Source organism: Megascapheus bottae, chromosome 20 (genome assembly GCF_031878675.1).
Source record: "Megascapheus bottae isolate mThoBot1 chromosome 20, mThoBot2.hap1, whole genome shotgun sequence".
In the NCBI taxonomy this organism is placed as follows: Eukaryota; Metazoa; Chordata; class Mammalia; order Rodentia; family Geomyidae; genus Megascapheus; species Megascapheus bottae.
Window position 1 is genome coordinate 27,383,806 of NC_143528.1, and position 71,678 is coordinate 27,455,483.

At 40.2% G+C, this 71,678-nt stretch overlaps 3 protein-coding genes across 4 annotated transcripts; 2 read left to right on the plus strand and 1 right to left on the minus strand.

The window, feature by feature from the left end:
- The first annotated feature begins 29,535 nt into the window (after positions 1-29,535).
- Positions 29,536-38,003, plus strand: Scrg1 (stimulator of chondrogenesis 1). Its single transcript, XM_090353784.1, has 3 exons — positions 29,536-29,701; positions 34,815-35,072; positions 37,654-38,003. Exons 2-3 carry the CDS (start codon positions 34,834-34,836, stop codon positions 37,706-37,708), a joined length of 294 nt encoding a protein of 97 aa, XP_090209910.1. The 5' UTR covers positions 29,536-29,701; positions 34,815-34,833; the 3' UTR covers positions 37,709-38,003.
- Positions 38,004-40,591: 2,588 nt separating this feature from the next.
- On the minus strand, positions 40,592-45,711 carry Sap30 (Sin3A associated protein 30). The gene is made up of 4 exons (XM_090354188.1): positions 45,210-45,711; positions 43,529-43,654; positions 42,294-42,392; positions 40,592-40,908 (listed from the first exon to the last, which is right to left on the minus strand). Exons 1-4 carry the CDS (start codon positions 45,558-45,560, stop codon positions 40,786-40,788), a joined length of 699 nt encoding a protein of 232 aa, XP_090210314.1. The 5' UTR covers positions 45,561-45,711; the 3' UTR covers positions 40,592-40,785.
- An 18,535-nt stretch (positions 45,712-64,246) lies between these two features.
- Positions 64,247-66,941, plus strand: Hmgb2 (high mobility group box 2). 2 transcript variants are annotated; one of them, XM_090354189.1, is made up of 5 exons: positions 64,247-64,399; positions 64,989-65,158; positions 65,454-65,599; positions 65,702-65,876; positions 66,413-66,941. In XM_090354189.1, exons 2-5 carry the CDS (start codon positions 65,009-65,011, stop codon positions 66,572-66,574), a joined length of 633 nt encoding a protein of 210 aa, XP_090210315.1. In that variant the 5' UTR covers positions 64,247-64,399; positions 64,989-65,008; the 3' UTR covers positions 66,575-66,941. The 2 variants fall into 2 exon arrangements, with proteins under 2 accessions (XP_090210315.1, XP_090210316.1); XM_090354190.1 differs by having other exon boundaries at positions 64,993-65,158.
- The last annotated feature ends 4,737 nt before the right edge of the window (positions 66,942-71,678 follow it).

Consider the following 71,678-nt stretch of genomic DNA (forward strand, 5'->3'; position numbering starts at 1 on the left):
TGTGTGTGTGTGTGTGTGTGTGTGTGTGTTGTTACTGGGGCTTGAACTCACTGTCCCTTCACTTTTACACTCAAGGCTAGAGTTCTACTATTTGAGCCACTGCTCCACTTCTAGCACTTTTTCTGAGGTGGTGTGTGTGTGTGTGTGTGTGTGTGTGTGATTGGAAGATGTGAGTCTCTCTGACTTTCCTGACCATGCTAACTTCAAGCTGAGATCCTCAGATTCATGTATCCTAAGTAGCTAGTATCACAGGCATGAGCCTCCTTCACATGGTTTGTGTTTCTTAATCTTGACAGATATGACTGACACCTTTCCCCAGGAAGTCCTGGGTATCTTCATATTATGAGATGTGACCACAGAGGGTCTGATATCTTTCTTTGCCCTCTTTTGCAGTGTATTCGAAAGCCAAGGCTCTCCTTTGCTCTGAATTTCATTTCCAAGACACAAAACAAGAAAACAAACCTAGGCTTACCTTAAATGAGATTTCCTTGCAGCTCAGTTTGGTTTGGTTCTGTTACTTCCTTCCTTTTCTATTTCCTTGCTAAGTTCCTGGCCAGTTCTCTTTTTTTGTGGACATCTATGTCTGTATTAAGACACCAGACACCTGGTCACTTTATGATAGAATCACACAAAGGTTGCAACCTGATAAAAGCTTTGTACTGATGAATGGAAGTCCCAGGAGGGATATGGAGTATTCCAGTCTTCTGACGCCAGGGCAACCCTGGGAACCCCTGCACCCAGAGACGTGCCACAATGTGTAGACAGAAATTGCCAGGGCTGACTTGGAGCTGAGGACCCGTGATTGGCTCTGACATTGGGTGGGGGATGATCAAAAGCTCTTCAAAAATCGGCCTCCAAGGGAAGCTTCATTGTCTTTTGTCTTTTCCAGCCCAGTGTTTTCTCACAGCCCCCTGCCAAGATAGGGACTGTCAACACTGTGATGCTCTGAGCTCATGTTTAATGGAGAGAAAAGGAAACAACAACAACAAAAAAGCTAACTTATAGAATCTAAGCTCTATAGAATTAAAAAAATGTTATTTTGTATAACAATGGATTCTAGACCTGTTGAATATCAGAGTCCCTTGATCACGTAAGGAGGGTTTTTTAAACAATATCCATTCTAGGATCCTTAGCTCAAAGCCTGAGTCCTTGGGCCTGGAGGCAATCTGCAAGAGATGTGTTGTGTAAACCAAGTATGTTTATGTAACACTATTATTTATTATTATTTATTAGTGATGGAGCTCAAACTCAGAGCCTGGGCACTGTCCCAGGATAATGCTCTACCACTTTGAGTCACGGTTCCATTTCCAGTCTAACTTATGGTTAAGCCACCAGCAGCCAAATATGTTTGCCAGTCCTGGGGCTTGTACTCAGGGCCTGGGCACTGCCCTTGAGCTTTCTCAAGGCTAGCATTCTACCCTTGAGCCACAGCACCACTTCCAGCTTTTTCTGTGTATGTGGTACTGAGGAATCAAGCGTGGGTCTTCGTGTACTCTAGGCAAGCACTCTATCACTTGGCCATACTCCTAGCCCCCTGGCATATATTTTTAAATATCTCTCTGGAGACACATTCAGAACATGCTGCTTTCTGTTTCCTCTCAATTCCAATAATTCACCAAGTCACACCATCTCCTTCCATTTGCTTTGGATCAGTAATGTATGATTATAGTTAGGGTAGCTACAACCCTGCAAAAAGGATACTTTTAATTCCACTTTTTTCTACACTTGCTGGGTGACTTATGTCAATAACAAATTCACAATTCCTTAACTCAGAAAGGAACTCAAGTTCTCTTATATAATACCCAATATCATCATTGTCATTTCATCAAATTTGGGGGATTGAATATCTTTGGGTTTGCTTAAGTTTTTTACGTTGGAAAGACACTGCTTTAGAGTCAAGGAAAGAATCTGCAGCTCTTCCTCCTGTTTCCTTTCCACTGCATTCTGCCTTGAGTGGCAGATATTTTTTATAGTGACATCCAAAAATGGGCAAAATAGCAAGAAGGAAAATGATTCTCTCCTACTACCCGATTTCCTTCTAGGCCATCAAGGAGGAAGCCAGCAGAACACAGTAAATTATAGCTCTAGAATCTTGGTCCTTGCTTCACAAAGTATAATATGCAAGGGAAGGTTTGAAGCCAGGAGACTATCCTTTAAATCAAGCAGTGTCAAAGCAGAAGATATATGCTGTGCGTTTGAGACTGACAGCACGCATTCCCTAAGACAAGAGAATACTGGAAGTGTGTAGGTAGGAACAAGGTTTAGCTTTTGTTTTTGTGCCTGTGCTTTCTGCTGGTTAAACAAATTTGGGGAAAACATTTTCTGATCCATTCTGTGAGTATTATAAAAGTTCATTAGCATATTAAACAATCTAGAAAGTCCTGAAATCAGAGAATTGGCTTTGGTTAGTTATTAGTTTAGTAGAAATCTCTTTCACATATATTCCTTACAATTTACAACATGCATTGAAAATTCTGTCCTTAAAAAGAAAAAGATGATGTAAGCTGGGTGCCTGCGGCTCACACCTGTAATTGAAGCTACTCTGGAGGCTGAGATCTGAGGATCGCAGTTCGAAGCCAGCCTCAGGCAGAAAAATTCCCCGAGACTCTTCTCTCAAATAAATTACTCCAAAAGGCCAGTGTCTTATTCCTCCTTCATTTAATTCTCACTGTCTCCAACCATTTTGGAATTAGTAAGTCTGCTTTCCAAACTCAGCTTCAGTTGGAGTACAAATTTAAACTTTGTTCAGTGGCTCACACCATACGCCTGCTCCAATCCCAAGTTCAGTTCTGTTCCTTGAACCCTAGGCAGCATAAGAAGGAGTAGTCTAAACAAAACACCGAATATCCTCTTGCCCATAAGAAGAACTCTATGTTTTAGATCATAATTAAAACTACCTCAGGACAGTATATAAAGTAACCCGTTTACAATGCTGAAGAACTACTCCTATGGAAGGTAAGAGCAGAGTTTTTGTTATCTAACAGTTATTTCATGGGCTTCTTTTGAATTAGAGTCTGTTTATGCTAAATATTACTTCTGGTGATTCTACATTGTTTCTTCATGTTATAGAAAAAGTGCAGATTGTAAACATATTTGGAGGAACTTTATAGAAATCTTTTGTAGTGTGAATTTAAAATGTCTTTCTGGAGATGGTCTTGAGTTACTCATGTTGGGGTACTCTGTTGTTATCAGCTGGAGACAGGTTTTTTAATGTTATCTTCTTAAAAAGTCTAGACCAGACTTGGTTCTGGTGGCTCTCACCTTTAAGCCCAGCTGCTCAGGAAGCTGAGCCTGAAACTTTCCTTAAGACCTATTTTTTGGAGAAGAGGAACATTTTCATCTCTCCCCTTTCTCAAGATTTATAATAATTCACTTGGCTCACTTGGGCTCAAAGACTTGTCAACTATACTTTTCTGGTCATTAAAATCCAAACTCATTGTTCTAGACTGGCCATAAAGTAAGTTAGAGTAGTCAAAAGATCACTTTCTAGAATATTTTCCTTCCCTTTTAAAAACTACCATTTAAAAGCCAGCCTGTTACATTTTATCCAGCATATCTAAGCAATCTGTAGTGAATTTTCAGATTCATTAACAATATTTCAAGGAATCAAAGGATTATATTGCTATTTTTATGTGCTTTCTACTTTGAACATTTCAATTCTTGTTAGCTGTCATGATTTCTTTGTCATGATTCATTTCAACCAAGAATAATGTCACTAGTCCAAAGTCCCAGCTACTTAGGAAGCTGAAGCACAATTAATCATCAAGCCCAGGAATTGGGGGCTAATCTAGATAACATAGCAAGATTATCTCTTAGAAAAAGATTTGTTTGATAACCATTGCATATCATTTCTAGACTTATATTGAAAATCCCTTCATAGACAAAATATAAAGATTTGCATATTTGCCTCCCACCCTTAATCAGCAGAAATAGTCAACTTCGCTCAGCCTTCATGAACATGGTTCTCTGGTTCTCCAGAGACAAACAGCACATAAGAAATTCTTCTTTATTGAAAACCAGGCTTGGAAAACAGGGAAGAACAACTAGTCTGAAAGAAAGCTAGACTTTGTATGAGAAAAATCAAGATTTAGGTCCATTCAATCTAATATTTGAAACTTTTCCCACGTCTTATTCTTTTTCATCGTCTTGCCTAAGAGAATTCTTTGAGTGGAAATATTATAAGATCAAAGCAAATTAAAATTTTAATTAATCAATTTAATCAAACTCAAAAATCCATTGAAAAATACTTTACAGGGTTAGTTAATAATAATTTAGAGAGGGAATTTCAAAAAGCATAAGGGAGATAATTGGAAAAGTGAGTGGTCATATAAATTTCATATGCTACACAGAATATTCAAAAGGCCTTATGATTTTTTTTAAACTGTTAGCAGTGTCTGCCATAAATTTACAGATTTTCCTTAGGAATGGGATTGTTCAGTGCCTTTGACATCTATTTTACTGATTACCAACACAGTCAGAGAGTATTTGGATTTATCCTAAGTTCTTCCTTCTGCAATTGAAGCATATTTCCCCTTGTTCTATTCTTAATGGAGACCAGATTCTTATGAATAACCCTTCATCTTCTAGAAGACTCACTCTCAGCCATGCATTCCACTGCATTGTCTTAGTTACCAAACTACCATGGAGGATATCCTGAAGGGAAAAATTCAAGATCAAACGAGACTTCTCTCTTCAAGGAAAATGTGTGTGTGTGTGTGTGTGTTTAAAATTTCTCCCTTTCTAGTTTTATTAACAGCAAGAATTTCTCATCAAATAGCACACTGATATTAAAGGTGCCCAGGAAAATGTATCACTTTTAAATCCCACAGGATCTTGAAAATGGGATTCTAGTAAAAGTTTCCAAGTAATGTGGCTTGTTGTATAATTACAGTTGGAGCTTTTCTGTTGTCAAAAATCAGTCACTGAGCCAGTAACAGGTGGTTCACACCTGTAATCGCTATGAAGGAGGCTGAGATTTGAGGATTGCAATTTGAAGCCAGCCTGAGACTCTTATCTCTAATTAACCACTCAGAAACTGGAAGTGATGCTGTGGTTCAAGTGACAGAGCTCTAGCCTTGTGCACAAAGAGGCTCAGGGAGAGTAAAGAGGCTCAGGGAGAGTACCCAGACCCTGAAGTCAAGCCCCACAACTCCTTCCCTCCCCCCCCCCCCCCCCACAAATCAAATGGCTGATTTTTCCAATGCTCTTTCAGGTCTAAAATGTGGTCTTGTTTTCTGGCACAAATTGTATTGTTCAAGGACAGACTTGTAACTCTATCTCTTTGTGATTCCAAAGTGAAGTAAAAAAAAAAATCAGTCAGTATAGATAGTTTTGTTCCATCACCTCTAATTGCCCCCTGGCTCATTTCCCTTCACCCCAAAAACATATATAAGCATCAAGTGTTTCATCTTAAGTACTTGATCCTTATGCTCAACTTTTTTCACTTCCCAACTACACTCTCTCTTTACATAACCATCAATTATAGAGAGTAGCCATGTATTCATTAGACCATCCCAAAGGGCTCAAAGACAAAACAATTAACAAATACAATATCTGCTTATTTTACATACACATAACTCAGGATTTCTGTTATAGGTTTTAGATAAATTTCCTGAATCAAGTTGTATCCTCCCTACTAAGAAACACTGGACTTTTTACTCTCAGAATCTCAAAGAATGACCTTTCCCAAAGTATAGAATTTATGGAGGGAACTGTGATAAAGAGAGTTTCTAGGATGAGGCTAGTCCAATATGAGGTGTATCTTCTTGAAAAGATGAAATTTACACATAGAGACCTAATAGAGGGAGAATGCCTTGTGAAGCTGGCAAGCATCTACAAGCCAAAGAGAGAGGCCAGAAGCAAAGATTTCCCTCTAGCTTTCAGAAGGAACTAAGTCTACTGCCACCTTTGTTTCAAGCTTTCAGCTTCCAGAATGTGAGATTTTAAAATTCTGCTATTGAAGCTAGTTGATCTGTGGCACGTTGGTTTTGTTGCCTTAGAAAATGAATACACAACTCTACAATTGAAGTCTTAATTCCATTTTTTTTTTTTTTTGCCAGTCCTAGGCTTGAGCTCAGTGCCTGAGCACTGTCCTTGGACTTTCTCAAGGCTAGAGCTCGACCACTTGAGCCTCAGCACCACTTCTGGCTTTTTTTTTTCCTATGTATGTGGTGCCGAGGAATCGAACCCGGGTCTTCATGCATGCTAGGCAAGCACTCTACCACTAGGCCAAACTCCCGGCCCCTTAATTCCATTTTTATAAAGAGGCAAGTAGAGGAAAATCAAGGTCATTGTCCAAAGTCACATGGGTCGTAACTGGTATGCCTATAGCTTTGTGCCACAGCCCATGTTCCTTTCTTTATATCACACTGTCTCTTCGATTCATTTTATAGTGCCTTTGTTGTTAGTGGCCTTTCAACTATACATGTAAGAAAACACACACACAGCACATGGGCTTACAGAATATTCCTAGAACTGTACAGTGAGGAATTTTTATATTCTAATTCTAAGGCTTCCCATAGGCTACATGGCCCTATCAAAGATCAGATATATTCATTGAACTCTCAAATAGGACAGGAAGGAAAAAAACTAGTAGTTATGGTAGTGTGTTAGCTTTCTCTTACAATCATAAACACTTGAGATAACCTACTAGGAGAAAAAGTTTCTTTGAGCTGAGTTTCAGTGGATTTAACTGCGATCACTTGACTTTATTGTTTTTAGACCAGTGGCAAGGCACTCCTTTGTGGCAGCCAGGAAGCAAAGAGAGAAAGAAACTGAGAAATTTTGTACTAATTTTTCATAGCTGTATTTGGCATAAATACAGCTATCACATAAACTATCAGAAACTCATATAAACTTGAGTTTCAGGTAAACCCACAAATACTTTTTAATGCAAGTATTTTCTATGCAAATATTCAGATTTTTGAATTATCTGTGATTCAAATTTAACAAGGCTTTTTGTATCTTTATGTGCTACATCTGGAAACCAGGCCCAAAGAGAAATTTTATCTAGGGCCTAGTCCTCCATAGCTTAAGAGTGATAGGGTAGAAATAGCCCAGAAATGTCTTAAAGGAACATTCCTGCTCCAGTTAAAGTTCCTAAATTGTTTAATCCATTGTTAGTACCAATTACATTTTATCTGTGACTATTGTAGCAGTTAATGCAATACCTCAAGTTCGTGAAGTGATGCAGGTGGGAGAGGAGGGGTGGAGACAAGGAAAAGAGATGCATGCAGCAGACAAGAATGGATAATCGACTGCCACTATATACGTTTATATTAAATTAAAAATTGAGACTTGGAAAAAGTCATATTAAGTGAAGTAAGGCAGAACCAAAGGAACATAGGCTCAATGGTTTCCCTTATTCGTAATAATTAGTACACATCTAGCAGAGGATTACAGTAGCTCAAAACCTAGATACATAGGCCATACATGATGAAGCCAAATGAAAGGATCTCCAGGATATGGAAACAAAAGCCATATAATGAGTGATTGTTGTTCTTAATGTACTATGTTATTTCTCATCTCTTTTGCTGTCCCTTGGTTATTCTCATATTATATCTTATTTTGTTATCTGATATATTGTATATACATTTATTTGTTTATTTGAAATAGGAAAGGGAAGGGGGAAAAACAAGATGAGGGAAGGGGTGGAGGGAAGGAAATGGGGACAAAAACATAAGAAGGGGTATCAATGTGTGTGAAGTAATGCACCTTCTATCTGGTGAATGTAACTGTTCAGAAAGAGCAAATCTAGATCAAACCAGATTAAACCAGTTCAAACAAGATGAGACCACATCAAACCAGTTTAAACCAGAAGAAACCAGTTTGGACCAGAAAAAATCCAGTTCAAACTGTATTAAATTGGTTTAAACGGGATTAAACCAGTTCAGACTGGATCAAACCGGTTCAAATCGGTTCAGACCCGATAAAATCCAGTTCAGACAGGATGAAACAGGCCCAAACCAGTTCAAACTGGACCAAACCTGATTAAATTGGTTCAAACCAGTTTAAGTGCGCGCGTGTGAGCGCGCGCGCACACACACACACACACACACACACACACACACACACACACACACACACACACAAACTAAAGACCAGAGATGCAGCTCAAAGGGAGCATTTGCCTAATGTGTGGGAAGACCCAAGACTGAAAAGAAAAAAAAAAAAAGTTGATATCCAAGACAGAAAAGAAAATTTAAAAAGTACTTACACTTATGATCTTTCCTGGTTGTTCAGCAGAATTTAACTTTTCTTTACAAGTAATTTACACCAACATGCATCACTAAGTTTAAAGGCAATATTTTTTACTCTAACTTGCACAATGAAATGCTTGTCTTTCTATATTTTTTTCCTTTTCCACTCCTGGCCAGATGACATATGAAGAGGAAGCCAATCTGAGCCACCATCGATGCATACCTTTCAGCGGTTTCTATGATCCAGGCTCACTGCCACCACCAAATCGCTTATATGTTAATTCAAACTGATCAAGAGACATCTGGAAGAACAGACCACTGTATAGACAGCAAAGTAGCTGCCATCCAGCTATTTAAAGAACTCGACTCTGACCTCTACTGGTCATGCTACTAAACACAGCAGCTAGCTTGCATATTTGTCTTCGTATTTCATTCATTTAATTCATTCAGTTAGAAAATGTTTTCCAGAGACTATTCTGTGCCAGGCACTGTTTAAGGAATAGTAGGAGAACAAACTGCTTACCTCTTAAAATTCATCCTGGAGACACTTTAAAAAAACCCATAAACATTATCAGTCCTTCACTACATAGCATTTTAGAAGGTATAAGGGCTTTGAAAAAGAGAAATGGTATGTAAAGGTTAAAAAAAAATCCAGAATTCTGCAAAAGCCGAGTCAGGGATGCAGGCAGCAGAATTCAATGCGGCTCTCAACATTAAGGGCTTTCAGATTAGGAGCAGAATTTGGCAGATCCAGTAGGACATAACAAGTCTAACAACTAAATACCTTAACACACTGTACTTTCTCAAATTATTCTGGAAACTGCTCTTTTACAGAGAGTTTCTAAAAGGTTTTTTTTGTTTGTTTGTTTTCTTTTTTGCTAGTCCTGGGCTTGAGCTCAGCGTCTGAGCACTGTTCTTGGGCTTTTTCAAGGCTAGAGCTCTACCATTTGAGCCTCAGCACCACTTCCGGCTTTTTTCTATGTATGTGGTACTGAGGAACCAAACCCGGGTCTTTGTGCATGCTAGGCAAGCACTCTACCACTAGGCCAAACTCCCGGCCCTCTGAAAGGTTTTGACACGAGCACTATGTGTCAGCTATTGCAGCAGTGACAATTTCAAATTGTCAGTGGCTTTAACTGGAAATATTTATTCCAAAGCACAATAAGAAACCACCTCAGGCTTATAGGAATGACTAGCAAAACCTAGAAAATAACAAGTGCAGGTGAACATGTGGTAAAACTGGAAGCCAGGAACACTGCCAGAGGGAATGTAAGATTGTAAAACAGGTGCCATGGAAAATAGTGCTGTCATTTCTCAAGAAAATAAAAAAATAAATAAAAATAGAATGACCTCACCATCTAGCAATTTCACCTCTGAGCACATACTTAGAATCGAAAGCCAGGACTTCTGAAGGGATATTTTCATACCCACATTCACAGTGTAATGCTGACGACTAATAGGCAGAAGCAATGCAAATGCTCGTGCTCATGTGAATGGAAACACAAAATGCAGCGAACGAGATGGAAACAAATTCTAACACATTGCACAACATGGATGAAATTTAAGGAAGCCACATTAAATGACAGAAGCCACTCACAAGAAGACACATGCTACATATACTATGTGTGAGACATATTTAGAGGAGTCAAATTTTTTGAGAGAGGACCTGAAACTGGTGTTCACCAGGGACTAGAAGCAGGAGAAAATGTGTAGAGTTTCAGCTTCACAAGATAAATTGTGATGGAAACAGACCTGGTGGGGGAGGGGAGGTTGTGTCATACACAGAGGAATGGGCTCAGTCAGTGCCACGGAATTGTATGCTTTGAAATGGTTAACATGGTATGTGTATTTCTAACACAATTACAATTAAACTTAAAAGTAACTGTGAACATGAAAACTAAAGCAATCCTTCATGTCATGGGGGCGCAGGTTGACTGTAGGTCAGCTCTGATTACTCTGGGCATGTCCCATTGGGACTCAGATCCATGACATAGGTCCCCTCATTCCTCTATGAGGTACGCTGTTCTCTTAGACAAGGTCAAGGTTGAAGCAGGACTAATGGAACCACACAATTTAAAGCTTCTGTTCACATGTGGCACCTGTCAAGTCTAGTTATGTTGTAGTCACCAAAGAAAGTTGAATTGGCCAATCCAAAGTCAAGAGGGCAGAGATGTATATTTTGTCTAGGCAGAAAAGAACAGCAAGAGCAAAGAATGAAGGAATGATTTTAAACAAATAATACAATATTTAACTATCATCTTTTATGATTTTTTATTTAAATTGTATTATAAGGTGATGTACAGAGGCGTTACAGTTACATAAATAAGGTAATGCATATATATCTTTTCAAACAGTGTTAACCACTATGTCATTTTCTCCCACTTTCCAATCCCACCCCAACCCTACCTTTTAGTTTAGATGGTTCATGCCAATCGTCACCACCACATTGAATGTGTGGGAACTGAGAAACACCTAGAGAGAATAAATCATTATTTAAACACAGGCATAACATAGTTTCAAGTCTAAGATAAATTGCAGGGCTCTGAATATTTGTCCAGCTGTGAAATGGAAACCACAAAGGTATTCTGACAAAGGTGGCTTGATTTTGGTTTTCCTTTGCAGGTAATGTCTGAACATTGAGCAGCCTTGTATATGAGAAATAAGAATTGAGCGAGGACCGTAAATCCTGACTAAATAAGTAATATACAAAAGGAGATTATTGATCTCCAAGGTGTATTTCACTGCAAGATAACCTCAATTGGGAATAAAACTCTTATGATATGTTTTTTTTGTTGTTATTAAAGTGCTCAAGCTACTGCTGTTTAGTTTAAACAGCAGGTGGCGCTATAAAACAACTTAATGGAAAAGGACTAAGGCTTTTTAAAAAAAAATTCTTTGTGGTGATGGTGGTGAAATTCAAAGATTTCCAGGGTATTTTTACTTTCTTCTTAAATATTGTTACAAAACAAAACTCTTGCATCTAACTAGTTGTCAAGGAATTACTACTCTTGGGAAACAGTCTAAATACATAGAATGAGCACTGCCCTCACAGTTGAGGAAAGGGACTCCAGGAGCCTGTGACCAGAGGCTGTGGTTTGGAGATGCTGGCAAGAGGGACAATTATAAAGGGAGGTTTGTTTTATTTTGTTTTGTGGGTCATGGAGTTTGAACTCGGCCTGGGCCCTGTCCCTGAGCTCAAGGCTACCCCTCTACCCTTGAGCCAAGCCCCACTTCCTGTTTTCTAGAGGTGAACTGGAGAGAAGTCTCAGGTTCTTTTGTGCTGGGCTGGCTTTGAACCTTGAACCTAAGATCTCAGCCTCCTGAGTAGCTAGGATTATAGGCATGAGCACCCATGCCTGGCTCAGGAAATTTTGTTTTGTTTTGTTTTTCAATAGCAAAGCGGAATCAATATGAACAAATCTGATGGTGTCGTGACAGTGAGACTAGAAGTGTAATCTATATTGCAGAGAGACAATGTCTAGAATTTGGCATCTTGCAGGCAGGAGGCACCAGCACTTAGCCGGTGATCATTTCTTCAGGCCCTTGTATGTTAGGGGACTGACAACTTGGCACAGGGGAAGGAGCTTTGGAAACTGATAGACTTGGGTTTCATTCCGAATCCAGCTGGGGGGTATGATCACCTTGCTTCTGTTACATAAAATTAGTCAGAAGCCCTGTTTGGGGCTTCCAAAGTTCTCCTCCTCCTCCTCCTCCTCCTTCTTCTTCTTCTTCTTCTTCTTCTTCTTCTTCTTCTTCTTCTTCTTCTTCTTCTCCTCCTCCTCCTCCTCCTCCTCCTCCTCCTCCTCCTCCTCCTCCTCCTCCTTCCTCTTCCTCATCCTCTTCTTCTACTTTGGGACAAGTTACTTACCTGTTGTTACCATCTCTCCCATCCATAATATAGAGAAAATTTGCTTGAGAAATAAAGAGGGTGTGGCTACATAGTCAGTAAATCGGTTAAAAGTCATCAATAAGGGCACTTCTCTATCCCTTAAAGAAAGGCTACTTGATGTCATTGTGTGAACCAGTTACACAAATTCATCCTCAGCACAGACAAATACATGGCTGTGGTTACCTGTAAACACTTCTTATAAGAAATGCTGAGATCTATGATTTGAGACACTCAAAAAAAAAATTAAATGTACTTAGTGTTCAGATTGAGGCTTAGGACACTCCCAAACTCACACTTTCCCAGTGCCAGCGCCTCAAGCCTGTAATCCCAGCAATTCAGGAAGCTGAGATATGAGGATTGCAGTTCAAAGCCAATCCAGGCAAGAAAGCCCATAAGACTCTTTTCTCCAATTAACCACCAGAAAACCAGAAGTGATGCTGTGGCTAAGATGGCAGAGCATTAAACAGCAAAGCTGAAGGATAATACCCAGGCTCTGAATTCAAGCCCCAGGACCAGCACTAAAAGGTAAAGTAAAGAGGAAGAATGGGTTACACAACGTGTCTTTATTCTAGTTACCCAATTTCTACCCAACTGAAGCCCTGCTTCACAAGACATGAGCCACAACCATAGAGCAATAAACACTCTGAATTTGCAAACTCCATTTTGCCAATTCACAGAACTTGCAGAAATCTTGAATTCAGTGATTGTAGCGCCTGTTTGATTTATTGACTATTATGAAAAAATTGTAATAGTCACTATTGTTGGTCCTGCTGACTGTGCAAATTGAGAGATGGAAAAATTCATATGTGATATTAATATTTTTATTTTTCATATAAAGGGAAAATTATTGGCTCTGTTGAAAGATACAGGAGGACAATTTGTGGATGGGAGGCTGGTAGATAATTTTCAGATTTGGGTCACTGGTCTTTCCATCTTCCTGCAGAGAGAAAACTACTGGTCACTAAAACGACAAAGGACAAACGATTTATCGTTACTAATAAACGAGTCATTATTCCCTAGAAATGTGGTAAGGAAACCGAAGTACTTTAGGTTTTGTTTTGGTTTTTGTTTTGTAATGCCGGGTTCTGAAGCTTGAATTCAGGGCCTGGACACTATCTTTGAGCTTTTGTGCTTAAGGTTGGCACTCTACCACTTGAGTCACAGCTGGACTTCTGGCTGGCTCTGAACTGCCACCCTTAGTTATCAGCCATCTGAGTAGCTAGGATTGCAGGTGTGAGCAACCCTCACTTGGCTGTACTTTATGTTTTGATGTTCCAGAATTCCAAGAATCAAGGAAGAGAACCACCTGGGCAGGTGACAGAAAGAACATCCCTTGTGAAGGTGAGATAACAGGGAGATTTCTATCTCTCCCACCGCTGCTGCTGCTGCTGTGAGCACAGAAATTAGTAGATTCTTGCTCTGTTCTAGTGGATGAGAACATCCTACCCTTTCTTTATTTAACCCCAAACATTCCCTTTGCAAGGGACAGAAAGAGGCTTCGGCTAGAAACTGACTGGCAGCATGTTCCTTCCTTTCCAATGCCTTGATTAAGGATGCCTTGCATACATCAGAACATGGCTTCACCACCAATAGCTCTCTCAAGATGAAGAAGATGGGGAGGAATGAACCCCATGGAAGAAGGTCTAGGATGACTAAGTGCAGCCTCACAGGATAGCAGAATGGAGAACTCATCTTGACTGTCATTTCTTCAGGTCCAAAGAAGGAATTTTGTTGCTGGGTGATTACAGATTGTGAGATTATCTCATGCTAACCAACCCTCAAGAAACTGAAATATCAAAGAAGACACGAACTTAATTGTCACACAAAAGCAATAAACCTTTCCAATGTCTTCCAAACCTGTTTGCTTAAACAAGGGTATAGCCTAACCATTTACAAGATACCTAGAAGACAAAATTCATAATAATAACCATACTTTTCAACAAAAGAATTAGACACATGTGAGGTATGTTTCATGCAGGGATGATAAAAGTCTCCTGCGTGCAATGTGCTTTACACAAGCAAGTCCCAGACTAACAATTTTTCTTGCTATGCTACCTTTTAAGTCATTTTCCTTCACCTCAACAGATTCAAACTTTTCAGCTCTTTGTCCCCAGTTAGTAGTGAAGGTTAATGATAATTGAAAACTATTCTCTTCTATAATGGGCCAGTGTTTATTAGCTCTTCCAGTGGAGTGATTTTTGAGGTTATTTTGCATACTTAGATGTGATAAGTTCTTTCAGCATGGCTGGAGGCAGAATATGCCTCCTGTAGCAATTATTCCGTTCATCTGTGGAATGTATTTCTAATGTGTTTTATTTATTTTGCCTCTACACATGCCTGCCTTCCAAGAGAAGAGGTGACTAAGCCACCCGCCTTTCCCCACAAGAAAGTAATTTTTTCACCTTAGGTGGGCCATCTGCTTCTCCTAACAACTCTGCTTTGACTTGAATTGAATACATCTTGTCCTAGGCATTTTGCCAGCTGTAGGCTCCAGGAAATGGAGCAACTAAAAGTGGTTTTCTCGTGATGTTAAGCTTTTTTTTTTCCTTGAGTGCAATTTATGGACTCAGCCTCAAGGAAATTGTCCATATTGTCCATTCATGTCTATAGATGTAGTTAACAGAGTGTCAGGAATACCAAAGCAAAGACTTAAGTTGTAGATGACTTTTCTAAGACTTAGTCCCTTAGAGCATATGTGTAGATAGATCTAGCAGTGGGCAAGTCAAATGGAGAAGACAGAATACCAAAGACACTCCAAAGATAAAGATGCCTTATCCTGAGCACAGATCCAATTCACATATGGGATTTTTATGCTTCATGTCTTAGTCACATTCAACTGGCAGTGCTTCGGATACATAGCCAGGCTGTGAACAATGCTCTTAAACCACTAGAGATCAAAGACCCCTTTCTAAGCTATCTGAGGGAAAATAGTACCTAGTGAAAAAAGTGTAGAAATTACAGTGTTGATCCAGAAGATGGGAAACTCTGAGAAGCAGCAGTAAACAGAGGATATTTTCTGGTAGAGTCATCCCGAGACTTCGGATGATACCAAGGGCAAGTCAAAAAGAAGGCAGTCTTGGCGTAGCCACCCTGGCTCACTCCAGTAGAGGGGATTGTATACTAAGTCCTTACTTTAGTTCAGTGGTAGAGTGCACCCTTGCATGGCCCTGGGTTGCATTCCTAGCACCACAAAGGCAAAAACAAAGAAGTTCCTTGGTCTGACTCTCAGATAATTATAATCTGACATAAAAAATGATCATCTGTATGGATTCAGAACTTGGACATCTTTTTCCTCCATATGGTAGGCAACTCAGAATGGAGATTCCACACCTTCTAAACTGACGAGGAACTTGGGGAACTTACTTTGTCTAAAATGATTAGAATGGTGTAGTTGCAAGGTCCCATGTGGAAAGAGCTGGTGAGTCTGAAGTAAGAGATGTTCTCGTCTGCTTATGTTTTGCTTTGTTTTGTTTTTGTAATGCTGAGGATTGAACTTAGGGCCTGGTGCAGAAATTTTTATTTATTTTTACCATGGAAGTACTCAGGCTCTGGGTTTGATCACTCTTCAGTCTTCACTAGTACAAGCTGGTCTTGACAGGCTCGAATGAACTGCTGTCCTGCTGTGAGGATGCCCTTGTTACTACAGAAGCTAGTATAGGCAGCAGAGGGGCATCTTGACACGCAAGCCAAGATGACAGTTTATTGGATCTACACAATCAGCTACTGTTCCCCAGACATGACTGCCTTGCCAAAGTGGCTCGATCTAATTGGGTTTTAAGCCACAGCCATACACATTACCTAGAACAAGCTGTTCCCCTACAAACCCCAAAGCCCTGGCATGGAGCCTGTTGCTGAGCCAGATTCCCTGTTTCTTGAGGGATGTCAGTCAGGACTATCTTAGCTTTTCTGAAAGTTCTAATTAAACGGAATCCCAAGTAGAATGGGTAGAAGGTCTTGATCCTTCCTCTTGGAAGCTTTTTAGTTCTAGGTAAAGTTAACTTTTGTAAGGATACAGAATGTTCTTTGCCTAGAGACATATATCTCTAGTCACCTTACATTGGCATAGCTCAAAGTATTTAGGAAACACAGAGATCGAGGAAGGTAAGGTCTTAGTCTTCTATACATTTTCTCTTGCTTACAAACAGAATTTCAAATCAATACAAGCATTTCTGGAAAGTTAGAACAACTTTAAAAGTCATTGCTTATAAATAATTTGGCCCCAGTGGTTTACTTTCCAACTTGAGAGGTAAAAATCTGAGAGCCTATGGAACACAGCATTAATAAAGTGGTAGGGGAACAAAGAAGATAAAGAAAGGGGAAGAAAGAACAAAAAATAAAAATTGTACAATATTTAAGGCAACTAAGCATGTGAAGGGCCCCCAGTCAAACAGGGAAGAGGCAATGAGGGATGAATTAGAGGAAGATTTCCCCCTTTGTGTTTCTGTATATTAAAAATAATATTGTATATCTAAGAAGCTCCATCTAATGTGTCATAAGGACTAATCAGCTTCAGAGAGAACCAGACCCTTAGGAATTTTCTAAATGAAAATTCTTCTAAATGAAATACCCTAAACCCTCTAGACTTCTTGATAAACTAGCCTCTCATCACAGAGCAGCAAGGTATGAGTGGAGAAATGAACAAAGAACCTTTCCATTCAGAAATGAGAAGATGGTACAAGCATTAGTATTGATATTGGATGGAGATTCATTATTTTGTGCACTGAAAGGCCAAAAGGTCTTGATTTCCCTGGAGAGAAGAAATACAAGGAAATTGAACTTCTGTGATATTCTTAAGCTGATCATTTTTTTTTTTTTTTTTTTTGCCAGTCCTGGGCTTGAGTTCAGGGCCTGAGCACTGTCCTTGGACTTTCTCAAGGCTAGAGCTCTACCACTTGAGCCTCAGCACTACTTCCGGCTTTTTTTTCTATGTATGTGGTACCAAGGAATCGAACTCGGGTCTTCATGTATGCTAGGCAAGCACTTTAACCACTAGGCCAAACTCCCTGCCAAGCTGATCATTTTCATTGATAATTAGCCACATTCATTCAGGCTTTTACATCAAGTAATATAGGACATACAAACACAAAATCCTCATACCTTGACAAGTAATAGTAGCAGTAAAAATTATATTAAACATAACTAATGTGCCTTAACAGTTAGCTAAAATACCCTAAAATACAAAAGAAGTTTTAGAAAAGCCGGTAATTAAAGTATTGGGGGGTTGAAAGTTTAGAATGTAGCCTAGCAGTAGAGTGCTTGCCCAGCATACACAGAGCCAAGGATTCAATTCGTTGGTACCATATACACAGCAAACGCCTATAGTGGTGCTGTGGCTCAAGTGGTAGAATGCTAATCTTGAGAAAACTCAAGGACAGTGCCCAGGCCCTGAGTTCAAGCCCCAAGACTAGAAAGAAAATTTAAATAATTTAATACAGTTAAAACTCCCTGATGATAAGGCAAGTATAACTGAGCTCCATTTGACCAATCAGCACAGTTACTATGGGGAATTATAGTAAAAATTCAGTAAAGTGGTAAGAATCTGCTGACCATTTGTGTTAATTCCCAAAGACAGTGTCTTCTTTAAAATGTCAATACTAAAGGCAAAAATAATTTTGCTATTTGACAAAAGGTTATGCTATAAAAAAAGTTGTTTTATGTTTTTGTGTATATTTTTTTTTTTGCCAGTCCTGTCTTTGGACTTTCTCAAGGCTTAGCACTCTACCACTTGAGCCTCAGCACCACTTCCAGCTTTTTTCTATGTATGTGGTACTGAGGAATCAAACCCGGGTCTTCGTGCATGCTAGGCAAGCACTTTACCACTAGGCTAAACTCCCAGCCTTTGTGTACATTTTGTATTATGTTTTATGTTTGAGGGAATACTTGGCTTCCACTTTAACACATATATACCTCCTATAGAATAATAGGTTGTGCCCAAATAAGATAACCTATTTGTATAATCATACATGGATAATATATGCTGTGAATTTAAAGATGAACAATCGGCCGGGAGTTTGGCCTAGTGGTTAAAGTGCTTGCCTAGCATGCACGAAGACCCGGGTTAGATTCCTCAGTACCACATATACAGAAAAAAACCGGAAGTGGTGCTGAGGCTCAAGTGGTAGAGCTCTAGCCTTGAGAAAGTCCAAGGACAGTGCTCAGGCCCTGAGCTCAAGCCCAGGACTGGCAAAATAAAAAAGAAATAAAAATAAAAAAAATAAAGATGAACAATCTAGGGAGAATATCATTTATTATTCCTTGGCATTTCATATGTCCTTCAACATAAATATACACACACACATATGTAAAGGGAGTTAGGCTTTTCTTATCATCTTGTTCTGTATTACATTTATTATTCAACTTGTAAATGATTTTATTTGGCCTCTCAAACATGTAATTTTAAAATATTTTATTAGTGGGGAAGTTAATTTTATACCTATAAACTTTCCTGCTTGCATTGTAAAAGAAATGACCTTGGACTGATCATATTTCAAAGAACATTAAATGTAAATACCGCTAAGCTCCCTATATTTAAAGTCCTCCTATTCCATAAAATACTTATAGCTTTTTTTTATCCTTTTATACAAAATGGTGCCCTAGTTCAGAACAAATTAATTATTTGAATGTATTTATTATTGTTTGAAGTTGTTATATTTAAGAAATCAAGTAAAAGCTAGATTATTATGAATCAACAACTAACCTGAAAAATAAATGTAAAAAATGTATTAATCAATTAACTTGAAAACTTACAACCACATGATAATCATCATACAGGTATTTGTACTATCCTATTTCCTTTATTTTTTTAATATTTTATTTTTTCCAGTCCTGGGGCTTGTACTCAGGGCCTGGGCACTGTCCTTGGGGCTTTCTCAAGGCTAGTATTCTACCACTGGAGCCATAGCTCCACTTCTGGCTTTTTCTTTGTATGTGGTACCAAGGAATCAAACCCAGGGCTTTGTGCATACTAGGCAAGCACTCAAGTACTCGGCCACACTCCCAGCCCTCAGCTTTCCTTTAATATAACAAATACCTAAAGTAAATCAATGGGAAAAAAAAGGGAATGGTTGGTGTGGCCTCACTACTTCAGTTCCTGGTTGTTTTCCCCTGTTGCATTGGGCCTCTGGTAGTACAGTACATCACTGTAGGATTATATGGCAGAAAATGCCTGATAATGGTAGGGTGGCTAGGAAGCCAAAGAGAGTAGAAAGGTAAGAGTTCCAATTTTTCCTTCAAGATCATGCCTCCAAAGATCTACCTTCCTTCAAGTTATGACATACCTCTTAAAGCTTCCACCCTCCCTCCCCCAATATCATCAACCGGCTGGGAACTAAGCCTTTAACCAAGCCTTTAGAATATATTTCAAAAAACTTCAGCAAATATCTTTATTCCTAATGGCCATACCATTAAGCAACCAAGATGTCCTTCCTCAGGTGAAACCACAAACTGTGACATATCAGTGCAATGAAATCTTATCCAATGGTAAAACAAAATGTATTATCAAGCCATGCAAAGACATGAATCTTAAATACATACTTTAAATAGATCTCTGGTTTAGTGCTGGGGTTTGAAATCAAGGCCTCTTTGCTTGCTAGCCAAGTGGTCTACCACTTGAGCCATGCCTCAGTTCTTCTTTGCTTTTGTAATTTTTCAGGCAGGATCTTGTGCTTTTGCCTGGAGCCAATATCAGTCAGTATCCTTCTCCCTGTGGTTGGGACCGCAGGTCCTCACCACGATGCCAGTCTTTATGATTGAGATGGAAGTCATACTAACTTTTTTTAGCCAGGTTGGCTTCACAATTAGGTCTCTGGATCTCTGTCTCCTGAGTAGCTAGGTTCAAAAGCATTGGCCCTGGCCTGAAATGAGTAATCACGTTAAAGAAACATACATGGGTTGGGAATTTGGCCTAGTGGTAGTGCTTGCCTGGCATGCAAAAAGATCCAGGTTCGATTCCTCGGTATCACAAACATGGAAAAAAACTGGAAGATGTGCTGAGGCTCAAGTGGTAGAGCTCTAGCCTTGAGAAAGTCCAAGGACAGTGCTCAGGCCCTGAGCTCAAGCCCAGGACTGGCAAAAAAATAAAAGAAACATATATATATATATATATATATATATATATATATATATATATATATACACACACACACACACACACACACACACACACACACATACATAAGCATACATCATTCCGATTATATGATAATCTAGAAACAATCAATGTAAGTCAATGGTGGGCTAGGAGGTAGCTCAGTGGCAAAGCACTGGGTTTGATCTCCAGTACCAAAAGGGACAAGACAAAAAAAGTCAATGGTTTGAAGAGGTCAGGACAGAGTAAAAGAAAGAGCTGAATAGTTGAAGAACCTTGGGATTATTCTGTAGCAGATATAATGGTGTATATCATGCTATGTACTTGTTAGAACCAATGGATTTTACAGCACAAAGACAAAACCTTAATGCAAATTGAAAATAAGTGTTTAGAAGGAGGGTCTGGGAATGTGGCCAAGTAGTAGAGTGCTTGCCTAGCATGCATGAAGCTCTAGATTCGATTCCTCAGTACCACATAAACAGAAAAAGCCAGAAGTAGTTCTGTGGCACAAGTGGTAGAGTGCTAGCCTGAACAAAAGAACCTCAGGGACAGTGCCCAGGTTCCAAGTTCAAGTCTCAGGAATGGAAAAAAATATAGGGGGATCCCAGATGGAATATAGAATGTGATGGAACAATCTAGGTGTATTACAAATATCTGAAACAACTACTGCTAATACTTTGCTATGCTGTGAAGCAGCCTGACACAAATTATATCAGCTTCACATCAACAGCAATAGTTGCAGTTTCTAGTCTGTCTGTGGCTTATATGCTCATGCATGCTGTGGTGTGATGAAAGGAGAAACTTTGTAGTCTTCTCAAAACACAAAAGCCAAGTTCAGGCATAAAACAAGCATTAAATGAATCTCAGACACATTCTTTAAGGTCACAACAACCACATGTTTGGGGTAAAGGCCAACCCTTAACAAAAGTAGACCTTATATGGGAAGTAGCTCAGGTACAAGCAGAATTCTCCATCTAAGGAAACAGCCCAAGGATCAGCTTAAACTTTCCATATTAGAGGACTACTCAGAGGCAAGTGAATCAAACTGTTTAGGGAGATAATCAAGGCAGAATCAGAGCATTTTCTGCAGCAAATCTTTTCTAGGACTAAGAGAATGACATCTGAAATTAAGTGAATGTACTTTCTCTCTCATGCTTTTTAGAACTGGGTAGAAAGCCCCCTCCACCCAGCAAGGCATCAGATGGCTCTAAGGACAAGTCATATTGCTTAGACCCAGGCTTCTTATTTTATTATAATGCAACCACATCAATGTAAGATTTAAGTAGTGGAGGAAATAGGGTAAAATGTATAGAGGAAGAACCTGGGCATTAAGTTAGCCAATTGTTTTATAAATCTAAAGCTTTTCAAAAATAAAAGATTCAGTTTATAAAATATACTGATACCATGATAAGGACACCTGCACAGCCATGTTCATCACTGCACTATTCACAATAGCCAAGTGATGGAAGCAACCCAGATGCCCCACTACAGATGAATGGATACAAACTAGGAGGGACATATATACAATGCAGTTCTACATGGCCACCAGACAAGATAAAATAACAGCATTTGCTGGGAAGTGGATGGAACTAGTGTGAATGAAGTTGAGTGAGATAAACCAAGGCCAAAGGAGCAAAGGGCATATGGTCTTCTTAATATGAGGGTTAACAATAGAAGAGCGATGACTCGATACTCAAGTACTCCAGGTCATGGACATGGATTTGGAGATATAAGTATATCTGTACAGACACATAGGTCTATGATAGGATATATTTGCAATAGATATGTATTGATATACATATTTAGATCAATATGTATCTGTGATGTACAACAATTAATTTTAATTATATTCTTGAATTTATGTGCCAGTGATTGCATATAGAGATATTTTTCTTGAATACTTGCTTGTCGAACATGATATTTGAAATATGGTGTAAAAACTCAGTTTTTTTTCTTTTTCTTTTTTTTTTTTTTTGCCAGTCCTGGGCTTGAGCGCAGGGCCTGAGCACTGTTCTTGGGCTTTTCTCAAGGCTAGCACTCTGCCCCTTGAGCCACAGCACCACTTCCAGCCTTCTTCTATGTATGTGGTACTGAGGAATCGAACCTGGGTCTTCATGCATGCTAGGCAGGCACTCTACCACTAGGCCAAACTCCCAGCCCCAAAACTCAGTTTTAATAAAAAGTTTTAATAAAAAAAGCCACTGATATCAGATACTCCTGCAAAGTGGAAAATGGAAGGAATGATAAAATCACCCAGCAGGGGAAAGGATTTAGCTCAGCAGAGGAATACTTGCTAGCAAGTGGGCGGTCCCGAGTTGGATCTTCAACTCTGAAAAAAACATCCAGTAAAAGCTATGTTACAAAGTAGATTTCAATACCAAGGCTGAGAAGTCACTTTCTCTTTGGAGAGGGCTTTGAGGTGAAGTGGTGAACTGCTACTAGACTCTACCTTTAGTGTCACTAAAGGTCATGGTGCTCAACAGCAAAAAATTATTACGTGAGTGATTTCCAAGAACCTATTCTCCACTCAAGATTTTTATCCATTCACTCGTTTAATCCATTAACTCAGACAGCCATTTAATATACATGCACTCAGTGCCTAGCATTATAATTTTACTCCTAGAATTATAACTACTGAGAAAGGATTGTCATTCTGACAGTTTTCATATCTGACTGTTGAAAATTCTATTCAGCTTATTGATGTGTCTAGGTAGGAGTCATTTCAAGCCAAGCATTAACCAGAAAATTGATTGAGACATCTCAGAAAGAATGATGGCTCTGTGGTCTACAGAGAGTCTGTGTGGTTTATTGACTCTCAATTATGGGCTAGAACTTGGGGGAGGAAGTATTGTTTTATGCCCTTCAGTCTATTGATTCTTTTCATTTTACTACTGAGGCAAATAGGCTAAGAGCATAGTCTTTTCTTGGGCTCTACTATTTATCAGCTGTGTGATTATACTCAAGTTATTTAATTTTGTTGAGCCTCTATTTCCCCATATAAAAAGTATCTCATAAAAGTAAACTGCTCAGGGGGCTGGGAGTTTGGCCTAGATGGTAGAGTGCTTGCCTAGCATGCACAAAGACCAGGGTTCGATTCCTTGGTACCACAAACATAGAAAAAGCCAGAAGTGGTGCTGAGGCTCAAGTGGTAGAGCTCTAGCCTTGAGAAAGTCTAAGGACAGTGTTCAGGCCCTGAACTAAAGCCCAGGACTGGCAAAAAAAAAAAAAAAGTAAACTGTTCAGATTAAATAAAATAGCATTTGTAAAGCTTTTGCACACTTGGCCATGGCAACAGGTATTGTTAGTCATAATAGCAGGTTTATTGTTCTTCCTAATGTCATCAAACCATCAAGATGCTTATGTCTGTAAAACACAAGCACTGGGAAAATCAGGGCAATAACTCTGGACCTACCACAGCACACATTTTGGTACAGTTAACCAATCTTTCCACCTTTGCTAAGTCGGTAGGATTGTCTCCAACAGACCACAAAATTATTTTGCTTGGGATCTAGGTTATAATTCTGCAGAAGTTATTTTTAAGTTTCTTTCATTTTTGGCCTCTTTTTCTGCCAAAGTGTACATTCGTGCCAACATTATCATTCATTCTAAATGTGCCTTGGCTTGCTAAAAACTGGTCAGTTTTCTTTGACACAATTCTCTCTTGATGTTGATTTTTCTGACTATATATTGACTGTAATTTAATTGAGGTAATCATGACTTCAATGTGTAAATTCTATGATAAAAAATAACCAGACAAAACCATCACTCTCAGGGGAAGCTTTATTCCCTCTCCCTTAGGTGGAAACAGAGCTGGTACTTGCTATTCTTATTAAAAATTGTCTCAGTGGCAGAGCTGCTCATTGGAGACAAGTAACAGTTCCCCAACCACATGAACATTCATCTCCATACAAATGTTGAAAGTCTTTTTTTCTCTTCCTATAGTAGTACCAGCTCAACACCTTCCTGTACAAGGTATTTGGTAATGTTATTTTCCCCCTCAAGGGCCTCACTCGAGACTCTGCTGGCTAGTCTGTTTTCATAAGTTTCACTTCGGTGGCACGAAGCTAAGTTTGGGTAAAAAGGTTGTGTTGTTCCATCCAGTTGCAAAACCATCCTAAGCAGAAATGTTCCAGTTTTAGTGGAAATCTTCAGGGTAACTGAAATCATTTTAATCAGATGAAAACACTTTTTTATATAGAGTTCAAAAATAATTTAGTTGATAAAGCAGCTTATTTCTTAACCGACGGAGCATCATGTAGATTGTTTCAAAATTGTCAATAATTTATGATGATTTCGACAAGCATATTGTAAATTAGGTTTTAACTTTGTGTAATTATGTTGAACTTCCTTATGTCAAGGATACTCACATTGAAAAAAATAACACACCTACATTTCTCCCAGGAGGAGCTGAAGTGTGAAGCCTGAAACCAGCTGCTGCTCCTCCCTTACACATCAGTCTTGAGAATTCAAGTATGTCTTAAGCCTGGGGGAAATGAGAAAAAAGGGGTCAATCGTGAAACACAAAAGCAACACATTCTAAAACACAGAATATGTGGCTTATGTGGTAGAGTGCTAACCTTGAGCAAAATTGCTGAGGGATGGTGCCCAGGTCCTGAGTTCAAGTCCCACAACTGACCCCCCCACCCAATAAAAGAAAGTCAGGTAATGAGTACACATGCATGACAATATGCTTTCCTTTGCTCTCTACCAGTTCTATCCTCTTGTCACAACCCACCAGTTGTATAGTTCATTTTCGACACAGTGTCTACTGAGTACCACTCCCACATTTGTTAACCTTTTGTCCCTCATTTGTGAGATCTCAAATCATGTATGGCTAAGTTATATCCTGAGAATTCATTGGATTGAAAAAATTTGCTGGTATTTTAAAAGGAGATTGTTAATTAGATCACTTTTCAATTTTATTGTCAGTACCTTAAATACAGTTAAGCTCTATAAAATGCTCCTCTACTCATGGATTGGTCTATCACTAATTTGTATTTTCTCTCTTCCTCCTCCTTCACCCCCCCCCCACTTTAGGCAGTACTGAGCATTACACTCAGTACTTTGTACTTGCTAGGCAGGTGTTCTATCACTTGAACCATGCTTCCCATCATTTTTTGGTCCACTGTGGGGCTTGAACTCAAGAGTCTGGGCTCTGTCTCTGAACTGTTTTGCTCAAGGCTAATACTCTACCACTTTCAGCCACGGCTCCACTTGTGGTTTTCTAGTGGTTAATTGGAGATAAGAGTCTTACAAACTTTCCTGGATGGCTGAAGGTGAGCTTCAAAACATGATTCTTAGATCTTAGCCTACTGAGTAGCCATGATTACACGTGTGAACTACCCAGTGGATCCTGATGTGTTTTCTTTCTTTCCTTCTTTCTTTCTTTCTCTTTCCTTCTTTCTTTCTTTCTCTTTCTCTTTCTTTCTTTCTTTCTTTTTCTTTCTTTCTTTCCTTCCTTCCTTCCTTCTCTCTCTCTCTCTCTCTTTCTGTGTGTGAGCCTTTTTGCTTACGACTAGTATTCATTATACAGCTTTTCTTTCTGCTTTTTGATAGTTCATGAAGAGTCCCATGGACTTTCCTTCCTGGGCTGGCTTTGAACCACTGTCCTCCGATCTCAGCCTCATGAGTAGCGAGGATTATAGGCATGACTCACCAGCACCTGAGTATTTTCAAGGCTGACTTTATACTGGAGCCAATCTGTTATTGGCCAATCTCTGCCTCAAGTAGTAGGATTACAGACTTGAACCACCTCTCATGGCTTATATTTTCTACTTGTAATAAACCCGATTAAATCTGAAAGATGACATATATCTATATAAATAAAACATACAGACACACTTACCGTTACATAAAAAGAAAAACACATAGCAGGATATATTTTCTAAAGCCCAAAACATTATATTTGGATGACCTTACTTAAAATATAAGTTTAATAACAGTTAAGGATGATTTCCAGAGAAACATAAAGCAGAGTTCAACAAGGAGTCTGAGAAAGAAAAAAGCAAGCAAACAAAACAAAATAGGTATTAATGCTCTATAAATAAGACCACAAATAATTGTTTCAGATTTTATCCATTATTTACATTTATTCTTTACAATTTAGATGGGGATCTTTTTTCATTTATGGCAAAGTCTTATTATGTAGCCCAGGTTGACCTTAAACAATTTGACCCCTGGCTCAACCTCCCAGGTATTGGCAATTATAGGCACAAATCACCAGACCAGGCTTGAGCTCTAGATTCAAAATCATAAGGGAAAATCCTCCCATTACAACTTTAGTTTTCAATTCAATTGCCTCTAAAAATACACAATTCTGTGTAATGGACATCAGGATAAATTATTATTCAATTGCTAGGCTTTTTTAAATTGAAAAATATGTCATCATTTCTCCCCTGAAACAACTGTAGGTCCAGCTAGTGGTAAACAAATGCTTGATAATACACTGAGAGGCTAGGAAGCCAGGGTCTGCATGTGGTTTTCCAGGTAAAATTTTCCTACATGACTCAGAATGAGACCCTGAGACTAATACCCTATCACTGAGATCTGTTGTCTAGCAGGCAAAGGAAGCATGGAAGAAGCCATGCATAAGCACCTTGTATGAAGATGATAAATAACACAAAAATGGCAATTGAGATACAAAACTGTCAATATGACATGACTGGCACAATGCAGAAAATGAAAGAAAACAAGAGAAAGGAGAAAGGGAGGGTTCACCCATCAGTAAAGACCAATTTGTCTAGATCTATGAGAGGTAAACAAGATGGCTCTAGCTCTTAGGATGAAATGAAGGCTGAAGTTCATTTTCTTCATGTTTCTACATACTTATACTAACAAATTAATTCCATCCTTACTTAGAAAAGTCATAGAAGACTCATTTATAAATACTCAAAGGAAATGCACAGTTTACCACACATACATCATTCATTTTCTTTCTTGAATTCCATACCTCTTGTTCCGGCTTCAATAAAATACAGATCTCTCCCACATCTGGGGAATAATTCTGCTTTAATCTTAATTTTACTTACCTCCATGCCACAGTGGGCATATATGACTAGCCTAAAATAGGAGACCTTCTACTATTCTCCATCTTGGGTGTTTTGATTAAAAGAATGAGCCACTAAAGCCTGCTTTATCTCCATTCTTTCTTTGACTTCCATAACATTTTTCTAATTTTTTAAAACTATTTCTTTGTGTACTCTTTGTCACTTTTCTTCCCAGATGTCTGCTCATCTCTTAAAGGCTGGTCGTCTCTAAGACTCTATTTCTTTCTCTAATATAGAGTTTGAGAGGTATTATGTAAAGTAAAATGATAAAAAATATATATATACAGAATTTCACTGGAATAGCTATTTTTAACTTATTTACAAAGCTGGACTCATGTTTGTTAGCTATCAGAGGGTTGTGAGGAAGAGAGAATGGACTGAGGCATGTGAAGAGCCCCATACACGTAAAAGCATAATAACTGTTCCAGGAATGTGACTCAATTGGTAGAATGCTCTGAGTTCAAACTGCAGTATTACAATAGAAGAAACACAATATAAAAACAAACACAGGGGCTGGGAGTTTGGCCTAGTGGTAGAGTGCTTGCCTAGCATGCACCAAGACCCGGGTTCGATTCCTTGGTACCACATACAGAGTTCTAGCCTTGAGAAAAATCCCAGGATAGTGCTCAGGCCCTGAGCTTAAGCCCAAGACTGGCAAAAAAAAAAAAAAAAAAAAAAAGAGTAACTTTTAAGTGGCCCAGCTATGGCTTCAGCCATCACGTACTGAGAAACTCACCTAGTCACTTATCCTCTATGTCCTGACACTTAATTGGTTAACAAACAGTAATCCTTTAGGCTAGATTTTCCCCCCTCACTTCCAAGTCCATTTAACCAGTGGTCTACTAAACAGATCCAGTTGCCTCCAAAGCTCTTGAAAGTCAACATTCACCAATCAACTCATTTCTGTTTTCTCACTTCTGGACAAACCAGAACTTTTTTTTATTGCTTTCCTATTTAAATAACATTAAATATTTCTAAATGAATCCCAAGCTTATGAAAATAAATAATGTCTTCTCTTGTCTCAACTAGCTCTGCCCAAAAATGACCTAGTTCATTATCCAGTTCTGTCTTCTACTTTCTTTTGTGAATTACTACAATAGCTCTTGTTCTCAGTCTGGCTCTGCCTCTCTACCTCACCCCTACTCCTCTCTATTTTTGACATATATATATATATATCATTCTTTTTGCACATTCAAGGCACAAATTGTTCTTTTAAATATGTTTTTATCATCTTCCCACTCACTTTCAGGATAAAATTCCAATATTTTTTTAGCATCACATCTGAGGCAGGTTATCACTAGCTTCTTTTTGTCTCTCTAATTTCATTCATTACATCTCTGGTTCTAATCGTCTTAGCCTTATAATATCCAATGTTGTTACCCCATCCTTAACCATCTTGACATTGTTAATATAACCTGGGGCACATTTTACTCTTTGACAAGATGATTCCTATTCTATTGTATATCTCTAGTTTTCAGAATGATATTCTTGATTTATTTCTTAAAAATTAAAAGACAGTTACACTAGAAACAATTAAGCTAGACCTCCAGCATTTTCTCAAAACAGTAAAAAATCCTTTTTCTGTCTTTATTTCTGAGACACAAAATAGATTCTGCTTTTATTTATTTTTGCTTTCTATTGGCTAGTATTGACTTTTTGAATAAGAAACCAGAGGAATGGAATATAAACTAGAATATAACTCTTAGGGAAAAAAATGATACAGGAGCTGTGTACTGGTGGTTCACACCTATAATCCTAGCTACTCAGAAGGCCAAGATCTGAGGACCACAGTTTAAAGCCAGTCAGGCAAAAAAGTCACCATGAGACTCTCATCTCCAATTATTCACTCAAAATCCTGAAGTGGAACGGTGGCTTAAAGAGGTCGAGTGCTATCTTGAGCAAAAGAGCTCAGGGACCGAGCCCAGTCTAGTCCCTGAGTTCAAGCCCCACATCGCCCCCCCCAACAAAAAAATACAAGATAGTTTAATGGTGAAGAATATTTTGCATGTGTGCAAAACAGAGTCTACCTACAAAAAGTTTGTGACAAGCCAAAAAGTTCTCAGCCATCTTCTTAAGTGATATTAACCATTCTCCTCCCCTTCTGTTATCTCCTTCACTCCCATCCCCCTAAAATACTTCGCAAAGTAACCATCATTTCGTTCTTTTTAAAACTCTCATGTTCCACAAGTTTTTGATCTAAGATTCTTCCTTCCTCAGGTTCTTACATAGACCGTTGTAAAGAAGCAGGGGAGGCAGTTCTAGCAGACCTGTCTCCTTCTATCCCTCCACCTCCCTCTTATTCCTGGCTGGAGCAGTGAGTCTGTCAATCGTAGGCAAGAGACAAGGCAGACAAAGGTTCACTTGTGAAGAACCTCCTTCCAGCACCTCCTCTCTTCTCCATTTGCCCAAATTCACCCAGGGAGCTGAAGCATAAGATTTTTTTCTGCCCACAAGACCAAAAGGAAAAGAAAAGAATAAAAGGGTATGTAAATTTTTTTCTCTATAAAGTCATTTATGCTATTTATTCTTTTCCAAACTGCTGCTACAGATTAAAGCAGAAATTTATGGATGTGTTAAGTCAGAAGGAACCAGGCAGAGAGCCTTTTAGGAGAGAATTCCTGATTCACTTTGAAAAAGATGTTTCCTGAGATGAAGTGTCTGTGTGTGTGGTAGGGTGTGGGGGGAGGAATCAGATCAAAAGAGAAAAGAAAAATGCACATTCCTTGACTATGAAAGTCATTTAATCATAGGTTCAAGAAGAAGCAGATTGGTTCCTTGCTTTTATTCTTTCAGTGTACACATTTACTCTGAATCTGTGTCCACAACAGGACTTACCCACTCCCCAGAACTATATGTGAATGATCGAGTACATGGCTGCATTGCTATATTAGCTATTCTTCATGAAGTGAACTGCAGTGTCTAAGAAAGCAAATGTTTTTGGTTTAAAAATTCCAGTTCCTGAAAAGAAAATAGTAGAAATGTGTGATACAAAGAGGGAATTCATTGAATTCATCCTTTGGCATTCCCACCACAGAATACAACACAGACTCTGTACTGCTAAGACAAAGAGGGCAATTCTCTTTAGGACTTAAAAAACTTATTCAAAATGCATAAATACATGGGCTGAAAGAGAAAGAAAACTTTCCCCAATTTTAATCTTTTTCTCCTGCGAAGGTGAATTATTGTGTCTAGGAAAACAATTAAAATGCTACAAGATTGGTTATAAAGGCCATTTCTAGCATGCTCTGGGAAGATTGCAGGCTGAACAACCTTCAGGAAGGATCAAGATTCTCCCTGGCCGCCTTGCCCTCCTCCCCACAAATGGAGCTATCCCGAGTATTGAGGTTGCCTTAAGGATCTCTTAAAATGTAAGGATCTCTTAAGAATCTCTGAGATCTCACTTTTTAATACTACTGTTCCTTTACATACCATGAGACACTTTACTTCAGGACTTAGTCATTCTATCTCAAATGACTTCTATGAATGCAGAGGGAATTTTAACTGTACCAGAGATTTTCATCATGCAAAAGAAGTAGGTGGGAAATGTTATAGCCTGGCAGGGATCGCAATCTCTTCCAAATATAATTTTTGCTATTTCAAATGTTAAGTTCTGGGCTAAATTTTTTTTTTTTGCTGCTTCGTCTTTCTCTTGTTGCTTTCTAAGAGAAATCTGAAAATGGACTGCTCTTTCTATCTAATTCATCAACTCTTTCATTTCACGGCTCTTCATACCAGTTCCCAGAACTGACATCAAGCTGCCTGTGTGAGCAATGTACCAGAAATGTCTGAATACTTAAAAACTCCATAGCCCTATTGGTTTTGGCAATTCAATGATTGATTTTTCTGTTTTAAGTCTCCATTTAACTCCAGCCATTCAAAAGTTTGCTAGTGCCAATAACCCCCACTGAATCAAAATGTGAAATTCTCTGCCAAATGATGATGGAAATGATTTATTACTTAGCTAGAAATGTCTACCCTCTGTGCTGAGTTTTTAAACATTACATCCATACTGGCTTATTAAAGGTTTTATGAAACATTAGGACCAATGGTAATTACACCAAATTGAATGTATAAAGGCAATGTCTCTTGCTTAGTTCTTCAGATGTTATGCATATAACTTTGTTTTCTTTTGTAATTTGAATGTATTTGTGAAAGAATTTTCCCTGTCAAATGAGAAAGAAAAAAAATAGAGCAATTTCCTTCAAATTGCCCAAAGTTATTTTATTCTGGTTAACACTTGAAAAAAACATATATATATTTGAGGGATTGCCAAGGATTAAGATTGGTGCCCCAAATTCATCAATGTGTCCCAGAAATGTACTGGCTCAGATACTTTTCCACTTACTAAGTTAAAGCTATTTATCTGCACCTAAGGAAAGGGAAAAGAGAAGGCTTCAGTTCAAACATGTAATTTATAAAGTGTTAAGGAAAAAAAAAACTACCACAGAGCTTTCCAGGTGTGGAACTTTCCATGGCTGTGAAGTGAAACTGGGACAGAAATACTACTTTGTGTCCTGGCAAGGACGTGAGGTATGTGGTATAGCTCCATATCTGATGTTCAGCCTTTATTTGCTCCTGCCTTCTGTGAATGTTTTGGTGCATTTATTTATTTATTACCTTTAAACAACATTAAACATTATCTGAATAGAGGGGTATATGTGTGCATGTATATATAACAAGAAACATAGGATTATAAAAGAGATTTTTGAATTCATCTGCTTTTATGGAGCAAAGTACAATGAAGACACTCTGAAGAATAAACTTCAGTTAATACAACATCTGATATTTGAATTTTCTGAGCTGAACCTACATACGACTATCATGAGAGGTTTTTTTTTCTTTCTGGGAGAAACCTTATAGGCCAGGGAATATCATTTGTTTTTATTTTAATGTATAGAGGGGTTACAGTTATATTTACTAGATAGAAGGCGCATTACTTCTCACACATTGATACCCCTCCTCATGTTTTTGTGGGAATATCATTTTTAAAGTACTGAAAGAAATAAAAATAACCATAAAATAAAAAAATAATGATATCCACCAAAACTGTCCCTCAACATGGAGTGGAAAAAGACTTTTCTAGATAAACAAAAGCTTGAGAGAATTCATTCTTATGTCATACATATGTCAATCATTCCTTAATCATTCAGATGTCATACAAGAAATACTAATAACAGTTCTTTACATTGATGTGAAAGTATGCTAAAAAGTATAAAGAAGCGGGGCACGGTGGCTCATGCCTGTAATCCTAGCTACTCAGGAGGCTGAGATCTGAGAATCTCGGTTCAAAGCCAGCCCAGGCAATACAGAAAACGGGAAGTAGGGCTGTGGCTCAAGCACAGGGCAGTAGCCTTGAGCTGAAGAGCTCAGGGACAGCGCCCAGGCCAGAGTTCAACGCCCACGACCACCACCCCCCTCCAATAAAGTATAAAGAACGAAACTGATAGATGATTCCTTAATAATTTTGCAACTGTCCATTAATTCAGCGATGTACCCGGGTGCCTATGGACCTGAAGACAGTGAAAACAATCAATCAGAATGGGTTGTAGAGGTATCTAAAGGGACAAAACTGTCAAAGGTACAGACCCAATGGAAAAATCTTTGTCATTGCTGGGCTAAAGAGGTACCAACTCTGGGACCTAGCAGTGGTTCGCAGGCCTTTCTTACTGCTATCCTTAACCACACTCTGCCTAGCAATTGGTAGTAAGACACTTTTAAATGAGTCTTGTTGAGCCCTGGACAGTGAGGGATAAAGCAGACTGATTTCACATCTCACACAATACTGCGTGGGTTAGAAGATTTTGTTATTCAGGGCATACCACCTAGACTCAGGCCATGAAAATGCTGCAGGTTTGTGGCACCCACAGACACATGCTTAACTGAAGATGTGAGGCCCACCAAGATGGTCACCTCTTAGTCTTCCCCTACCCCCAGCCCTGGGTTTTGGTATCATTCAGGTCCCCAGGCTAGCCTTTCTTCTTGAAGGGATTCTGCACATAGTGAATGAGATCCCTCTATCAAAAGAAACACAAAATAAGTCATATAAAATTGAGCTGGGGTTGTGTGTGTTGTACATATCCTCAATCCAGGCACACTGTAGGATATGTAAAAGAATTATGACTCAAGACCCGGTCAGAGCAAACAGCATAGGTAATACCCTATCTGAAAAAGCACTTAAGAGCAAACTGGCCTGGAAGAATGGCTCGAGTGATAGGGCCAAGTGAGGACAAAGCCCTGAGTTCAAACAAGACCAAACCAAAATAGATCAAACCAAACCCAAACTGTATTTATCTTACTGGGAGAGAAATTAGACTCCTTTGGTATGACTCTAAACACTCAAACCAGGACTAATGGCTAGAAACTGCAAAAACATTTTTTTTACTATAATAAAGGAAATGTTAAAAATGTGGTTAATGGCGTATGTGGAGAGTAATGAGTTCTTCACAGTAGGTGTTCATAGAAAGTTAGATCATTATAAGTGCAAGTTCAAGCCTCCATTTTAAACTACGCCTAAGATGAAGTGGATACAAATGTTTTTAAAAGTTCAGTATAAATCTGCAACAAGAATAAGGTCTAGAATACTTAACAAAGTTAACCTAGCTGTAAACATTCCTATTGAATACAATCTGTCAATATCAACATAAATGATTTTTTTGTTATTGTCAGGGTGGGACCTAGTTTCTTTGATGATATTATTTATGAAGCAAAATGTTTCAGGTTAAGATTCATTGTATTTGATGATGCTATTTGTCCTGGAAATTTATCCAAGTTTGTGTTATTTAAAAAATAACTATTCTCTACTAAACCCAAAACAAAACAAATAAACAAGACTACAACAAAAATGGTTTTGTTACTGAATGCTTACTAAACACTGATTGGAGCTCTCATCACTACACCTTTCTTTCCACTGTTTCTCATTCAATATCTCTTGCTTTGTTTGTTTTTGTGTCCACCCTGGGGCTTGAACTCAGGGCCTTTTCCCCTAAGCTTTATTTACTCAAGGCCAGCACTCTACCACTTGAGCCACAGCTCCACTTGCAGCTTTTTGTAGTTAGGGATGAGTCTAACAGGCTTTCCTGCTTGAGCTGGTTGAACCACACCCTCAGATCTCAGCCTCCTGAGTTGCAGGAATTATAGGTGTGAACCACTGGTATTGGCTTCAATATCTTTTTTGTGTGTAAAATCCTGGCAATGATTTTAAACAAATATTCCTAATGATTTTTATTACATATTGCTAGAATGCTGTACTTTGAGAAAAACAGAGGATAGGGCCGGGAGTTTGGCCTAATGGTAGAGTGCTTGCCTAACATATATGAAGGCCCTGGTTTGATTCCTTGGTACCACATATATAGAAAAAAGCTGGAAGTGGTGCTGTGGCTCAAGAGGTAGAGCTCTAGCCGCGAGAAAAGTCCAAGGACAGTGCTCAAGCCCTGAGTTCAAGCCCCATGACTGGCAAAAGAAAAAAAAGAGGCTACAAAAGACAAAGCTGGGTTTTGTTCCCTCTCTCCAAGAGTTTGTAAGAATCCTGTAAGAATCATGTTCAAACAAATTCTTTTAAAAAAATGACAGATAATTATAATTATTTTTTATTCTAGTTAAGGATCTAAAGCCAAAATGAAACTTGCATTACTTGTCACTGTTGGGCTAACGTTGCTGATAGGAGTTCAAGCCATGCCTTCAAATCGTCTGTCTTGCTACACAAAGATACTGAAAGATCGCAACTGTCACAACCTTCCAGAAGGAACAGCTGACCTGACGCAGATGGATGTAAACGTCCAAGATCACTTCTGGGATGGAAAAGGATGTGAGATCATCTGTTTCTGCAATTTCATTGAATTGCTGTGTTGCCCAAAGTAAGCAAAAAATCACAAAATGTATTCTTATGAAATGTATGCAGAACTAGTCTTTCAATAGTATCTTTAACCTGGGTTTGCCAAAACTAATAGACCTTTTAAATTAAAATTTTAATTCAAATACCAGCTGTTTTCTAGGATCATCAGTATTTTGTAAGGAACTAACTTGTTTTAAAAAATGAAGTTTGAACTGGGCACTGGTGACTCTAGCCTATAATCCTAGCTACTTAGGAGGCTGAGATAAAAATCAGTTCAGGCAGGAAAATCAGTGAGACTCTTATCTCCACTAAAGTCCCAAAAAGTCGAAAGTGGAGCTGTGGTTCAAGTGGTAGAGCACTAGCCTTGAGCAAAAAGGTTAGGGATAGAGCCCAGGCCATTAGTTTAAGTCCCAGGACTGGCACAAAATTTAATTAAACCAAAATTTAATGAAAATTTAAATTTGGTCTGGAGGCATATGCCTATGATCTCAATATTGGAAAGGTACAAAATGGACACTTGTGAGTCTGAGGCCCATCTACGTTGTGTCAAAAACACAAACCAAACCAAACCAAAACCTAAGTGTAAACTGGAAAACTAATAATTCAATTTATTTATTTATTTTGTCAGTCCTGGGGCTTGAATGCAGGGCCTGAACACTGTTCTTGGGCTTTCTCAAATCTAGAGCTCTACCACCTGAGAGTCATAGCACCATTTCTGGCTTTTTCTATGTATGTGGTTCCAAGGAATTGAACCCAGGTCTTCGTGCTTGCTAGGCAAGCACTCTACTACTAGGTTAACCTCCTGGACCAATAATACAATTTATTAAACTCTAAAATCTCCATGATTTTTACTATAAAAATCTAATGTTAATAGAAATGAATTTAAAATCGGGCTTTGTAACCAATTTGTAAACTAGTAAGTTTTTAGATAAGAGGTGCTAGTATACATTATCAAATAATTAACTGGATAGAAAAGATGAATAGTAAAGAAAAAAATTTTAGTTCCATATGTGTTCCCAAAAAGAATAATGAACTAAATAGAAGTTCAGGTTTGGGGGCATGGCTCAAGTGGTAGAATGCTTGGTTAGCGAACTTGTGACCCCCAAGTTCAGTCCCCAGTAACATGCACACACACAATTTAAGTTTGGGAAAGTAGGTGGATTTTAATTCTAAAATGATAGGCAAACCAATAAATACTTTATCTTCTTATTTTAATCACTTCCCCTATTATTTAAGAGTATTTAAAAGACTATGATCTTGAACACTAGCCTCCATATTTGGAACACATTTATTCTGTGAAGCTAGCTGATTCTCACACTGAGGATCCTAGAATAGGAGCTTCAGAACTAAGTTGGTTCAAAATGCACATCAAGGGGCCCGGAGTTTGGCCTAGTGGTAGAGTGCTTGCCTAGCATGCACGAAGACTGGGGTTTGATTCCTTCGTACCATATACATAGAAAAAAGCCAGAAGTGGTGCTGTGGTCAAATGATAGAGCTCTAACCTTAAGAAAACCCAGGGACAGTGCTCAGGCCCTGAGCCCAAGCCCAGGACTGGAAAAATAAAATAAAATAAAATAAAATAAAAATAAATGTACGTAAATCCTTCAACCTCATCCCAAACCAACCAAATCAGAAACTCTGGAGGTGGAATCCAACATAAGAGTGTAACAAACCTAGGGGATGTTGATGTATGATCAAGTTTCAGAATCACCAAATAATGATAATCACTAAATGAGTTATATAATTCCAGGAAATAAGTTTTCTTGTACTATATAAAGTGAAATAGCAATGTATTCCATATTTGGATTTTTGCTGTTAAATTATCTGAAATTAATTTACTGAAACTGACATTTATTTTATGACATAATTTTGTGATGGTGTTAACAGAAGCAGATATATAGAAAAAATTCTCCTTGATTTTGTGATATATTTCTTATTAGCAATAGATTTACCTAAGTATATTTCTAATATTTCTAATAGTATTACTTGGGACATACCTTCAATTTCGTATTATCCCACACATTTATATACTATGTTATGTGAGTTTTTCCTACCAGATTTAAGTTGAATTTTTTTTAAGAGTTAAAAAAGTTTCCTATAAAACTAAGAAAGTTAATGACCTTTAATTTTTGAAGATTTGGCAATGATTTATTTCAATATAACAGGAAAAATTAGGGAGGAGTATGAAAAAGGAGAGAAACATTTCTTGCTTTCCACAAAGAAAATGGAAATAAAGGTATTGTTTAAAGACTTTCTAAGAAAGTTTAACATTCTTTTTCTTATCTGTGGAGATCCAAGCTTCATATACCATTTCCCATAGCAAGAAAAAAAGATAAGAAACTTCAGAGATTAAATTTTGTTTTCTTTGTAAATAAATGATAGCATAGTTAGTGGCAAATTGGAGAAAGCAGAAGAATCAATTACCTTCTTGGTCTTTGTTGCTCTTGTAGTCAGCCTCTACTCATCTTTTTTATTTTATTCACCTAAAAAGAATAGTCATATCAAATCTTGGGAATCATTACCCATTTTTTGTTAACCCAGAAAAAGATGAATACATATCTTAGCTTTCGGCTGAATTTAATCCCTATTTTACTTTCTTCCAGGGAAATCTTCTTTGGACCAAAGATCTCTTTTGTGATCCCTTGCAACAATCATTGAGAATCTTCATGTTCCCCAGAGAACATCGTTTCTCATTTCTCACAAGTTATACATCTGGGCAAATGTACTTCTGATTTCTGTCCAGTCAAATAAAGCATAAATTCTATAAATGCTCCGTTCACTCACCATGGCCATCAGTAGAGTTTCAGAAAGTCTTTATGTTAGAACAGTGTAATATATGCATGCTGAATGTTGGATATTATTAAGATTCTTTGGATACAGTAATAAGATAAACATGTCCTCTCTGAACTTGTGTTCATGATAATCATAATAAAGTTGTTAAATATGAAGCTCATTACTGAGAAGTATAGGTATGAAGGTTTGTGGAGACAACTCTGAGGAACATTACACAGTGTGGCATATTTTGGAAGCACTGCCTTGTGACAATAAGTAACACTATTCCATTTAAATGCAATTTTAGAGGTCCCTGATTTCTTTCTGAAGATCTCATCCACAGTATCTGGTACTGATTCAGTGTTCAACAAGGGTTCAGAGTGTCACTGCACTGGACCAAATAATTTTTAGGCAATCACGTTCAGTTGCTACTAATGTCTACAAATTACAACATGTTTTCAAATACTCTGATCTACAAAAATTATGAAAAATGGAATTACAAAAAATTATTTTTTTGAGGTTTCAAGTTATTTGACTGCTTTTTTTTCTACTGAATTGACTGGTAATAAATTTAACCCAATTTAAAGGAAGTTTCAGATCTTTTCTAGAACAATGTGTAAGATAGGTTAAGAAGGAAATGTCAATAAACTTGCTCTTTATCAAGGGTAAAATTCCATTGTCCCTATAAATGACACATCAGAATGAAGGACATGAGCCAGAAATGTTTTAGAAAGTATTCCTTTATGGTGGCATTCACAACTTGACTGCTGTGAAAAAAAACTAAACATTAAATTGAATTTTATAGATTGTTTTTCATTATATACTTAGGTTTTTGGAAATAACTAAAATATAAGTCAATTATGTATATATATATATATGTATATATTTTTGTAATTACCTGTTCTGGGCTTGAACTCTGGGCCTAGACTCCACTTCTAGCTTTTTAAGGTTTATTGGAAATAAGAGTCTCAGTTTTCCTCCCTAGACTAGCTTTGAACTATGATCCTCAACTTAGTCTCCTGAGTAGATAGGATTACAGGCATGAGCCACCAGAGGCTGCCTTGAATTAATATTATTACATAAAGAAATGTATTATAGGGGCTGGGAGTTTAGCCTAGTGGTAAAGTGCTTGGCTAGCATGCACGAAGACCTGGGTTCGATTCCTCAGTACCACATACATAGAATAAAAAAAGCCAGAAATGGTGCTGAGGCTCAAGTGGTAGAGCTCTAGCCTTGAGAAAGCCCAAGGACAGTGCCCAGGCCCTGAGTTCAAGGCTCAGGACTGGCAAAAAAAAAAAAAAAAGAAAAGAAATGTATTACAAAGGAATACATCCTTTATATTACCAAGTAAATGTAAAAACATAAATGCTCACATAATGTATTTTACGTAACATTTTCTGACTTTTTAAAACCAAACATTTCATTCAATTACATTGAATATTTTTACAATGTTATAAAAATATAAGTTTGCATGCAGCTCTCTGATTGTATAATTATTTTAAGAGTTAAAAACACAAAAAAGGGCCGGGAGTTTGGCCTAGTGGTAGAGTGCTTGCCTAGCATGCATGAAGACCCGGTTCAATTCATTAGTATTATATACATTAAAAAAAAAAAAAAGCCAGAAGTGGTGCTGAGGCTCAAGTGATAGAGCTCTAGCCTTAAGAAAGTTCAAGGACAGTGCTCAGGCCCTGAGCTCAAGCCCATGACTGGCAAAAAATAAAAATAAATAAAAATAAATGAAAAAAAATAAAAAGGAAAAAAATACTAATACATGCTGAAGTGCCAATGAATTTTGAAAACATGCTAAGCAAAAGATGCATATAAAATATTCTGAATGATCGCCTTTATTAGATGTATACATTATATATAAAGTCCATGGCAATAAAAGCAAGTTTCTAGAGCACAGGGTAGGGAGAGGAAGCAAAAGAAATGATAATGTATGTCTATTTTAGGGGTCTGATAAAAAGTTCTCTAAGACCAAATTCTAAGAAACAACTAATCCTAAGTTCTTATTTCAACTTTTAGAACTGTGCTTATCTTTGCTGGCAACAAAGTCTTCTTTGGAAAAAAAAAAAGTGGTCCTATAAACTATTCATTTTTTCTATACTTTATAATAATAAAAAAGGAAATGAAAGAGCATGCATTTCAGTGAAGTCTATTTTAAATTTTCTAGCAAGGAGAGCACATAAAAATAATGTCATTCTTGGGGCCAGGAGTTTAGCCTAGTGGTAGAGTGCTTGCCTAGCATGCACAAAGAGTTCGATTCCTCGGTACCACATACATACAAAAAAGCCAGAATGGTGCTGAGGCTCAAGTGGTAGAACTCTAGCTTTGAGAAAGTCCAAGGACAATGCTCAGGCCCTGAGCTCAAGCCCAGGACTGGCAATAATAATAATAATAATAATAATAATAATAATGTCATTCTGATATCCTTAATCTCAAGTTCAATTGTCACAAAGGCAGGGAACCATTTTTTTGCTAAAGGCCATAACCACACAACATGATCCATACAGAAAATGGTCAAGTGTGGTTGAAGCCTATGTACCTGGTTCCATCATGTACTGAATGATTTTAAGAGAACCCATTATAGTAATGAGGGCCAATGTCTCCCATCCCTAGGGAGAAAGCAAATGGATTTCAGCCATTTCTTCTCCCAAACCTATTCATTTCTTGTAATTTAACAAAAGGATAACAAAATGAAGCATCTTTACATTAAATCTTAATACTCATTTCACAAAATAAATACACAGAAGCAACTATAACAGTAATAACCTTTATTTAAAATATTTTTAATCTAGGAAACTTGTCTTACACAAGTTTCCAACTAATTATAAGAAACAGAGAAAATAAAATCAGAGAAGAGCCTCTGTAGAAAAAATACACAAGGGACATTTCTACAAGTGAAAAAACAGTAAACAGTCTTAACATCTGATCATCTAGCATTAGTCTGAATGCCGTGTCTCCTAATGAACACCACTATCCACCTTGAGATCTGACTTGTTCTTGTCGTTCTTTACTGAGTAGATGAAATATGTTAAGGTGTCTTTTTCATTCACTGGAATAGATCTAAAGTGGCAACCCACTATCTATAAAAAAAAATAAATAAATGAGGAAATTCAGATACAGTAGGTAAAAGATAATTATTTCATCAAAACAGCTATTGTGTTTCACAAAATAGCAACAAGGCCAAAAGCACATAAACGTAAGATGTATGAACAAAAGATATTCTGATTTCAAAGTACACTTTGGTCTACTTTAAATATATACTGATTACAGTTTTCCTTTTAAATTCTATAATTAGCCTCAAGATTACAAAACAAATATTTAACTTTTAGTTTTCAATACTACTGCAATAAATCCACAGGTGTCTCCCTAGAAATGGTTCAGACATGCATATCTAGAAAATGTCTTACTTTTAAAACAGAACTAATTCTGTAACAATTCAACATTGTTTTTAACATCTGATTATCAAAAATTTGAGGGTTATGTTAGTCAAGATAAACACACATAAATTAAAATTTTTAAATAATCAGTTTCTTGGTCCTCATCTGTGGTAGAACAAAGGTGATTTCATTCTATCAGTCCACATAGTTCATCTTGGTAAGGAACATAAAGTTGAATTGTACAGACATACAGGACTAGATCCTCTACTACAATGACTTTTTCCAATTTGATTGAAGTATAAATACATAAATCTACATGTCAGTAAGATGCAGTTTTCTCTGTTTTACTACTTGCTAACCATCCCTCACTTAAAGAAAAAATTGCTTACGTCTCTAGTAAAACTAGCAAGGATAAACCCCTAAAGTTAAATCAGTAAGTTATAGAAAAACTACTTATTTGTAGCCCTATTCCAGTAGAAACTTTAAAACCTGAAATTGTAATAAAACCCTTGAAGTTCATTAATTTCTTATGACTCAATGGGGCAGTTAATAAATATTTACTAATTGGAAGTTTGGAGAAAAAATAATTATTCAATACTTTGAATGCCATTTTTAGAAGACGCTAAACATGCCAAATGTTGATGGCTTACAGCTATTAAACTCTAGCTACTCAGGAGCTGAGATCCAGAGACTGGCAAATAGAGGACAGTCAAGGAAGCAAAGGCTTCTAGATTCCATTTCCAAAATAATCAGCAAAAAGCTGGGCTGCAATCGTGTGTCAAGTAAAAGACTGCCAGCCAAGTAAGTTAGCTACACAAGTGCAATGCTCCAAGTTCAAAACCAGTACATGGGCGGCGGGGGAGGGGGAGGGGGGGAAGGAAAGCAAACTTGCTATAAAAATAATCTATTGAGTAATCAGTAAATAAGAGACACTGATAGAATTCTTGTTTACCGTGACCTTTCTAACTAAAATTTCTAACTAAAATAAGTCATTACAAAGATGTTATTAATAATTTCTTTGGTATTTAATGACCTCTTATTTGTGAGAAAGTGTGCTTAAAATGTAAATAATTTGAAACTTAGTATACCTCAACAAGCTGCGCTTTATTAAGTCCTGGTCTGGTTGGTAGTTTGAAGTGTCTTTTATATCTCCTAAGTGTATTTACTTGTAATTGGTACAAATCAACCTAGAAAAAAATTAAAACATATAAATTAATTCACACAAATTTGTCATTGGTAATGTATCATTAGAATTCAACTTCAGTGCAAAAAAGAACCGAATCTCATTGCTAAAAAGCTTTTTGTACTCTAAACCTTTAAGTTATTCAACAGTTTAATCTTTTGAAGACCAATGCAAACATCTGAGAACAAAGAATTTTCAATGCAAATTGTGTTAATATATTAATTAAGCATATTTAATGCTGCAATCATTTTCAGATTTCTCAAATGTTCTGTGTGTAACATCAGCCCTTTGAGGGGGACAGGTAGGGGGATGAGATCTGGGCCAGCCAGACCATTCCGAAAAAGAACTAAAGGGAAAACTGCTGAAGGCCTGGGTCAAGTCGTAGAGTACTTGCCTAACCAGTACAAAGCCCTGAATCAGAAAATTCAGACTCCTATACTTCTGGGGAAAAAAATAAACAAAAAATTTCAAATCCCTTTTCTTGTTTTTGTTTGCTAATAGGGATTTGACACAGGGCCTTGTATATGTCAGGCAGATGTTCTAGCTCTGGAATCGGGCTCCCAGATTTCTTTGCTTGCAGTTACTTACTTTTTTTTTTTTTTTTTGCCAGTTCTGGGCTTAAGCTCAGGGCCTGAGCACTGTCCTTGGGTTTTTCTTAAGGCTAGAAGCTCTACCACTTGAGCCTCAGCACCATTTCCGGCTTTTTTTCCCCCTATGTATGTGGTACCAAGGAATTGAACTCGGGTCTTCGTGCATGCTAGGCAAGCACTCTACCACAAAGCCAAATTCCCAGCCCGCAGTTATTTTTTTTTTGAAGAGGACCTCAAGTTTATGCCAAGGCCAGCCTGGACTGACACCCTTCTATTTACTCTTCTGGCATAGCGGTAGGGATGTCTTGCCATGCATCACCATACTTAGGTTTTTATTGGCTAAGATGGGGATCTTGACAACTTTTGGTTAGGCTAGCTTTCAACTATGATCCTATGGACTTCTGCTTCCTGAATTGCCCAGATAAGAGGAATGAATCACTACGGATACATTTTCATTGTATTTGACTGAGCCAGTTGTTCCAATCTTTCTATACAAGTTACATAATGGAATACTTCTATTTACATTTAACCAACAAAAACCTCCATCTACCTCTGGTGTATCAATATCTTGTACAGGTGAGTCACCTCCGTCATCATCACTTCCTTTCCTCTTTCTTCTGTTTCGAACACTCTGAATCAAGTTCTTATGATGATCACAAATGTAAAGATGCCTTGCCTGAAACAGAAAAGTTTCACAGACTGCTTAAAATGACCAAGAAAGACATCTGTTAGTAAATTCACAGACTATGTGGACTTATTACAAGTAAGCAGGAATTTAAGACAATTCCAGGCAGGGCCTTTCTATAAAAACATAAGCTGTTCGGCAGTAGTGCTGGGATGAGAAGTGGAAGGAAGAAGAGGGTGATTCCAGATGGGGAGGGGAAGGAGGAAGGGAAGAATGAGAAATTCCAGTCTTCTGGGGTTTTCATCAAACTTCAGTTAAAGGTGACCTGAAGTTAGTTCACGTTGGATTTTTAGCAGTCAAGGACAAAGATGATAACATTGCTATTTGTCCTTTTTTCTACTTAACGGGCAGTATACTCTAAATTTTTCTAACTCAATTTACTCAAATCATATCTCAGCTATAAACTAACCACTTTTTTTTTGTTGTTTTTCCTTTTTTGGTTGCTGTGGGACTGACTTGGACTCAAGGCCTGGGTGGTGTCACCAAGCTTTTTTACTTAAGTCTAGCACTCTAATACTTTGAGCCACAGGGCAGCTTCCGGTTTTCTGATGGTTCCTTGTAGATAATAGCCTCACAGACTTTTCTGCCCAGGCTGGCTTTGAGCTGCTATCCTCAGACCTCAGCATCCCCCGTCCCAGTGCCACCAGCACCGGGCTTAAACTAACCCCTTTTATACAGAGCTGCTGAATTTACATCCTGCTATAAGTACAGTTCCATCACTCATTCTTTCTGAGAATTAATTTCATCTGTAGGGTGTTGTTTCCAATGAAAACAGCTGAAACGACGACGTTCACCTGGACAAGTTTCTCACAAACACTCTTGAAGAAGTGTTTACGCTGATAGAAAAGTATTACGAGTGAACTTTTCAGAAACTTCACACATGGTGTGGGGAGCTGCCTAGTGAAAGGAAATACTGGCCGCCTTAAAACAAAAACAAAAGCCGCACGCACGGGAGATCATTTTAAATTCAGGATTCTAAATTCACTCGCCAAGAGCCAAACAACATGCAAGACGAGTGCTGCACGTTATTTCAGTCTCAGGTTATGTCTTCCTGTTCCTTAAAAAAAAAAAAACAACCTCAGCGAGGGTCGAGGGCTCGGGCGTGCGTGCGAAATGCGGGAAGAAGACCCTCCGCGCCCCTCCCGGCAGCTGCCCCGACCGCTGGCACCGCCCCTGCCGTCCGCACCCCGGACCCCAGCACCCCGGACCCCCGGCACCCCCGGCCTCGCTCTCGGCGTGCTGGCGAGAAAAGCACAACAGACCCTTCCGGATTGCGGTGCTTCGGGCCGGCGTGGGCTCCACCGGTCCCGGGGGTCCGGCGCGAGCTCGGGCAGGGACACAAAGGCGCCTCCATTCCAGGAGGGGCGGCAGGACCAAGACTCGGCGCCCCCGGTGCGGCGGCCGCCCTTTGTCTGGTCCCCCGATGGCTGCCCGGGAGGGAGAGGGGCACGGCGGCGGTCAGAGCTGCAGAGACGCCGGGGCCCGCGCCCTCCCTGAGCCCACGCGCGGGGCAGGCTCGAACTCCCGGCCGCCCGGCGTCACTTACACTCTTGTCCAACTCGATCTTCACCTTCTTCTGCGAGATGCTCTTCTGGATCCTTTTGCTGAAGCTGGCGTTGCCCGCCGCCCGCCCGCACCGGTCGCCGTCCTCCCGCAGACAGCAGAACTGTCCAGGGCCCGGCCCGGCCGCCCCCGGGGGCCCGGCCGCCGCGCCCGCCCCGCCGCCGGGCACCTCTGGCCCAGCGCCCGCCGCGTTCCCGCTCCCGTTCCCGGCCGAGGAAGCGGCGGCCGCGGCGGCGGCGGCGGCAGCGGCGGCGGCGGCGGCGGCCACCACGGCAGCCACGGCGGCGGCCGCGTCCCCGCCGCGATTCAGCTCCTCCGGAGTGAAGCTGTTCATGTCTCTGTGCTCAGGGGCGCCGAAGCCGACGGACACCCCCACCGCCCCGCCGCCCTCGGCCAGGGCTCCCGGGCACTGCTCCCCGGCGGCGGCGGCGAGTCACTCTGCACCCCCAAGTCCGACGGCAGCACGGCCCGACACCAAGCGGCCCCGGCCCCGACCTGCAGGTCTCGGTCGACACCGACACAGTGGGCAGTGCTGGCGGCTGGTGGGGAGCGGCGGCTGGGAGAGGACGAGGACGCCTGCTCGCTGTCACATGGAGATCTTCAGCAGTTGGACCGCGGCGCGTCCGCCACCCTTCAGCCCCGGGACCTGCGCTGGCACGACGCACCGCCTCTCGCCCCGCCCTTCTCCGCCGCGAGGCAGCACGGGAAGTGTAGTTCTTGTGGGAGGGGAGGGGAGCCCGGCTCAGCTTTACGTTGAGGCCAAGACTCGCGGGAAGAACTACTCATCCCAGCATGCATCGGGCGTCCAGGTTGCTTTATTATTTTTTTCCCCCCTTCTTTTAAAGCACTGGGACGAACTGGAATGCGAGGTTGGGGTTTAGTGTTTACTCTTCGCCTGTCTCTGCGGGAAGATGGGCGGGTTTTGTTGTTTTGCTTTTTTTTTAAAGCTTCTGGTTATTTCACGGAGTTTATCGGACATCGGGAGGAGCGTAAATTACGCGTGTGTGTGTGTGTATGTGTGTGTGCGCGGTAGCGGGGCGGAGAACGTGTGAAATCAAAGTTGCAGGGCCGTTTCATACTTGTCCGGGGAGGGAAGTTGTTTTTATGTAGTATAGGAACCTGGAACCGAGATTCCGGCGATCCTCCCGGCCCGGAGGTGCTGCGGCTCCAGCGGCCGAGGCACTCCGGTGTCTGGGGAAGCGCCCGGAATTCCCGGCTTCGCCGAGCCCACACGGGGGCTGACAGCCGTCGGTGGACGGTCAGCGGGCCAGCCCGGCCCGCATCCACGCAGGTTCTCCCCGCGTGGGTTTGGGGAGGGGCGGATGCCCAGCCTGGGCCGAGTGCGTTCCGCGGCTCCCGGGAAACCCCGGCGTCCGCTCCGCGGGGTGTCAATCCTGCAGGGGTGCCAGGAGGGGCAGGGCGCGCTTCCGGAGTCACGCACGCGCCCCGGCGTGCCAGCTGCCATTCGGGGGCGTGTGCGCCCGCGTGTGTACGTGTGTGCGCCCGCGTAGCGGTGTGCCTGGGCAGGGTGGGGGGGGGTAGGGGGCGGAGGCGGCCCGCCCCAACCCTCCAGATGCTCCGCTGGCGGACCGGACCGCCAGCATCTCACTGCCGGAATGCACTGCGGACTGCGCATGTTTTAAAGTTCTTTTAGAGCGCGTTAATTTAGCGATGGACACACACACACACAGATATATGCACACATATACATATATAGTGTGCTGTCAGTGCTGAAACGCAACATTTCTCCATGTCATCTATGCATTTCAATTCTACATTATGGAATTTTAAAAGTAAGGAGAAAGAAAAGGTAAATGCTTTTTTTGTTTTTGTTTTTAAAAACTCCTAGGACCCTGTTTATGGGTTATCTAATCAATGAGAAGATGTTCTGGGCTGTTATGACTCCATATATGTCTTTGTTCTCTCTTCCATTCTCCAGGACTCCAGGGAATGGAGGTCTTTCCTCATGTTTCTTTGCCCTGTCTTCAATAGCTTTTTTTGTTTTGTTTTGTTTTTAAATTATGTTTATCCTCCCCTCATTTTGGATGGTTTCTTTTAATCTATGTTTTGGTCAGGCACCATTTGCCCAGACCACTCTAACTCAACCCAGTTTTTTGTACTTTAGTTTTTAGTGTGTTTCTGTTTGCAAAAAAGAAAAATTGGGGCTGGGGCTTTCAGGGCACTTTCCTTGAACTTTCTGTTTTGCTTAAGGTTAGCACTTTACCACTGGAGTCACAGCTTCAGTCATTCCCAGCCTTTTCTGAGCAGCTTATTGGATGAGTCTCTTAGACTTTCCTGGCTGGGCTGTCTTTGAACTGTGAAACTCTGACCCTCAGATCTTAGCCTCCCAAGTTGCTAAGCTTACAGGCCTGAGCTACCAGCACTTGGCCCTTTTGAAGGGACCCTTTTCTTGATTTCCCTAAAAATAGAGACCTCTTTGAGACCCCTCTTCCATCCCCTATAGGCATTTCCCATCTTCATGACAAAGGAGTACTTGACTCAAGCTGGGGGCTGTAAATTCCCTGATAATAGAGCTCAGATTACCGGAACAGCTTAACCAGGTGGTTCCTCCCCGACCCTACCCCCTTCACCTGACAGGAAACTCCCTCCCTTTCCTTTGTTGTCAGAGCAGTGTGCCAGAAGCCTGCAGGGATGATACAAACAGCAAAGGTGTCAGTGGTTGCTCCAGCCATGACTCAAGTATGTTGAAATTCCCTGTTGGCCACCTGTGTGTGGCCAAACCCAACCACATGGCTGGTGGCCTGTAAAAGTAGCCTGTAAGATTAGGCAGGGCTGCTCACATCTTAGACACCCCCCTGACTGGTCAGTATGATTCTCGATGCTAGGCATGCAATAAAACTCTGTTTAACTTCTGCTTCGGTGTCAGACTTGTTCCTTTGATCATGGACCCTAATATTGGAGGACTAGACCCTAACATTTGGTGGCTCATCCGGGATCAAAAGACAAGGACTGAGCCACTATCAGAATTCTGAACTAAACCTCTGGAGGTAAGATCTTGAGCACTAGTTTTGTCTTTGATCTTTATGTTTGTGGAACTTTTTGTTCTTTGTGTTTGTGAAAAACCAGGCCTGTTCTGTTGGGGAGCTCCAGGGGGGTGGCCCACCTGGGAGAAACTGGATGCAGTATAGCTCCCCAGGGCTGGAGAGGATGTGGGATGCCCCATCACTCCAAACAGGCAGTTGCAGATTAGGGAGTGTGGCGTGGTCTCCCGGGCACAGCAACTCTGGGTCACTGCAAGTTAAAGGAGTTTGAGTCTCCCAGGCATGACATCTGGAGATTAGGGAGTCTCCCAGGTATGAGGGTTATGTTTGCAGTAGTTTTGTGTTTGTGCAGCAGTTGTATTCGTCTTGGTATTTGTGCATCTTAGAGCTGATTCCTTGTCCAGCAGGGGTCGTTGTCTTTGTGTGTTGACTGTGTCTTACCTCTTATTGGGTATACCAGAATAAAATGAGCCTTTATACTGAGATTCTTCCATCTTTTTAAAAATCTACAAAGGATGTTATAAGCATTTTTCTATATAAACTACTTTTGGGTGTTCTAGACATAGCCTAGTGTTATCATTGGTGTGACTGTTTCACTGGTTTTCAGCACCAAGATTGTTGGCAACCTTAAGAGGTGAGCTTAGTGAGAGGTCACTGGGGGAGTTGCCCTGAGTCTTAATTCTGCCAGTTATAAAAAGAACAAGACTGGCTGCCCTCTTGCTTCCTTTCTTACTGCCTAATGGCTCTTGCCATTGTAATGCTATCAGGTTCTTACCAGACCAGAGCCAATGCTGATGCCTTCCTTTGACACCCTCCACTCCCCCGGCACCAACTGTAAGCCAAATCACTCTTAATAAGGTACTCAGCTTAAAGTAACAGAAAATGTGCTACTACAGAAAATAGTTTTTGAGGAGTTGGGTCTTTGCTTTATCTGAAAATGAGGAAGTTGTTTTGGAACTGGGTAATTAGCAAAAGCTGGAACAGTTTGACTGTGCAGCTAGAAAAAGCCTTTCATATGAATAGTATTAAAGGGGATTCTGACAGATCGAGACAAGTCATCCTTGTTATATGAGCCCTTGGCCGCATTGGGTCCAGGCCCTCGGGATTTTATGAAGTCCTAATTTAAGATGTTGGGTTTGACAAAGATAATTTCAAGGCAGGAAAATATAGCCATTCAGTTGGGCATTATTGCTTACATTTAGTCAGATTCAGCATTTGCTATCTGACCAGGAAGGAGTGACAAAGCTTGTAACAGTGCTGGATAGAAGTATCACCATAGATAAAAGAAGTCAGCTTTTTGAAGAGAACAATGAGAAACTGGTACAGAGGACATCTGAAAAAATTGTGAGGTATATTTCAAAACCACAATCCCATACATAATTTCTGCTTTCAAGAGCAGAAATTATTTCAGGGAAGGGCCCAAGTGCCCACTACCTCTGGGATTCTGGATTTCTGGTGATGTGCAGTGTAGTCATGGTTATAGCAGGTGCCCGGACTGATAACAGCAGGTTAGGTTGTGCCCACCAGCTGCTGGTTTCGCAGGAATGAAGGGTGTAAGTTATAGGATCATGGTAGTTTCAAAGGAAACCCTGGGAGGTGGGTTGGAAGTTCCCACAGGGTCAGACCCCTGTAGAGATGGTCCACAAGAAAGGGAGAGGAATTAGCATCCGGCTCCGCCCATTGAGACAGCTGCAGACATTAGCATGAGATGGCAGACAACAACCAGATTTTCCTTGGTCAAAAGGGAATCCAGAAGTATTAGAATTAAAAGCGACTGGTTTTCTGATAACTTGCTGTCTCAAAATAATATACTCCAGAAATAAAATAACTTGTTTGGGGGTTGCTGTACAAAAGAAGAAGTGCTATTTAAAAAGATCCTAACACAGTGGATCACACCTGTAAATCCACCTGGTAGAGATTGGGAATATCATGGTAGTAAGACCTTTTCCCCATCTCAACAACAAAAGGATGCCTACGGTTGTGCATGTTACTCAGCTACATAGGTAAAATAGGAAGACTGTATGTAGTACAGGCCTAGCAAAAAGTGGAGACAGCAGGTTGAGATTTGAGGATTGTAGCTTGAAGCCAGTCTGGGCAGAAAAGTCCATGAGACTCTTTGCATCCAATAAAACACAAAAAGCCAGAAGTGGAGCTGTGGTTCAAGCGGTAGAGCATTATAAAGCCTTGAGCAAAAGAAGCTTAGGGACATCTCCCAGGCCCTCAACCTCTAGGACTGACACCGGAAAAAAAAAAAAAAGAATAGTGATTAGGTAGGCAAGAGATTTCTTTTCATGGATCTAGATTTTATGGAAAAAGTTTCACAAAGAAACAGGTCCATGCTACTTTAGATTGTTCAGAGATGAAAAAGTTAGACATTAGCACAGTTTTCTATGTAAACATAGCCTAGAAAATAGTATTTTCAGAGATTCACTAAATAATAAATTCATGCAATAAATATCTGAATCTGACATAACACTGTAGTAGGCTGTTAGGAAGCATATAAAAACATAATATATATTTCCAGCATAAATAATCTCAGTGCTTCATACTGAAGTTCTCCTTTATGAAGTGGTTTTGCAGGCATTGTTTCCTGTGAAATTTCTAATTTCTTGATTCGTTAGGCAGGGGACTTTCTGCTCTGAGGATGCTGAGTAGCAGACCCTGTTGATCTTTGCTCATGCCATTCTTTACTACTTCAAAATTCAATCGTATGAGCAAGGTGGTTTGTGTTTGTGTGGTCACGAAAAATTGGTACATCCTAAGAAAGAATAGCTCCCCACTCCAGCTGTGTTCACCTGGTACCGGATTGATTTCTCTGGGCCACACAGAGGAAAACTTTGGGCTCATTCTCTCTTTCACGGCATGTTGGATTTGTCCCATGGGACTGGAGTATACTCCAGAGATTAAGAATGGGGCTGGCTTGATTCCACACCCTTTATTGACTGTCTTACCTTCTTTGTCCTACTTCCCCACCTTCTCCACTGTTTCCTGCATCCCTTAGATACTTGATTGGCTCCAAAACCCACATTGAACAGTTGTCACTGGGCAGTTCAACTAGGTTATTTCCCCCTACTACTTCTTAAATCAAATGAAATACTCCCCAGGGAATTTTGCCCAACCTGAAATAGAAAAAGAGCTCTTAACTTTTCAGTTTGATTGTTTGTGCATTGTTCTATATCAACAATAATAGTGCCTGGCCACAAAGTAGAAATTTACATTGGTAGAATATTTTATGAAGTCAATCCTTAGGATTTACTATATTTGTTACCAGCCATAAATTCATAACTATGCTGTTACTTTAGCCTATCCTCCTGTCATAACACACTAAAGCTGGTAGTTAAAAAGCATTTGCTCAGGAGCCAGGTTCCCTGGGACTTAAACTCTGACACTTGCCATTTATTTGTGCTGGTTATTTGTCTTGCATTTCTCAGTTCCAGTATCGTCCTTTTACTCTCTCCATGATAAAAAGATTGCCCAGACTCACTTGTCAGTTGATATCCTGTTCAGTTTTGATCCGGCTCACACGTCACACACAGCTCTGGAAATCATTTGGAACATGACAGGGCAGATATGTATGCTTCTTGTCAGGTGCTACACAAGAATGCTGTATGGCCCATGATTGATATTATAAATATCCAAATGGCCTTCAGAAAGAGTGTTGTGTTTCATTTTCTAGCTCCAGTGAGCTATATATACCCTTCTGTGATTCCAGGAATGGCAGAGTTTGGGAGGAGGCTGCTAGGACCCTGCAAAACAGCTAGCAGAGAAAGTCTATTAACGCAAGTTTTGTTCTAAAACCTCAGAAGCACCACATCTTGGGGTTTGGGGTATCACTACTTTTCTTTTGTTAATTTGGGAACTCATCCTGCTCAACATTAATATTTTTTCTTTTTCTTATCTCTTCCAGTACTTTTGTAATATTTCCACCAAAAATCAAAGTTATTATACTTTCTCTGAACTATTTAGTGATTTGTTCTCTTTATTGAACAATATCAAGTATTCTTTTTTTGCCTCGGTTATTTCTATAAAAGAAAAATAGTATACTTATCTCACAGCTATTTCTATGAGGATTAAGGGAACTAATATTTTTAGAGCATTTAAAAATACAGCACAAAATCTTGGCTAAGTTATACTGTATATCATATTTCTTGCTAAATATATATGGTCTGAGCAAGTCTGTAACATCTATGGTCTTCCTTTATACTTTTAATACTGTGCAAATTTTGCCTAATTTGGTGGTAATTGTTTATCTTTTTGTAACCTAAGTCCTTTTATGCCCCTGTTGTCTATTATTCCTCTTCTATCATAAATCAGCATGGGTGTCTTCCAGTGTCATCTTTTTTTATTAAAGAATTTATTAACATTGATTTTTATATCATATTTCAAATGTCATGATTAACAAACAAGTATTCAAAATGAGTTTTTTGTTTTGCTTGAGACACAACACAGGTACTTTGGAGGTCTGTCCCATCCAGTGGGACGTCAACTAGGGCCAAGAACCTAGAGGGAGGAATGAAAGGGACAGGGGACACGAAGAAGGGAGCAAGACAAGCATCCTGATCAAGCTGCAAATTTTATTTTTTACACAGGGGTTTATATGCCTCTTCAGGAGAGGCAGGAGGGGGTTGGGGTAGAGGAACCACTCGGGGTAGGGGGTCCGGGGTAGGGGGTCCGGTAGTAGGATGTTTGCTCCTGCCCCGGGTAGAGGCCAGGTGGTAGGATGTTTGCATATCAACGCAAGCAGGCACATGTTGCTTAGTGACCTAATTACAAGATGCAGGCACATTCTTATACTAAGAATTCATTCAGGGAGGGGGAGAATGTCTCTGACAGAGGCCTGTAGGTTTAACTTATATGTTTGGGAATGCTCTGGTGGTGAGAACAGGAAGTGGCACAGGCAGTGGAAGAGAACAGATTGTTTTAGACCCTGAAGATGAACACAAGTATTCAGTGTAGGAGGTCAGGGGGGTGTCTCATGTAAGAGAAAAGACTTGAGAAAGAAATTCTTGTGGGCAAATCTTGAATTATTTCAAATTTGTAATTATTTCACTTTCCTCCTCCTCCTCCCCCTCTTCTCTTCTTCCTCCTCCTCCTCCTCCTCCTCCTCCTCCTCCTCCTCCTCCTCCTCTTCCTCCTCCTCCTCCTCTTCCTCCTCCTCCTCCTTCTTCGTACTAGCACTCACTCAGCCTCCTGATTAGCTAGAATGGCAGGCTTGCATCATGAGTGCCTGTGAAACATATTTTTTAATCTTGTTTTCAGCATTGTGAGTCTAGGGTTATTGTTACATCATTCTTAAGATCCTTGAGACCCAAATTCTCCAAAACAAACAAATGAGATACATCTAGAGGTTATTGACTACAGAGAATTCTGTTGTGTCAGTGCAAGAGTTAGGTCATTGTCTTGAGGACTGCTTACAGAATTTCTAGAATTGGATGCATTCATCCACCATCATGCCTATTTTATGGTCTCTTTAAATTATATTGTTATTTAAATTTTTTAAAAGCTAATCCTCCTAGATACTAAATGGGGGTGGTGGTGATGATGACATTGTGACATATTCATGCATGCATACCATGTACCTCATCAACCTCATCCCTTACCAGTTTCAACAAGTTTCACTGTTCTGTTTTCATAGATGCATATAAAGTTCCTTGACCATATTCACTGTAATTGACACTCATCTTCCCTGTTGACACCTGTTGCACTCCAGAATCTGTTTTACTCTCCTGTATTTTTTTTGTGTGCCAAGGGTTTCAGCATGATATTTGGTATGTGCATACATGATACTTCAACCAGCCTCTACTGCTCTCTCCAGAGTTTAAAAATGCTGGTTGTAAACTCTGCCCTTGTACCTGAACTTGAGTTATCACTTTTATTAATTAGTCCAACTTCTATATTTTTATTTACTGTAAATAGGACTCTGGGATATTTTTAATTTTTATTTTTTATTGTTATCAGAAAGGTGATGTACAGAGGGGCGAGGTACCTATGTCAGGTAATGGCTGAGTCTATTTCTTTTTTTTTTTTTTTTTTTGCCAGTCCTGGGCTTGGGCTCAGGGCCTGAGCACTGTCCCTGGATTTTCTCAAGGCTACGGCTCTACCACTTGAGCCTCAGCACTACTTCTGGCTTTTTACTATGTATGTGGTACCGAGGAATCGAACCCAGGTCTTTGTGCATGCTAGGCAAGCACTCTACCACTAGGCCAAACTCCCGGGCCCGTCCGGGATATTTTTGAAAAGTATACTCCAAACCTTCACATTCCTAAATACATTCAAACTACTAAGCATAGTAACAAAATTAGAGGACAGTTTTAAACTTGTATGAATATTTATTTCCAGAACTTAGAATTTTAAATCAGTATCAAACTTAAAAATACCAGTGGAAGCTGGGCATAGTGGCTCACACCTGTAATCCTAGCTTCTCAGGAGTCTGGGATCTGAGGATCATGGTTCAAAGCCAGCCCCAGCACCAAAAAGTCTGTGAGACTCTAATCTCCAATTAACCACCAGAATACTGAAAGTGGCACTGTGGCTCAAGAGGTAGGGTGGTGGCCTTGAGCTGAACAGTTCAGGGACAAGGCCCAGGCTCAGAATTCAAGCCCCACAAATGCCAAAACAACAAAACAACAACAAAAATAACCCCAAAACAAACAACCTCTAGCTTGACATGTCAATATATTAATATATCACAAATTTATTATAGCTGGAAACCTATAAAAGGTAAAAATTTCAAAACTATTTAAAAATAATTTTTTTCTATTGTATAAAAATAGGTACTTAGTTGAATATGGACCAAAATTGCTACTACAGTTCAAGAGCCACTGGTACCTACTATTTTCACCTAAAACAGATCAGTTGTATTTACTTCCTTTCAAATAATATCTGTATTCTCATGCTGTATTCTTCAATTGTCATTGTTAAAGTCTAAATTGTTCTATTTCAAATGTAGAGTTCTACAAGTAGAACTGGCTTTTTTCCTTCTGTCCAGGCACACATTTGGTTCACAATTTGTCTGAATTTGGATTCCCATGTACCCTAGATGACAGATGTGCTCTATCACATCCACCTTGATCCACTGAGACGGAATCTGGAAACCTTTCAGGCCAGGGCTAGTTTACAGTCTCATGAACATTTCTGCATGGGGACAGGATGACTGGCATGGAACCCAGCTGATGAGGTGCCTCATAACATTTCTGCCTAGGTTGGCCTCAAATCCTGGTCCTTCCAAAGAAGCTAGCATTATAAGCAATAAGGGCCTGGCCTAAGTGACTGGATTTCAAAACATTTTCATTGAGACAAAATGCACACATAAATTTCACACATTTCAGAACAATCGATAAGTGACCAACTTATTCCAATTTTAGAATTTTTCTGTCACTTGAAAAAATTCTATCCTGGCTCACTGCAGTCCTTTTTTCACTGCCATCTACAGCCTTCAGGTAGACACTCCTCTGCTGTCCATGTCTGTGTGTGTCTACACACACACACACAGATATGTATTACACACACATGGAATAGCTTTTATCAGTGGTTATTTCTAGTGATGACTAGTATTCCAATATATGAGTATACTTTATTTTTACTGAGTTCTTTTCTAGGTGGTAGACATCTGGATTATTTCCAGCTTTTGGCAATTACAAATAAAATTGTTTTGAAGACTTACATGTTTGTCTTTTTGTAGGCATAGGTTTTCATTTCCCTTGGATAGATGCCTAGTTGGGTTTAACTTATGAGAAACTGACAAATTGTTTTCCAAAGTGACAACAATTTTAGTTCTCAGCAGTGACATTACGGTTCTAATGTCTCCACATCTTTATCAAAACTTCGATCATGTATCTTTTTTGTTAAATTATGGTGATTCTAATGAGAAGTCATATGTATTGGGTTTTACTTTTATTTCCTTAATGATTTATAATGCTATATTTCACATGATTATTAATGATTATTTTTACCATAAAGACCTGGTATTCTATATGAAAGACAAGTTTTTATACATGTAGATATTTAATAACTACATATACATATGTATGTGTTATACACACACACATTAGGTGACCAATACCCATAAAAGGGTTTAACATGCCTCTAGACTTGCATCTGTTTTAGAATTCATAAGATGCTAAAACTAAGGCAATTTTTGAGAAACTGATGTAATAATATCATCTGGGGAAAAAGAGCTGTTAAGATCATTTAAATGAGAGAATAGAGGAACAAAAATATTGTGTAACATAAAATCTTGGTAAACACTTATATTTGGATAGTTGTCAACTGTTTGTCGCTTAGTTTGCTATTATCTGGTCTTAAAACCAGGTTATATTTAAAAAAAAAAACCAACCTTAGCCAGTTTTTTTTTTTAACAATTTTTTAAATAATTTATTAACATTGATTTTTACATCATATTTCAAATGACATGTTTAACAAGAGTATTCAAGAAGGGAATCTCTATCTAGGCAGTATTTTTACAGGCAATGAATTTCTTAGGAAACATTAATTTTTAAAAACTTAATTATATCACCTGACTGCATAACAATTGCGGATGATATTTATTTCACAGCATTACATTAATAGGTACCAAGAATTACAGAATCACACAATTTCTCGTTTGTAAAAGGCTCTGAAATGCTCCCCAAACAGTTCTAAATCATAAGACTTTAGAGGCATTTTATACCTTTCCTTTCATGAAAAGTAATGTAGAAGTATATTAAATTCAGAAAATACCAACATATATTAAGCATGATTTTCCTTCTGCTGAGAAGAATGGCAATTTGGTGTCAGAAGGGCTGATTCCTTCTGCAGCTACAAGGGAAATTTCAGGCTTTTGCCTGGTTTGCATATGGCTGTTTTCAGCCATTTCTTGTTCCATTCTCACCTCTATGCCTGTCTCTGTCAAAAGTTCTGTATTTCCATTTCTATTATAAACTAGTTATATTTGCAATGTGCTTATTTCTAAGTAAGATGATCTTTTTAAAATCCTCACTGCTTAAGTGAACTACCATCTATTTTCAGCTTGCCTTATTGTCCCTTGCAATAATCATCCATTGAGGAGTGATTGAAAAAAATCTTTCTGAAAAATAGCGCCCTAGATTCAATTAAATACTAGCTGTTGGGTGCGTGTGGCTCATGCCTGTGATCTCATTACTTGTTTTGAGGGCAGCCTGGGCAGATACATTCACAAAATTATATTTCAAAAAAACCACTTAAAACAAGGCTACAGGAATGGATCAGTGGTAGAACCTTTGACTGGGAGGCCAAGAATCCAAACAGTACCAAAAAAAAAAAGGAAAACAAACCCAGAATCATGATTCTTATGGAAGCATTAGCATTGGAATAGCATATAGAACTGAATTAATAGTTGATTTTAGATATAAGTAAATACCTTCATAATAAGAAATGGAACACAGTTGGTGAAATCAACCAATTAAGTTACATGAATAATGTAAAATGCCTCAAAACTTTAGCAAACATCAAAGAGTTGGCAAACTTATAATGTATGTAAATAAACGACTCATACTACCTTTGGGATTACAACTCTGGAACCAGAGAAAAGAATGAACATAAAAAATTAATTTTCTGGGCCTGCGAGTTTGGCCTAGTGGTAGAGTGCTTGCCTAGCATGCATGAAGGCTGGGGTTGGATTCCTCGGTCCAGTCCCCCTTCGCCAGAGGATAAGCAGACACGTCAGGGAGACCCATCAAGGCAGGACCTCATTTATTGAGGAAGTACATTCAGCTAATATAGGGTGCAGGAGCCTATCAGAACAAAGGTCAGCAGGGTGGAGGAGGTCCACATGTTTACTCTCTCTATAGGTAAAGAAGGGGAATCATGTGCTGTCCACAAGGGTAGAAGGGTTCAGGGCCTATCCCAGAGGTGGCCTTACTTTACATCACAACCCACAGCAACGCCTTCCAACCTGGTGCCAGGCTCCCTCTTATCCAGATGCGGTCCCAAGACCAGAAAGTGAGCGCTGGGCCTCGAGTTAGGCCTCCTTTTACAGCATAGGTTTCCATTTCCCTGATGTGATATGCTCCCCATCTCCCCCTTTTTTGTTTCATTAGCAGGTGCTTGCCTTACTTGAGAGTGTGCCTGTCTTAGGTTGTCCCCTCTGGGGACCTTACCCATCATTGACTACCACTCTAGCTCTTCAGGCAATTCACCTGTAGGATTGGCAGACCTAAATGGAGATTTTAAGTAGGGGAAGCGGTCGACATCCATAAGGGAAACCCTTCTATCCTCTGGTGTACACTTGTACATCCTGGTAAGAGCCGGGGCCAACCACATAGGGTTCCCAGTCCGCATCTCATAGCACAGCATATTGTTGTTGGACCACCATTAGCGGAACAGCTTTAACCTGATCTCTAAGAAACTGAAGGAGCTTATTGATTACACAAGGTCTGAATGTGAATACAAAAACCACTGTAACCAAGGAGCCCGCCCACAAAGGGGAGAAGGTAAGGGAGCCAACCATTTAGTCCAGTCCATAGATAGTTTGAATTGAGTTCATTCCAGCAGCATTCGAGATCCTCCTGCAGCCCTTTTACTTTGTCCTGGATGATTCCAGAAAGGTTAGCATAGAAGCAGCACTCCTCTTGGAGGAACAACATAATCCCCCCTCTTTGGCGGTAAGCAGATCAAGGCCTCAACGATTTTGGAGGACTACTGCAGCTAAGGAATCAAGTTGAGACTGCAGGTCCAAGATAGTATTGGTAATATGGTACATGTCATCTATCATTTGTAGAGACAATTTATTATATCCATGGAGTGCACTACCAAGGCTCCCAATACCTGTCCCCACTCCTGTGGCAACTCTGAGACTTAACAACAAGGGAAGGGCTTGGATTGTCCTAGGCCATCGGGTATTCATGTGATCCACTGCAGGAACAGGTAAAGTCTGATTATTGGGAATAATATTAACATCCGGTAGGAGAAACACAACAGCACAGATCACACTCCAATTCCCAGGCAACAAACTATAAGCAGTATCACCACAAAGCAGTACCGTACCATTAGGGGGGCATAAGGATTTAGGATGAGAATCCTAGGACTGGTTATTATTATAAAGAGTAGATCTAAACTCCCCACAAAAAGTGTACCATTTCGAACAAGACAGGTAACATTCTGTGCAGAGGGCAGGGGTAGATACCCCCGAATGAGGGGGTAAAGCTGGGTAGCTAGGGGGGTCTGAAAAGGTTAAATTGTTCGGGGCAGGAAAAGCAGAGGCCCTCAATGACCCTCTTTTAAGGCATAACCAGCAATCACTGGTACTGTTGAGCAAGTAATAGGCGCCCTCAAGAATGCTCTGCGTTTCCAGATTTAATAGCAGAGGTCTTTGAGGTTCGGGCAATATTATTGGACGACACGTGGGTGGGGGCAGGTTGGAGCTCTTTAAGCTTTTTTTGGCCAACCCTTTGGATTGTTTGTTCCAGTAGAATGATAGTTCCAACAAAATTGGCGAGCCTGATACTGGGTATCTTTCCAATTATTTTTCCAGGGACAAATAACTCCTATGAGGGGTCTTTTTGCTTTACCTGTCCAGTACTTTTTTCCACCAAAAGAGCATAAAGAGGCTGACTCATAGCAGGACTTATGGACTGTACCATAGGCAACAAAGGGGCCCTTGGATTAATTCCGCAATTGGAGAGGCAGGGTTTGTCCCCTGCTATGGCAGGAAGAAGCAGGGAAAGAGCAACTAGAAAATTCATACTGCCCTCACAGATAACGAGCATTATTCAGGATTCGTTAAATGTCTTTGTGGGCGGCATGAATAATGATGCCCAGGATGAGGAGAAGGAAGCTGACTATGGGGAATCCAACCACAGCTAGGCAGAGCGTCCAGTATGGTCTCCTCAATCCTGTGAATGAGAGGGAGAAGGGAAAATCATACGTCAAGAAGGGATTCTCTTGGGTAATTATTTTTCAATTTGCTGACAATAGTTCTCCCACCAGGAAGACACATCCAAATCCTCTCCCCACACTAATGAGGAGATCAGGGCCTCTCCATGATCCAGTAAGAGGATCTCTCCAATTGACTTCAACCTTTAAATAGGTGTCTGATTAGACCAATGTCTCTGAAAGGCAGTCAGAGGCTGATCCTTGGAAAAATTTAAAATTTTTAATGTAAGCATGGCTGTCCTCAATTGATCATGGGCGTTGCCTCCTCCTTTTTGTTTTATTAGTTGATTTTTTTTAAGGTCTTGTGTCTCTCAATTATAGCTTGTCCCCTGGGATTATATGGTATCCTAGTGGTATGTTTAATATTCCAAGTCTGAAAAAATTTTTGTAATGATTTGCTCGCAAAACAAGGCCCATTACCCATTTTTAACCTGTAGGGGTAAACCTAAGATGGTAAAACATTGTAAAAAATGGCTTTCAGCATGTCGGGGTCTTTTTTTGGAATGCGCAGTAGCCCAACAAGCATGTGAATGAGTATCTATAGACATAAATATATATTTTAATTTCCAAAGGGTATATAGTGGGTTACATCAGTCTGCCAGATAATGTTGGGTTTGAGGCCCCAGGGATTGACCCCAGGGGATTGTAGAGGTGGGACTTGTAAAACTGCATGCATGATTTACATGTCCTCACAATCTTTTTTAAGTCTTTTATAGGGACCAGGGGGAATCTCTGATGTAACCCTCTCCAATTTAAGTGAGTCAATTCATGTAACCCACGAGCTAATTGAAGGTCCTGCTGAGGCTGAGCAGTAGCTGTAATAATCCCATTGGTTGCCAATTGATCGGCCATTTGGTTCCCTCATGTCAGCCTCCCAGGCAAGTCCTGGTGTCCCCTGAGGTACTGTAAAAAATGGGTTCATCTCGTTCTTTTAGCAGGGATCTGACTTGAATCATTAGGGGAGTAATTGGGTTTTGCCCAGTTTTATATAGGCTGACACTAAGCCCCAGATGTAGGCGGTGTGAGTCTAAATAGGCTTGCAGAATATCATGTAACCCTTTTATTAATTACAATAAAAAATTATATAAAAAATAAGCACTTGTTAAAAAAATAAGACAAAAAAAGACTATACACTAACTTATTTTTGTTTGGAACCAGGAATTGAATCTAATACCTTATAAAGACTAGATATATGCTCTACGACTGAGCTGTATCACCAAACCCTAATTGAAATATTCTTATTCATTTCCCTAACTTAATTTTCTTTCAGTTAAAATAGAAGGTTCACAAAAAGCAAGGAATTTTTGTGTTCACTAATTCTTGGATTGCTATTTTCTAGAATGCTATATAAAATGTAATTGAGTAAATGATTATGAATTGTAATTCAAAGTAATTTGTATTATAAATGCTTTAGTGACTTTTTCAATTAATAACAACATTAAAGCCTATCTTTGCTGTATTAATAAATAAATAAATAGGCTTACAGGTATGAGACACAGGTGCCCTGAGTAAATTGGTTTCTAAATTATAAACTTGATATTATTTTTTAAAATAAAGCCACACATATTGGTATTAACGTGGAAATCTATTTCACTTCCATTCCTTTGTCTATATAATGAAGTCTTAAGGTTCTTTGTAAGCTGACAGTCTAGTACCAACAACCATATTTGTCTTAAGCTCCTGACATACTGAAGTAGTAAAACTAAGTTGGATCTCCAAATAAGTCGGATTTTCTCCAAAGTCCTGCCTTTCATTGGAGGCTTTCTTCATAGTGTTAGGTGATTGGCTTATGCTTTCAGTAATGAACAAACAATTTTTTTTTTTTTTGCCAGTCCTGGGCTTGAGCACAGGGCCTGAGCACTGTCCTTGGACTTTCTCAAGGCTAGAGCTCTACCACTTGAGCCTCAGCACCACTTCCGGCTTTTTTCTATGTATGTGGTACCAAGGAATCAAACCCGGGTCTTCATGCATGCTAGGCAAGCACTTTAACCACTTGGCAAAACTCCCGGCCCCTGAACAAACAATTTTTATGTTGTACTGTTGTCTTCTATTTCTGTCTCCCTCCACATTAAATTTTCCGAGGGCAGTTCATCTTTATATTTCTGTTGCTAAGCATATTCAAGTAATAGTTCTTGAATAAATGCCCAAACTTTATATAAGCACAATTATACCATCACTTATTTTTTAAAGAATATATTTAAAAGTGATTGAAGGGGCTGGGAATGTGGCTTATGAAGCCCTGGGTTTGATTAGTTAGTACCACATAAACAGAGAAAAGTGGAAGTGGTGCTGTGGCTCAAGTTGTAGAGTGCTGCTGAGCAAAAGTAGCTCAGGGGGACAGTGTCCAGGCTCCGAGTTCAAGCAAAAAAACAAAACAAAAACAAAACAAGGATTTTAGCGACCTCGCATTGCTATTAAATAATGTAGTTAACTGGGATTTTCTTTTTTTTAACACCACACTTGGAACTGTCATTTTGTAGGTATAGTCATAACCCCCAAACAGTATAAGAATTTCTGCCAGGTGCTAGTGGCTCCTCTTGTAATTTTAGCTAATCAGGAGGCTTAAGCTTGGGTAGAAAAATCCATGAGACCTTTAGCTCCAATTAACCAGCAAAAACTTGGAAGTGGAGCTATGGCTCTAGAGTATCAGCCTTCAGCGAAAAAGCTAAGCAAGACTGCAAGACGCTGAGTTTAAACCCCCATACCAGCACATACACCACGACTAAAATCTGGGAGTACTGAAACAAGAAAAAAAACATTTTTTTAAGCCTTCACTTTATTATATTTTCCCACTCTGGTTAAACTTAAAAAATTGGTAGGGTGGTCATTTTAACGCATACAATTCACTGGCATTAAATACATTTATTAACAACGCTGGACAACCATATCCATTTCGAGGGCAGAGTTCTTCAATCTGTCCTTGAATTAGTAAATCTAGACGTCTGGCGTTATGAATCTGTAGGTATAGATCGTGTTCATCTATACCTGCCCAACTTACCATATAGACAAACCGGATGGGCGCACTGAAAACATGAAGCGTCAGTGCAAAAGACTGGCGGAAAAAAACCCCGAGCGCAACACAGAAACGGCTTACTCAAAGGTCACCCGCGGGCCTCTAACTGGGGGGCGTGGGGAGCATCCATTGTTTTCTCATAGCGTTTTGAACCGGAGAATCAAGTTAAAGAGCACCGAGGACGGAAAACGCCGAGCCCGCCCCCCACCTCCCCCACGCCCGCCCGCTGCACCGGCCTCCGAGGCGTCCAACTGCGCAGCCGCGCCGCTCACACGGACCCCGGATGCGCGAGGGGCGGGGCCGGGCGCCGACTCCGCCCCCCATCCCCTCCGAGGGCGCCTCACCCTCTTTCCCCGTGTTCGAGCCCCTCCAGGACAAGGAACACCGGCGTAAACACCCCCCACCCCCTCCCACCAAGAGTGGGAGCGGCTGTCCTCCCGCACCTCTCATACCCTTTCCCAAGTTCCTCTTTTTCGGGTTCCACCGCGGGCCCGGCGACAGTTCCGTAGGGCAAACTCCTCCGCATCTTCCCAGTAACTAGTCTACACGTGGCGCGGGGAGACCCTGCGGGTCCGCCGAGCAGCGGGACTACAGATCCCAGGCGACCCCGCTGTAGGGCGGAGCTGGGGCTTCCGAAGAGACAAGGTCTGAACTGGGTGGGAGAGAGACAGAACGGGCTTCTCGCAAGCCGTTATCACTAGCCGAACAAGCTCCGGCCCTCAGAGGAGAGAAAAGGAGAAAAAAAAGTTCAAGTTGCTCCACTTATTTTTAAATCTGGCGGGGGACATTTCCTCCCGGGTCCACCACGCCCCTTTTAGGCTCTAACCAATCAGCGCCGGGCCCGCCATTTTTCAAACCCTCTTCCTGCCGCCAATCAGAGTCGAGCTGTGCATTCTTCTCCTGACCGGTTCTAACGGGTCTGGGAGTTAACGACCTGGGAGACCGACCGAACCTGCTAGGCTGGGGCCGGAGGGACGGACCTAGTGAGATATTAACCAATCAGAGGACGCTTCGGAAAAGAGGCGGGGGCTTCGAGGGTTTGAATAATCGTGCGAGCCAATCAGAGAGGAGGAGGGTGTGGCCAGCGGCAAGGACTTTTCAAGTTACAGTGGCGCGGAGAACGCTGCAAAACAAGAGCTGAGGATTGCGTTAGCGATAAACCAGTTCACGCCGGAGTCCTGGGCAGCCGCGTCTCCGTCGAATCCGGCCACTCGGCGGGACTCTGAGGAGAAGCTCGGCCCAGCGGGACCCCCCTTCAGGCCTCTTCGGGTTTGTGGGCTCTTCCCGGTCCCTCGGAGTCCTGTGTCGGGGGTGGGCGCCCCAGCTTGTGGGGTTCCACCTGGCGGACGGGGTTTGGGGGGTCGGGCTGGCGGGGCCCGGGCTGTGGCGGGCGGAGTGGGAGAGCGGCTCCCACGGCCGGGCTGACTCCGGACCCCGGAGTAAATTTGACCGTGGTGGGGCCTCGAGGTCCAGAGCGAGCGGGGCTCGCGGACGCGGAAGCCGCCCGGAGCCGGCGGCCTGGCGTACACACCGGGCAGAGGTTTGGGGGCGCTCGCGGCGGCGGCCCGGGGGGTGGGGAGACGCGGGCGGCGGCGGCGGCTTCGCGGCCTCAGGGAAGAGCTGCGGGGTCCGCGTGAGGGGCGCGGGGCGCGGGCTCCGGCCGGCGGGGAGAAGGGGGGTCGAGCGCGCGGGCTGGGGCGGCGGGGGCGGGAGCCTCGCGGCCCGGGCGCCCGAGGCGGTCGCCGGGGGAGGAGGGGCCGGGCCGGGCGCGCGGTTTTGCGCGGGAAGCTGAACCCGGCCTGCGCCGGCCGGGCCGCCGCCTCTCCACGCCGCCTCACCGCCCAGCCGCCGCCCGCAGGTAGACGCCGCTCCGCCGCCATGGGTAAAGGCGACCCGAATAAGCCGCGGGGCAAGATGTCCTCGTACGCCTTCTTCGTGCAGACCTGCCGGGAAGAGCACAAGAAGAAGCACCCCGACTCCTCGGTGAACTTCGCCGAGTTCTCGAAGAAGTGTTCGGAGAGATGGAAGGTGAGGGGCCCGGTGGGGGGCCGGAAGGGTTAGGGAGGCCTATGGGACCCAGAGGGCTTTTCACGTGGGGCGTTGCGGACAATCCTTTAAACCAGCAGTTTGGATTTGAACTTCAGAACTTTTGGTTTGTAAAATTCACCTTTTTTGTGTGTCCCACCCAGGTATGCTTCTTTTCTTCGGTCCATCTAGGTGACACACAGTGCTGTTCCTTCAGGATACGACCCTTAAAGATGACCTATGTACACATAAACTCAATTTACACAGTTTTCCCCGTCTTTGTACTCTACTCCCACAGACCATGTCTGCAAAAGAAAAGTCCAAGTTTGAAGACATGGCCAAAAGTGACAAAGCTCGCTATGACAGGGAGATGAAAAATTACGTTCCTCCCAAAGGTGACAAGAAGGGGAAGAAAAAAGATCCCAATGCTCCGAAAAGACCACCGTGAGTGTTTTGTTTTCCTTCAAGTAGCTAAACTGCGTCTTAGAATTCCCCCCCCCTCCTCTTCCCATTTGGTCGGTTGATTCTTTTGTTATTTCCTTTCAGATCTGCCTTCTTCCTGTTTTGCTCTGAACATCGCCCAAAGATCAAGAGTGAGCACCCAGGCCTCTCCATTGGGGATACTGCAAAGAAATTGGGTGAGATGTGGTCGGAGCAGTCTGCCAAAGATAAGCAGCCCTATGAGCAGAAGGCAGCTAAACTAAAGGAGAAATATGAGAAGGTAAACTGCCATCTGACATTTTAAGAAAAATGTTAGTATTAAGTAAATGTTTTAGTCAAATGTCTTAGAAACAGGTAAATTGTTAGCTTTGGAAAACTTAAGTGTTATGTGGTATATTAGTGTGTCAGTCAGGGCAAACATCTAAACCCTGTATGCCTATAACTGCCAACTTGTTTGAAAAAAGCAGTGTTCGCAACACTGGTAAATTCCTGTATGTGTGCTCATTTGCAGTTAGACAAATCTGATATAGAAATATGAGGACCACATTCGTTACTATACCTAAAATATCTAGGTTAAAAGGAATGTGTATCAAGAGTTGGTAATGAAAAGACTAGAATTTCATCTAATGAAAGCTCCATCATTAGCTTTCTTTAAAGCATAGAGGGAACCAAGTGGATTCAAGCCTCAGGTAGACTGAATTTCTCTTTTACACTGCTGTTGGTGTTATTGGCCAATACTTTTAGTTGTTTACAACCAAAGTTTTTCACCATTGGGAAACGATACCGGATGCTGATTTTATTATTTTGACATTTCAGGATATTGCTGCATATCGTGCCAAGGACAAAAGTGAAGCTGGAAAGAAGGGTCCTGGCAGGCCAACTGGCTCGAAGAAGAAGAATGAACCAGAAGATGAGGAAGAGGAGGAGGAAGAGGAAGAAGATGAAGATGAGGAAGAGGAGGATGAAGATGAAGAATAAATGGCAATTGTATGTGGAATGTGTGTGTGTGCGCTCAGGCAATTGTTTTGCTAAGAATGTGAATTCAAGTGCAGCTCAACATTAGCTTCAGTATAAAAACTGTACAGATTTTTGTATAGCTGATGAGATTCCTTGTAGAGAAAATACTTTTTTTTTATGCAGATTGTAGCTTTTTGAGGGGCTACGACATACAGTTAGATTTTAAAGCTTTTGATGTTGAATGTTCCTAAATATTTAATGGTTTTCTTTAATTTCTTGTAGCACAGCAAACTTCATAGGAATGAGTATCATAAATTTTGGGTTTTTTAGGATGTTGCATTTTGTTTTTTAAAAAAAATTTGTAATAAAATTATGTATATTATTTGTATTGCGTTTGTCTTGATATTCTAAATTAATTTTCACTTAACATACAAGTTAGGTGCTTGTCAACTTTTTTGCTATTTCTGCCAAGTAGGTTTTAAGATAGTGGTAAGTTTTGACATTTCTGTTCAGTTGTCGAAAAAAGTATGATAGTGAGTCTAATTTGATTTTTAAGAAGTCACTAACAAAGATAAGGTTTTGATAATGAATTGAATTTATTCAAGGTAGACTGCCAGAGTGGATTTTGAATTATTTTTGTTGTTTAGAATTCTGGCTAACAAACCTAGAAGTATCTGAGGTAATGTTACTCCCTGATTAATTTGTGCTTCACCAGGTTTTATATTTATACCACAAGGCAATTTTAGGAATGGCCATTTGAGGAAGCTGTTGTCAGTTAAGTTTACAGCGTAAAGTTGACCATCTGCACTAAACTGAAGTGATAGTAAAATGGAAATTAAGAGTAATTATTCAGCCATGTGATTTTTCGTTTTCTCGATTGCCATTTGTTGTAAATACTAATTTAATTTTCTGTTAAATGTTAGGTACTGGCATGATTACTAGAACAAATAGACTACTAATATATTCAAAGTTTGAGGCTTTCATTGGTTATAAAGTTTGACTACAGTGATTTAATAATGCTACTGGCATTTTGGGTGTGAGTATGTAGGTGTAAGATACTCCAGTAATGAGCTTTTAAGCTTATTTCTCCCCATTTGTATTTTAATGGCTAGATGAAAATGTTACAAAATTAGTATGAGGAACCAGGTCTGTGGCCTAGTTGGAGTTCTTATCTAACATGTATGAAGCCCTGGGCTTGATTCCTCGGTGCCAAATACACAGAAAATCCTGGAAGTGGTGCTGTGGCACAAGTGGTAGAGTATTAGTCTTGAGAAAGCTTAAGGACAGCCCAGAGCCTCAAGCCCTAGGACTAGAAAAAAGCGGGTGGGGGGGGAGGGGGGGACCAGCATGGTACTAATGCATCAAAGAGATGTTAAATAAGAGTTGCTTGCTAAAGTTGAAGTAGTCTTTTTATTTAAGGATTTCTAAATCTTTCAGTGTACCCCACAGGGTTCCCTTGCCACATACTTTGTATGTGGTTGACATCGTAATTCATTTTTTCTAAAAAAAAGTGTTTCTTTAAATGGGGCTGTTGCTAAGGGATTGAGATGAGTCCTGCCTGGCTCATGTTTGAGAGATAAAAATTCCAAATAACGAAAGTTAACAGGGATAGGTGATTTTTGATGAATGCATGTTAGGAAGCACTGAAATGGTAAGAATTAGGTAAGTATGCAACCTTGGTTCTCACTTCACTGGGAACCCACTAAAGTGGATACTTTTATCTTTTATTTTAAAGATTTTTAGGATAGCTGCCATGTTTTTTTGCCACTCCTGGGGCTAGAACTCAGGACCTGAACACTATCCTTGGGCTTTCCTCAGAGTTGACACTCAACCACTTGAACCATAGCACCACTTCCAGCTTTTCTATGTAGGTGGTACTGAGGAATTGAGCCAGGTCTTAATGTATGCTAGACAAGCACTCTACCACTAAACCAAACTCCTGGCCTTAACTACCATGTTTTGAGTGGATCATTAAGTTAACCTAAAAAAATACCTATTTTTTTTCTTGTTAGTATTTTTCTTTGACTATTCTTGAGTGATTTCACATAAAGGTTCTGTTCTATAAGAAATGGTTGGGCTTTACACTTGGCTAATGATTTCCTGAATTCTATACTTGGCTATATGTTGGAAATTGCCCTTGTGCTTTTTTTTTTTAATAGAAACCTAAAACCCCTCTATACACACTCTAGTATGTATACTCCACAGTGCCCATGTCCTCATCACACAATTGTTTTCAAATTTGTTTACTGACTTGTATGAGGAAGTTTTTGTTAGCAGGATGTTTACATTTTTATCCAGTATCTACATTAAGAATCGTGGTGGCTCATGTCAATAACCCTAGGTACTCAGGAGGCTGAGATCTGAGAATCTTGGGTTTGCAGTAAAGTCCCTGAGACTTCTCTCCAATTTGCAGCCCAAAGAGAAACCCTATCTGTCAACTCTCATGGCTTTATTTGACACTACCCAGTCATAAAGTTGTTCTTTCACTTAAGAAAATTAGGCTGGGCACTGGTGGCTCAAGCCTATAATCCTAGCTACTCAAGAGGCTGAGATAACTTGAAGTGGCACCATTGTTAAAAATTGTAGAGTGCTATTCTTGAGTAAAAATGTTGAGAGTACACAGGCCCTAAGTTCAAGCCCTATTACTGATAGAAAAAAAAATTATATATTTGGTATTTCTAGAATTGTGTTGAAAGGACTTGAGGTCTCATTTAATTTTTTTTTTTTTTTTTTTTTTTTGCCAGTCCTGGACCTTGAACTTGGCCTGAACATTGTTTTTGGGCTTTTTCCTTAAGGCTGGTGCTCTACCACTTGAACCACAGCACCATTTGTGACTTTTCTATGTATATGGTGCAGAGGAATCGAACCCAGGTCTTAGTGCATGCTAGGCAAGCACTTTACCATGAGGCCAAACTCCCAGCCCCTCAAATTTATTTCTTGCCTAATGTCAGCCACTGTGGTTTTTTAAGAGCAAGTCATGGTGCTAAAGTAGCCTAAGGTTCCCTTGCATAAGATGTGTGCTGCCAATTTGGTCAATGGTGATTAATATGCTGTAAGTTTTTTTTTTTTTAGTGTCATGTACTGTAAAGTCATGGTTATCTTAAAATAGTATAATACCTTGGTCTGCAGTATGGCAGTACAAGTTTTTTTTCCAAAGCAGTTACATTTCCCCACTTAGGGAGCAACCAAAAGCAAGTTAAAGAAGCTGTTAGGCCACTGCATAGAATCTTCTAGCACATTAAAATGGAACTTAATACTTTTTAGAAGTAAGATGTTTTCCTGATGAGTTTTTTCCTTAGATTGCTTGTGAGCATACATGATGGTAGAGAAAGGTATTTGATTGGAATTATAAACAGACAAAAGATAAGTGAGGGGCAATGAAAAAAAGTTCTAAGTATACTGGGGTTTTTATTTTTGTATATTTTTGTGAGTAGAACTAATTAACTGGGTGCCCCAGATTCTCAAGAACCAAAAATTAAGAAAAAATTTTGAATCTGATTTTTTTTTTTTGTCTCTTCCCTCCAGCCCCCTGACCCTGCAGCCCCCTGGCCCTAGTGCTTGAACTCAGGGCCTTGGGCATGCACTGTTCGGGAGCTTCTTTTGAGCCACAGCACTACTTCTGCTTTTTTCTGTTTAAGTGGTACTGAGGAATAATGCATTCTAGGCAAGCACTCTACTACTAAACCACATTCCCAGCCCCTGGAATCTGAATTTTTAAATAATCATTTAAATGATAGGGCCAAAGCCAGACACTGGTGGTTCATTACCTATAATCCTAGCTATTCAGGAAGCTGAGATAGGATTGTGGTTCAAAGACAGCCTAAGCAAGAAAGTCATTGAGACTTATTTCCTCTTACTCGCCAAAAGGCTGGATGGAAGTGGAGCTGTGCCTCTAGTAGTAGAGCATCAGCCTGGTGCAACAAAACTTAGGGACAGTCTCCATGCCCTGAATTCAAGCCTCAGGGCAAGCACAAAAAATTTTTTAGGTTCAAACAAGATTCTGCCCAAGGGTCACCAGTTTGCCATTTATATAGAAATCAGGCTCTTGTTGCAGTAAATACAGACATGGTTCCTGAGGTTTTTTTCAATGTGCCTTCGTTGTGCACCTGGATCTTTAGCTCTTAGCCTCATTCTTGGGGCTACCAAATCTATAGAATTGTGATACAAGAGCACAATTAGACTTTAATATTAACAGGGAAGAAAAACATGGCCTAAATTTTCAAACTAATCAAATTTTGAGCTAGAGGTAGAAATGGTTTTTATACCATTTGGTTTAGTTCTTCCATTAAAACATAGCAACCCTTCAATTATGTCCTGGTCAGATCAAAGGTAGTAAAATTCTCATGTGTGTGCACACGTGTGTGTGTGTGTGTGTGTGTGTGTGTGTGTGTTTTGTACATCTTTTACAAAAGGGATTGCCTATGCAAAGGAAAAGAGATTAGATTAAGCATAAAGGGAAAAAAAAGATTGAATTTGAGCCATTTATTTTCAATTGGTCAGACACACAAACAGTAGCTAAAAGTAGAGCTGCAGCTCAAGTGGTGGTACACTAACCTTGATCATAAGAGCTCAGGAGCAGTGCCAGAGCCTGATGTTCAAGCCCCAGTATTGGCACCAACTTCCCTTCCCCCCCAAAAAAAACCCCAAACAAAACCCCAAAGATTGTGAAAGAAAAGGGCTATTTCTTAATGGTTTAGCTATTTCAGACAATGCATGCAATCTCCTAGTTTCCTCATCAGATTTTTTTTTTTTTTTGAATCTTATGTTCAGGAGTTTAAATGCAAGGAAGGCCTCTCATTCTTAGCCATTTCACTCAAGTCAAGTGCTCCACCACTTCAGCCATATTTCTGCTCCTGGCCTTTTGTTCGTTAATTGAAAATAAGAGCTTCAGACTTTTCTGGACTTGAACTGTGATCTCATTGGAGCTAAGTTTCCTGTGTACTTATTACAGGTGTGGGGTCACTGACAGCCACATCATCAGAACTCTTCGGAGGGTTAAATGATAAATTCAATTGATTGTAGTGGTAGATTCTTATTACATTTCAACTCAAAGTCCTACCGTTAATATAAATGCTACAGATTAGACTCAGGTCTGATATGTGTGTGTGTGTGTGTGTGTGTGTGT

Excerpts from the sequence above, each read along its gene's own strand:
- Scrg1 (XM_090353784.1), top strand. The coding sequence starts at position 34,834 with ATGAAACTTGCATTACTTGTCACTGTTGGGCTAACGTTGCTGATAGGA. Across the intron at positions 35,073-37,653 it reads GAATTGCTGTGTTGCCCAAA|GGAAATCTTCTTTGGACCAA; the intron begins GTAAGCAAAAAA and ends ACTTTCTTCCAG.
- Sap30 (XM_090354188.1), bottom strand. The coding sequence starts at position 45,560 with ATGAACAGCTTCACTCCGGAGGAGCTGAATCGCGGCGGGGACGCGGCC. Across the intron at positions 42,393-43,528 it reads AAGATATTGATACACCAGAG|GTTGATTTGTACCAATTACA; the intron begins GTAGATGGAGGT and ends ATTTTTTTCTAG. Across the intron at positions 40,909-42,293 it reads ATAAAGCGCAGCTTGTTGAG|ATAGTGGGTTGCCACTTTAG; the intron begins GTATACTAAGTT and ends TTTTTTTTATAG.
- Hmgb2 (XM_090354189.1), top strand. The coding sequence starts at position 65,009 with ATGGGTAAAGGCGACCCGAATAAGCCGCGGGGCAAGATGTCCTCGTAC. Across the intron at positions 65,159-65,453 it reads AGTGTTCGGAGAGATGGAAG|ACCATGTCTGCAAAAGAAAA; the intron begins GTGAGGGGCCCG and ends CTACTCCCACAG. Across the intron at positions 65,600-65,701 it reads AATGCTCCGAAAAGACCACC|ATCTGCCTTCTTCCTGTTTT; the intron begins GTGAGTGTTTTG and ends ATTTCCTTTCAG.